Source organism: Manduca sexta, chromosome 21, assembly GCF_014839805.1.
Source record: "Manduca sexta isolate Smith_Timp_Sample1 chromosome 21, JHU_Msex_v1.0, whole genome shotgun sequence".
Lineage (NCBI taxonomy): Eukaryota > Metazoa > Arthropoda > Insecta > Lepidoptera > Sphingidae > Manduca > Manduca sexta.
Genome location: NC_051135.1, coordinates 13342943 through 13413507, shown reverse-complemented (window position 1 = coordinate 13413507; position 70565 = coordinate 13342943). Strand labels below are relative to the sequence as shown.

Here is a 70565-nt window from a genome sequence, read left to right as displayed (position 1 = left end):
TCGGCATTCTTACAAGGAAAATACAAATAGCAACGCATTGTTTACAACCAACAGGCTATGACGTGGTCCACGTGATGCTTTGCTGCCCCGACATGGGTGGAAGCATCATAATCATTGCTGACTCCGAACTGTGACGTAAAAAACACACCGATAGGAAGTACATACCCTAATGGGCAATGGCTATAAGAGACTGCATACTTGTTGCTGGTATTTTTAAAAATATCAGTTTTTACAACTCGCAGATAATAAAATACAATATTTAACAAATTCTCATGTAATTCCTTTAATAAAATAATACAATCTAACCCTTCTAAACACTTCCCTTAAATAAAGCTAAAAGCTCACGAAATTCTTGATCTTTATGATCATTTTGCTATTACCATTAACAGATCCACTTTTTTATATTTTGCCGCTGCTTTATTTTTAAAAACCTTTTTTCATTAATTCTGGCAAAAGAGCTGTATTAATTTATCCCGTTAAAATCTAATTGTTATTGTTTAAAATATCTAAACGGTTTATTGGTTGCGCGCTAATTTCTAGAAATGATACAAGCGCATTGTCTTTACCGATAAGTGGCAATTATGTCGTGCCTCAGCTTTCATAATATATAGCCACAGTGTGGACATTAATAATGATTAACAAGCATCGTACGATGTGAGGCAGGCATCAGATAACTTATCTGTATTACGAAAAACGTGTCGGCTGGTAGCCAAGCCTTATTTCTTTGATCGATCAGGGCTTAAAGACAATGTTCCATTATTATTTTTTTTGTTTTATTTTCCCTTTAAAACAAGTAGGCAAGGGCTCTCAGCCATGCAGCCTAGTATGCCGTTTCTTTTCTACGTCTCCTTTATTTTTAATAATCGTTTAAAATAAATTGGTTTTTGTATTTGTGGGTATTATTTTTTTTATCCAAATGCCATTGGTAAATTTATGGTAAAATTTAATGCCAAAAAACAGCTATTTACCAGCAATATTCTTTTTTAGAACCGGTAAATATCTAAATTTGCTCTGGATTGGTCTTGTCTTCTTTTTTTTACGTGAAGAATCCACTTGGAGATCTGACGTCAGCCCGAGGAACCAAGACGGGTATGTCTGGATTGCGAGCAAGCTAAACACACCGGCGCGGCGTACTGACTAAAACACCACGATAGCCTCGGCTCCGTTAGAGTCGGCTCCAGATACCATAATATTAATAACATACTGCAATATAGTTTATCGGCCAGCCACCATCTTGTCTGCAAACCTCTCTAAGTTTCAGTTTCAAATTGTGTTAGAAAACTCTACATAAATTTAGTCTTTAAGCGATGAACTCATGTATTTTATTGCGTAACATCAATAAATAACTTATTTATTTGAGTAATTATTAAGAATCTCTAATTATAAACATTAAAGGAATTTATATATAAACGCAGTCTGTAATAAGGCAGTTGTAGATCAATAATCTAAAAAAAAACCACAGCTAGAGAAATAATAAAATTAGTTTTTTTCCCGCATAATTGCCAGTTGTTTGGGTTTCTTTGTGCATGATCAAGTTAAAAGTATTCGGAAATCCCATCAGGCCATTTATATGTTAAAGATTTCTACGAAATCAAGAGAACATTATAATGTATTGCCCTATTTCTCATTCACGTATCTCATCAGTTTTATATTTTATAACTTACGAATAATTTCTTATAAAATCAATTTTAGGTTTCATTGAAAATTTTAAACAATAACAATATTCCCTATTTAATTGTCTAATGTTGTTTGCAAACTAACATTATGTGTAAGAGACAATTATAGTAGCATTTCATTATAAAATTAATGAAACAATATTCATATTACACAAAATTTTAAACAGCCAAGGTAAAGATAACATTTTGTTGTAATATGTTTATTTTCTAGATGTATTATAAATATAATCGAATAGATCATCATTATCATCATCGTTACCCGTTGCAGTCCACTGCTAGACATACGCCTCGCCCAAGGCACCCCACAGAGCCCGGTCTGCTGCTTTATGCATCCAGTCGCTACCGGCCCTCTTGTAAGTCGTTCCGCCATCTGGCCAGAGTCTCCATTCCAGACCACACTTAGCAGTTATTTGTTCTGCGTCATATGTGGCCAGCCCATCGCCACTTCAACCTACTAACTTTCAGAGCTATGTCGGTCACCTTGGTTCTCTGACGGATAATTTCATTCCGATATATTTATATATAATACATATTTTTTAAACTAAATTATATATTATATATTTTTAGTCTAAGTCCCCACTCAGTATAAAAAAAATAATTTTCAGTCAGACATAATGTAGTTTCTTTATAGAAAGACCTTTTACATTCGAAGCAATAATTACAGATATACATTTTAACAGTTAGAAGCGATAAAAAAATCAATATTTTTAGCAGTAGACCATTATATTGCGTTTTTTAAGATAAGAAATAATATTAAAATCTCATTTATTTTAACAGTGAAATGTATTTTTTTATATCTTCTGACCCGAGATATGCAGCGGTAATGAAAACAGAATGATTACATTAATAAATGAATTAATAGAAAAATAATTTTATCTAATCTACGAGCATCCACCCACGAACATGTCACCTTTATTTATCAATATTTTAATGTTTTTCAGTTTTTTTAATACCTCAAGGAGATTTAAATTAATGGATCTAATGAGTTTTTAATTGCGTTTCTGATCTTGAAAAAAGGAAAACTAACTATGGAAAGTATTTGAACCGTTAAACATCTGACTGCGTGAAATGTTACAAACCTATTGCAATTTTCTGTGACCGAAACACGTCTCTACTCTTCCTAATCCTAAGTTACGGGCAAAATACATAAGCACATAAAGCCGTTGGTCCTGCGCCTGATCTCTCTCCGGTCATGTCTGATTGCCGTCCTACCGGACTATTAGAGCGAAGGAATAGAGATATTATATTGTACAAGTGTGCGCACACTTGTGCACTATAACATTTCGTATTTACCTGGCTGAACTCTGTCAAGATTGGCCGCCGTGGCCGAAATTCGGCTAGGAGGGATTCAAGACCACGATGTTCTTGGAACAATATATTGCGCGAAATTTCCAGATACTACTAAGAGCAATATTTCAATAGCGCATTGACTTACTGACCGCAAATCCTGCAAGCTTCATATACAGAAGTCAGCCTACCATGGTTTACACTATAAAAATGTTTTTTTGAAAGTTAACTAACAAGTTTTCTTACTAGTCTAAACCTCGTCTAAGGCATTTATGTCACCACAGAGTCCTTATAAAAGACTTGGTGGAAGGACACTACCCCACATAAACCACGCGTTAACTTTGAAACCTGCGCATTCATTCTAATACTATGGATGTCAATTAGTAACGGAGATCAGTTACACCTAATCCCCTTGTTCGATCTATGCTATAAAGTCTTCAATGATCAACCAGATAGAGTCGAATTTTGTCTGGACAAAACTCTATGCGCTGTATTAACTAAGTACTTACTCTACGAAAATTCTTCATTTTTGTCTTATAAATGTTCCCAGTACTTTTTGATAATAATCCAAATATAGATCATGATAGCTTTTTTAAAAAATAGACAGCGCTGGCGTCGTTCAGTGTTTTAGGGTCTTTTGAGGCGGGTAAGACTTTTTAAGCGCGCGAAACTGCGAGTAACACCCAGTTTCACACAAATCCCAACCTAATATCTCGACGTTTCCCTGAGTAAAAACGTCTTGATATACAGACGGACAAAGCGATCCAATAAGGGGTACCTTCTGAGATATGGAACCCAAAAAAATATTGCCAAATTGGGATAACCGATAAGTTATCAATAACAATAACACAGATCGACCTTCGGCAAGTTCATCGGTTTCGGGTGCGTATACTGTGCGTAATAACTATGTTATTGTTATATCGTAGTGGAAAGTTTCGATCGACACTACTAGAATGAAAATGCGGGTCTGCGTGTTACGAAACTTCTACAAGTCTAATCAATTGCCTTGTAATGTAAATAAATATCGAACAAAAACTTATCGAAATTGTGTCTGTTTTTCTTTGGTGTAATTTTATTACTTGTTATGTTATGAGAACTGTAATGATATCTAGAATTAGTTTAGTAAGAGTAAGAGGTGTCTTTTGAAAGTTAGTAATGAGGTTATAAAATTGTGATGTAGATATTTTTTATAAATCTGATCCAAAGCTGATGAATTCAATTGAAAGAATATGGCGACGTCTAGATTTATTCTTCTCGGTAACTTCATTTCTTCAAAATTGGAATAAGAGCAGTTTATGGTTGATATTTATACAGCAAACTCTGTCTTAAATCTCTTTTAATTAAATATATAGGTGCAATATTTTTCGAAATAAACTGACGTGTTTGTCCTCTACTCCAAGGTAGCTGAGAACAACATTGGCACGAACTCATTACATACACACACACATACTCTCGCATTTAACCCCGAAGGGGTAAGGCAGCGACACAACTAGTGCAGCCAATTTTCGCCGTGTGTATACCGTCCTATGATGAGATAGGGGGCAATTCTATCACCATATCGGACACAAATTCCAGACTCCCGCTCCCCGCTTATACTGAGCTGAAAAACCCAATACTACTTGGCGCGACCCGGGGATCGAACCCGGGACCTCAACACTAGTCGTACCGTAATACAACTACGCCACTCATTTTACTTGACAATTTCGATAAAATTTTACCATAGGCAGGTATACGAAATAATGCAGCATAATATTACTAATTTCCCTCCATATATTTGACTTAGGTATGCAAGACAATTTAAAATGTCAAGTGAAATAAAATTAAATATAGGCAGTAATTTTAATCTACAAATACAATATTACATAATTAACTCGACGCATCTATCTTATTTAACTAAGAAAACAATGGTTAATTAAAACACGGGTCAAACCTACGTCAAGCCATGTATCTGCGCGGCACAAGCCGGTCTATCACACGTCAAGTTGGCTGTAATGGAGTAAACACTGAGTGCGCATACTGACGGGCGCGGCTAGCTGACCCGTGCCGCATTTTTACATTATAAAGTAAACAATTGACGTACAATTAGATGGATTAAGCGCTAAGCACATAGATAAGGTTATGCACGCAAGTATAGTTTTAAATATAGGAAATAATGTTGCATTTACAAGGTATGATGTGACGCGTTTGCGATTGCACTGACAAACATCGAAGTTTGTGCATGAATTGATGTGCGTTGGTTTTTTGAACGTAACAGTGTTCGAAATAACAAATCAATATTTATCCAGACAAATGGATATCATAATTTCAAATTTATTTTTTCTTATTCTAACATTCGGAGGAATCAACTTTATTTCTAGCATCCGATATACTGTTGATGTTTCTATGTCATTTGACTTATAAAGAATCAAACAGCAACACGCATGTAGACTTATTTTGACTTCGTTAAAGTCCACATAGTTGATAGTGTTTCATTGCTGTTACTTTTATGTGTCATGCTAAAGAAATGCGTGATTTTTAGTTACAAAATAACACATTCTTATTGGTGTATGAATACACCAATAATAACTAACAAATAATAACCACAATAATTTAAAAAATAAGAGCTGTTTAATTTTGACCTTAATCGGTAGACATATACTACCTAATAGTACAAAATTTTAAAACAAAAGAATCCCACCTTATAATTTTTTTGTATGATTTTTTTACAATTGAAAAATCAAGTGTTTCCGAAGCTAGATAAACTGGGTACCTACGTCAACAGGCAAATTCTTCCTCTAGGTACCTACAGTTTAAAAAGTGTATCTCTTATACTCTAAAATTAGCCTTGTTTAACAATTGTTTTATCAATACAAATTGTTTATAAACAATAAAAACACTGTGTCTACTCACTACATTTTTTCCTTGTCTCGTATGACATCAAGTAATTTCCGAGATTATTGCGTTCAATTAATTCATACGTCCATTATGGTAGGTAAGTATAAGATGTCTCCCGAATTCTTCTATTTGTTACACAGCTCAGGCGGGTATACTTATTTTAATATTGGCAATTTGCGATTTTGCTATTACCTATAAGTTATTGAATTTAAGGCATTATCGGACCTAGATTGTGTCAATGTAAGAAATTCACGCTTTTCAGCCATTTATTGTTTTTTGAAAAGGGGTTTAATCGCCGATGCTGACACTGCGTGGTTGACCTCTTAATTTCCGAAACAGGACACGAAAAGGTTGTATTAACAAGTCCAAGCAGCTGGGCGCAATTTATCAAGTAAAAGAATGGAGATCTCTCGTATAAAATGTAAACGAAACGTTGCAAAAATTTCTATGCTTGTTGTAAACATTAAAAAAAATAGTTGCCTTGAAATCGTAGTTTTGACCGTATCTTTACGTGGGTAGATAAGTACCAGTACGGTATTATCCTTGCAAACGAAATTTAACATGTTTCCACAACTGGACGCTATTGTATGATTTAAAAAATACACATAAGTTTACAAATAAAAAATACAAGTTATAACAAAAAAAAATACAAATCGAATAAAAATGGATTACCTTAACTTACACGTGTTTAATTTCGGGGCTACGTAAATATTACTCAGACTTTTTGTGTAAATCACTCTTAAAACTTACATAAGCAGATGTACTTCATTCATTCAATATAAATGATAAACGTTATTCATAAAACGTAAAAATGTAAAGGTTATCGGAATAGCCGCATTTGGAACTTACTTTAAAATCGTTTGTTCTCGTCAAAGTTCACTCACCCGATATAATGATATGATTTTCTTTGTACAGATAATTTTTATTATATTAGATTTGTTCATTTGGTATTGTAAGGTCGCGGCCTAACTGATAGCGAGATGCGACAGCTAAAACGAGGCAAAGATTATAGTAGAAGCTTCTATAACATTATTTTTATAAGTAAATCGTTCATCAATTAGGAAGTTCTGACTTTTGTGTACAAATAGAGTTTTTATCAGGCGGGCTGAAGGTTACCTAATGTGTTCGCACATTAAGGGGATTTGTTGCAGTTACTTATATGTTTCTACGCTAACCAATCGTTGATGGATCCATCCTCTTCCAGTGACCGTCCTGAGCCGAGGTTCATAACCCGTTAGTGGGTTTCCCTCAGCGTCGTCACTCAATTAGCAAAGGATTGCGAGCGCCTAAACCGCTCGCCCAAAAGTCCGGTGTGTTAGTATAAACCGCCCTCTGTCAGGCTAACAAACGTAAGACATGTCGAAAAAAAACATCATGTTTGACGATACATGCTACGAGTAGCACTCACTCACTCAAGAGTGAGCGCGGTCTATAATGTTGATACGTTTTATAAGCCCGTGATAGTCTTTCAGAAGTGCTCTCTATCGCCATAACACCTGAGTACGTAGTAGCAATAAGAAAATTCTGGGACCAAAGGCGACAAATACAGTTAGAATCTTTCAACGCGGTCATCTCAAACATTCCTAGTAAAATCGAAAAACAATAGTAAGAACTACATAGAAATAAACGTACAATAAAATGATTAATTTAAAATTCAGTCTTTTCAACAATTCACCTAATAAATACTAATGTTCTGCTACATTTTTTTCTGCTACACACTTCAGATTGCGTGTTCGAAGCATCCAACGACCACGCGATGACCTGGATTGATTGTGGAAGTGACGCAAACTACTGACGTGGTGTCCAAAGAGCATGGTACACCAGAAAAAAATACTTATTAATGAGATAAATTATACCAAGCCCGAAGAAACATTCCCATAGACTTAAGTATACTGTATGATAAATTCAATTTAAAAAAAAATAGAATTGTTAGATGTAAATAAACATTTAGTTGCTCTGGACTGAAGGATATACTCCCAGCTAGTAGCAAAGGGTCTATATAACCCGATTCTTCACAGCTTCCCTTTCATAATTTATGTAAAATGATAATTAGTATCATTAGAACGATTTGATGACCGCATATTAGTACTTATATGCTGTGTACCCTTTCGGAAAATTTCACTATTCGTCACTGTTACCGGTTCACTCTTTACCATGAAAGAGCTTAAATCCGGTAAAGTAAAGACAATAAAATCCCCTCAACTAAATATCATGGGACAATAATAAGCGCGGCGAAAATATAGGGATGCGGTAGTTGTGACTGCATGCAGAGTGGCCATCTCCACCCAAAAGTTTTGTAGTGCCGCCATGACATTGAGGCTATCTAACTACTAATTGTTACAATTACCAAAATGAACAAACCTGCCTTTATAGACTTAAAAGTTGTTTTTTTTGGAGTGTCTAGGACAGCACCTCTGATAACTCATAGGCCATAGCGCCGCAGTCCTATTCTTCAGGGAATAAAACATTTCACGCAGTTCCCCGCTTGCACTCTCGACACATCGCACTGACGTAAACCATGCTATTGTTGCATGAACAGCTAAAAATAAATAAACGCCACATGGAAAATAACTCGATAGTGTTTGTAGCGGCAATGATCTGATATATCTGGAGCGACCTCAGATAAGGGCTTGTGGATCAATGAATTGTAGGGTGCAGGTCAATTAGTTTTACCCATTGCATTTGCATTCTCAGAAAACTGCTAGAAGGGTTCTATTAAGGAAATAGAATAATTAAACGTGTTCACTAAAACAGAAAGAATGGAAATGGTTGTTAGTAATTTTTGATCGTGGCTTTGGGCGCGTGGACCTCTTGTTCAGTCCGGAATGTAAATCTTACTATACCTTTTTCTGGGATAAAAAATAACCTATAGTTAATCCAAAATTTGGTAAATATATGTGCAATAAATGTATCTTTCTGTTTTTAAGTTAATAAATTTAACTTAAAAACAGAAAGATACACTTTAACTATAAAATAAACTGGTACATGGTACTGAATTCAATATTTAATGGGCCTGAAATGGATTTCGTTGGCCTCATAGCTATGTTCGAAAAGGTAAATAACGACAGGAGAACTTAACGTATACCGTAACTTAACTAAACAGTAGTAGAACTTAACGTATGATAGAGATACTATATATAAACCTTTCTTAAACGAATAGGACCCTTGTGTCAGATATAACTTACGGTTTCGGTCAGTAAAGTTACAACCTTGTCAAACATTCATAGGATCAGTTAAACTACTACATATCAGCGCTGTATTATTTACTGTCCCACTAGCTGGGCACGAGCGTCCTGTACTACTGCGAATTGGTAAACTTCACATACCCTCAAAATTCTTATAGAGAACTTCTTAGATACGCGATGTTTTCCTGCACCGTTAAAGCAAGCGATAATTCACAAAAATACACACATAAATTTAGAATAGTCCGAGATGCGTGCCCTTTAGTTTTGAACTTGCGGACATTTGTCTCGGCAGTCCGTACCACTCCGAATTAGGCTAACATAGAGTAAATAACATACTACGTTAGGCTAACACCCATTACTTAAACTAAGATTCAAATGACTATCATCGACTTGTTATTGCTAGCGATTGTGGCAATAACATTTATGGCCGGTGATCTAGTAGCCTATGGTGGTTAAATACCGTTTTCAATTAATTATCTTAATCTTCGATCCAATCCCGAGAATAAATCAATAAAAATAGGTAATTTGTAAGCTTGTCAAAAAAACTTTATTCCGATTGGTCCACTCTGGCGATGGACTAAAAAGAGTGCTTGGTATCCTTTATTGAAAACGGGGCCTTTTCATATAAACGACAGATCTTACCTTCTCGTAAATATTTGGTGTATCCGAACGCCACTTGTTATGTCTATGGACAAAAACTTCTAAACTCGAGTATTGTCTACGACAAGGGGACTTCTACACGGAACACATAGTGGAGTGCGTGTCTCTATGTAAACAAGTGTTTAATTAAAGGCTACTACAAGAAGACCGAGTTTTATTACCATCAGCCTCAATACAGTGCTCGCAGAAAAACCCACATCCAGCGATCCCAAAAATATATACATACATAATAAAAAACATAAGATATATTTAAAAAAAAGATTACCTGACAGAGAATCAAAGTTACCGACACGGGACGTAGAATTAAGCTGAAGTGGCAGTTGGCTGGTCATATTTCTCGAAGAACCAACTACATGGGGAAAACGAGTTCTTGGAGACCACAAGATGGCAAGCGTAGTGTAGGACATCCCCTAGCTAGGTGGAGTGATGATTTGCGAAAGGTCGCTGGTAGGAAGTAGATGCGACAGGCTATGGGCGTCACCAAGATTAGTTTTAGGAAGGTGCATCGGCAGATGCTCACGAAAAAAACCTCTGTGGTCTATAGTTCCCATTGTTGAAGATTTATTCAGTGACTTATATTTTTAGTTAATCATTTCTAGGCAAGGGGGTGCACGTGCACCTACTTGCACCCCCCTCCAACGCCCATGCAACAGGCTATTAAAGCCAGATGAAATGGCGCGTATTGGTGGAGGTCTAGGGCAAACAGTGGACTATAATATAGGCTCGTGATGATATAAAAATATCCCAAATAAAATAGCAAAGTGAAATACTTATTATAATTTATTGCAGACAGAAACCCATCAGTCCGTAACCCCGCCGAACTGTTCGTGTACCGATGTGTCTTTACAATAAAACACATACCTATATTATTTACACAAAACTACAACTTATTGTGTTAAAAATAAATAACCAATTTCAACTATTAACCGAGTATGGAGATATTATAGCTAGGCATGCGTGTAAAGCTGTCGCATACACATTAAATCAAATCGATTAAGTTCAACAAAATATCGATTGTATTAAATCGATTTTTCGATATTATAATTATGCTTCATAAAATATATGGACTTGCTTTACACGCAGTTTAAATATTAAAACAAAAAATTACTCATTGTTATTAAAATACGAGATCATTGTTTCTATTTGTAAAATATACATAAATTTCTCCATGAACACAGCTGGTGTGTTAGTTTTTGTTTGTCAACAAATAATACATATAATGTATAAAGACGGAAAATACAAAATAACCAACATTATGGCAGATGGCAACAACTAAACGTTTGGCGGATTTTTAACAGTATTTTTTATGTCTACCCACTTTTTATTAGGTTTTGTTGCAATTTTATCATAAAAGTTAGTGGATAAACATGCATAAAAATAATCTTCATTCTTGTTTCAATATGCCTATTATATTCAATCGGTACATTAAAAAGTGTCCATTTTACTCACTTAAGAAGCACTCTCTTCCTTATAAATATTTTTATCAGTATTTTATCTTTTTCTTATTATTTTCAACTTTCTTACACGATTTGAAACTGAAAGAGACAAAACACTGATTTAAATACCGAATCAAAATCTAGTAATTATGGAAACGATTCGATACAAGTGTTCCAAGTGGTCTAATAACCGAAATAGTATGGTATTAAACTCTACTTAGTTTTTTTAAGGAAAACACATAGGCATATATCCACATTTATATCCAAGTATATAATAAAAAATAATATGCAAAACGGTTTGATGTCACTATAAATACATGCAGAGTCCGAACGGTAATTCGATACCGAATAATTATAGATACTATGGCTCTCGATATTCGACATGGACACTACAAATATAATCAATATTTTTGAACACAGCCGAATGATTTAACGACATTTTTCAAAAACAAAAAGCATCAAAACATGACTGTTAAAGCGTGACGATAAATATTTACGTAGAATTTTTATGTCGATAGCTAAATTATCAACATATTTGCAAATGTGTTTGATAAGTTTTAATTTTTTTACAATATTAGTTACTTTTTTTCGACATGGAATGAACGTTTTCAATACTATTACCCCTTCGTAATTTAATAAAATAATACAAACAAAAAATTAAATCATATTGTACGTGACATCAAACCATAAAAGATAAAGAGAGAAAAACAACAAATTTCTAATAAATTTAACCAAAAAACACGTGTCATTGCACTTAATCACGTTTCATTTTAAAATTAAACTGATATGTCAAAACTCGCAAAATTTTTAATAAAAAATGTGCCTCAAATTGCTTGCCAAAACACATTCGCAACATTAATCTCAGTTTTAGATATTGCTGTTTTTTTTCCTTTTTTTGCTACCCGTTCTCGCAATTAAAGGCAAATTATCAAATATTGAAGTATCCTTTACCGCATTAAAATAAAAAATAACGGTACGTTCATATACCATTTAAAAACTAAAGACTTGCTAGTCGCGTGCAAAAAATTAAGGTACAAACAATAAATAGAAAATTAAAACTAACTAAAGAATAAATATTTACAAATAAAATATAGAAATTATAAAATAATGTTACAATGAGTACGAATACCCGGAACATCACAAAGTTTGGGACAGTTTGAAATATTGATTAGTTATTGAAGGTAGATTTACTGCCGATTTCAATAAACGATCTCGATCCCTTTTCTCGATCAATCGCGAAAACGGATCAGATTTTTTTTTCTTTGTTTACCAATGGTTTACTTTGATTGGTTCATTCTTGGGGTCGGTAGGAATATTAAGATTGGTATTGGTATTGTTGATTGAAATCGGCCGTTAGATAGTACCTACCTCTGACTAAATTCTTACAATTACTTATCAAATGGCCGTTTTTATAATTGATTATAGCACACTAAGACACAGTTCAAAGGTGCAGACATTTACAGCCATCTTCAAAAGCCGATCACAATCGGTTTTTTCGAGCTACCTCAAAAATATACCACTCAGAAGAGATTTTTTGACATGCTTACACATGACCTGTTTTGATTGGTTCATTCTAAGAACCGGATTGAAGATTGAAAACGGCTGATAGTGGAATGGAAAACAAATTCGTACAGTAGCTATACATAAGACACCATTATAATAATTCCTATACAGAGGTATGATATGCGGTCTCCAGACTCTATTGTTACAATAAGATTACCTCAAGGTTGAATTCTTGGACATTTTTGGTGTGTTTTAAAAAAAAAAATGTAAGCATGAAATACTCGATAAATGTCTGCCTAACTTCAATATATGTCGTAACAACAAAATCTCTACAACTAACATGTACAATAAATTATAAAAACGGACTTTAGTTTGACCACACAACATATATTTTGCTGTCCGTACATGCGAGTATACGACCACTTCTTGAGAAACGAGTATAAACCGTGTGATGCCAGCGGGGTACCTACACAGAAATGCCCTTTAATTATTTCACTAAACTATATCCGAAATAATGTCACACGACGTGTTTTATTTGGTGAAATAAACCTTATTGCTATAAGATGTTTTTGGCTGTATAAAACACAATATTGCAGTGAGAACTTCACAATTTCCTTAAAATTATATGACAAAATGTACAACCAAATGAAAGGGTACTTACTGTACACGCACAATGTTAGTCATATGCAGCATTACGGACGCATGGGGAAGAGTGAGGTATACAGCTTTTGCTACTAGCAAATTCGGTAGAACTCATGGGCGTACCTAGGGTGGGGGGCATGGAACCCCAGACTAGGTTGATTCTCACCCACACAATGCTGAAGCAGTTTACTACTTCAATAACATTTTAAAACGACCAAAATTTGGTGGTAGTATATATTTCATATCTGTCCGGAACCCGCCATAGTGGCCCACGTATGTGTCGCGTTCCGGGACCAACCTGTGTATATCTGATCCAGGACACAACACCTTCCCACCCTTCTTCCCCTCCCGTAAAACGAGACTAACAACGGTAGCCATGGTAGCCCTACCTTCTCCTACTTCCCCATCTGTCGCTCGCAAACAGGATATGAAAAGCAGTCGATAGTAAACCTCTATTATACTTTTATATGTGACAAATAAAATCAGTCGTGCGACACTTCGACCCTTATGACGCCGCGCCATAGAGCTTAGCTCTCCGACCATCGACACTTATGTCACCATAGACAAAGCACAACCATAGTCAAAGGATGTCTACACAACACTCTTCGTTCAGCCTTAACATTTACAAGTTCTAATTCTGAAACGCTGGCAGTCTAGTATTTACAGTTTTAAACAGACTCTGGAACTATGAAGTTATAATAAAAAAAATCTAACACGGGACTTTATTAATGGCCCTCAGTGACCTGTTTTAAATTCGGCCGAAATAATTTTATATAATCCCAAAGAGAACACATGGATTCAAATATAGATATTAAAAAAGTTGTGTTTTTTTAATGGTATTATAAAAAACATTACGTAGCAGATATTTGTTTTTTTGGGAGTAGACGCCACAGTAAAAAAATAAACTCCGATGATCTTAAAAACTCAATCTTAAAATCTCAATCTTACAAATGTCAAGAATAAATTTATATTATAATTTTTTCATAAATCTCCCAAGTTTAAACCAATTAGGTTAGGCATATAACGCACGAAGCTCCAGCGAAACTCCATTCGAAGACAGTCTACAACAGCAAAATTGCTCAGAGATTTTGAGTATCATTCAATAAAGCCGATGCAATGAGGCAGACTTTATATATTACGTCCACGTTGACACAAGACTGTCGATGTCAGACGACTTCCAAGTCTAAGCCGGGTCACGAGTCATTTTTAAATGTAAAACCATTTTTTTTCCTAAAACCCAATCCAATTTACAATCTTGGTCCTGGATATTTACATATTTTTTTTTTATAAAATACAAATTATCTAGTAATGTACAATTGACGCAGCGTCGACACCGTTGCGCTTTTTAAAAATACTATATTATTATAGAAACACCGAAATATGCCGCGGCGGGACACGCTCACGTGTTCTCATTTACTCTAACGCCTACATTAGTCTAACAGTAAAAAAAAACTTAAATCCAATTCATAAAGCAACATTTCCAGTATTTCATTTTAAATATTAAAAAAATACAATTAATTCCATTTTTGATTCTCGAACTTAGCTTAAGCTAGCTTTACAGATCTCAACCTAAATAAACAAAGTAACATATCTTTTGAATGAAAGTTTATCAAATTTGCGAAGGTTTGTTAAGTAAAGTGTCGTAAATAGAATTATTCATAGGTTTATAAGTTGTATATTTATACACTTTGTATTACAGAACATTGGCTAAGAACTAAGCTAGAAAATATTTGAAAATGATGTTAATGAAATTCAATTGTAAACTACACCAATGAGCACCAATCAAACGCCTTCTAACGCGCTTTTTCAAACAGGACAGCGTGCCCCACCGCGTGCGGTAACGTAAACGAACGCAAAAGAGAAGAATGCAACGGGACGTGCCGACGCGCGACACGAGACGAGCTACACGTGACGCGCAACACGTGACGCGCAACACTTGACGCGCCTCACGCCTCGGTGGCGACCGGCTCGCGCGCGTGGTGTATCTTCACGTGCTTGTTGTGGTTGGACTTGTTGCTCGACGTCTTGCCGCAGATGTTGCACGCGAAGGGCCGCGCGCCGCTGTGCACCTTCATGTGCTCCGACAGGTAGTAACTCCTGTGGAACGACTTACCACACTCGGGCACCTTGCACACGTACTTCTTGGCCATCTCGTGCTCCCTCACGTGCCTTTGGCAGTTGTACTTCCTGATGAACTGACAGCCGCAGTAGTTGCACGTGTACGGCCTGACGGACTTGTGCGCGTTCATGTGCGATATGTACTCCGTCTGACGAATGAACGCGCCCTTGCACAGGTGGCACTTGAACGGCTTAGAGGAGCGGCTCATGTGCGTCCAGCGGTGCAGCTTTAGGTTCCACTTGGTAGTGAAGCCCTTGTTGCACACGATGCACATGTACGGCCGCTTGCCGCTGTGCGTTTGAAGATGGGAGCGCAGGTTCGTTCGCAGATATATCTGGAATGTAAAGTCTTTGTGTCAACTCCCACACAGTGATATTTAATTTGTTCCTTATAGATCTTACTATAAGGTTGCTATGAAGCCTGTCATGTTATATTCTTTTTTCGCTTAGTACAATACATGAGTGCGTAGTGTACCTGCTTGCAGACGGGACAGGGCACGTTGTCGGGCGCGGGCGGGCGCGTGCGCGGCGCGAGGTAGTACTCGTTGTGGGCGCGGCGCACGTGGCGCGTGAGCGAGGCGGCGTGCACGAACTTGTCGCTGCAGTACAGGCAGGCCTTGGGCCGCTCCTCGTGCGTCTCCTGGTGCCACAGCAGCTTGGCGCGCGAGTGGAACACGGCGCCGCACTGGCACACGAAGTCGCGCACGCGCGCGCGCTTGCCGAAGTGATGCCGGTCCCTGGAAGTACATTCTCATATGTGACTAACTGTAAAATTAGTACTTAAACACCAAGACTTCTTCTAGGCCGTATTATAAATAATTGTGTCAAGTCAAGCAAGAGGTATGTAGTACCTGTGCTGCACCATGTTGGAGTATCTGCGGAAGGTGTCGTCGCAGACGGTGCACTTGACGGGCGCGCGGCCGGTGTGCACGTTGTGATGCTCCGAGAGCTTCTGCCGCGTTATAAACCGCTTCTCGCACACGTCGCACCTGCCGCAACACACACGTCACTACGCGCTCTACTACCGCCTACACACTAACTACAACACCAAATGCAATCAATAATAACCACGGTAAAGATAAGTTTAGACCGCCAACTTGTCGCTGGAATATATTGCGCAAGAGTTTCCTGATACGTCTAGGCGAGCGGCAATACCAAAAACTTTGGTATCAACTAACCGTGATAGTTCAATATCGTTTGACCACTTCTACAAGAATTCTTGTTAATCTAAGCCCGGCTTAAACGCATCTGGAAGTTCTTGAGCAATATATTGCTGAACTTGCTAGTCCAAATTTAGCATGACAACACAAAAATATAAATACAACCACAACAGGATAATTAAGCCGCGAGAACTGGAGAAGCCCATTTACCATTTTCCCGTACTTAATTCTGTAAATTACTAATTGGGTATATTTATGATGTTAAACATATTGACAGTTGACATTCCACAGTCATATTTCACGCATGTGAAAATTCTTAAATTCTCGCGGCCTACAGGTATAAAAAAAAGCATAAAAAAATAAACATCTATAGAACTTACTTGTAATTTTTAATACCTAAATGTGTTTTTATATGGAGCGCCAGGTTCGCCCGCCTATAGAAACATTTGCCGCACGTGAGGCACTCCAGCGGGTGTATCTTGAGATGGGCGTGGAAGGCCGCGTCCGTCAGCTGGTCCACCTTGCACGTGGGACACACGAAGTCCTTCCGCCTCCGCTTGGTCTCCTGCTTGATGATGCCCTCGATCTTGGTCTTCGTCTCCTCCATCTCGTACACTTGCAGTATTGATGTGGTTATTGATTCTTTCGAATCTATCATTGTGCCTGAAATGTTTCACCAGAATGTATCGTTAAGATTTTTGTATCATTTCTTAAGGCATCTACATCGAAAACTAATGAATTTGTAATCTAAGTGGAAAATTTTGAAAACAAGATTTCTTCGAAAGCTGACAGGACTGTGTGGTTTAATATTAATTTGTCCCATCTTCACAATTTTTAATACTTTTCCCAAACGCGCAAGTGGACAATGTATATGCTCAAGTATTGGAACACACGCAACACAAGAAGATTAGTGGGTATATTGACGAACTTGCGGACTAAAAAGCAAGGACAAAGTGCTTAGTTTTCCAGGAAAATATTTATAAATAACATCTTACATCCCATCATGTTGTCATCAGTTTTCTCCTCTTTCTTGATAGCACGTGCGGTGATCATGCGACTGTATGAAGTCTTGGCGGCGGCGGCAGCATGCGCCTGCGCACGGTGAGCGCGCAACTCCTTAGGAGTGGGGAATTTCACGTTGCACTGCGCGCACGAGTACGTGCGGGGCTTAGGGTATTGGATCTCTTCCTCCCTGAAAATATACGACACAGCTTGTCATGACAAACAAATCAAACACACATTACGCCTTTATACCTGAAGGGATAGGCAATGATGTTACCAGGGCAACTATTTTTTGCTAAGTGTATTCCGCCCCATGATATGATAAGGAGAAAATATGTCGCTACATCAGGCACAAATTTCAGACTGCAGGCTTTTTTGTTTTATTAGCCTGCAGTCTGAAATTTGTTGGTCCCAACCCAGGTCAGGCAGTGGTGTTACACTGCCTGACCTGTTTCGAACCTAAGACCTCAAATCGGTGTCGTACAGCGCAACACAATAACGCCACCAAGGCAGTGTGTTAGGACCCTTACTTTAAAAAATATTATAAACACGGTGGTGTATTGGTTAGTGTCAATTTATCACACGCAACAACGCAATAAATAATGAAAATTATATTTGAATACATCGATAACTCAAAACTGATTTAGTTTAATATTTACCCTTTTATTTCAGCAAGAGACTTTGCACAAGCAAATCTATTAACCAAAACTGATATATAAAGATCTGATGCGCGGTGGGGAAAAAATATAATTATATTGTTAATATTATGTTCAATGGAGAAGTGTGCGACAGCTTTACTTGTAGCGGTTTGAAGGGCATAGTATCCATAAAACAATGTATGAGATACAAAATAAAAATCTTTGCATAACGAGCACCAAAATGTCTCAGCAAAATTCAAAATTCAAAATACTAAGTGTTGACTACTTAATCCTCTAGTTTTATTAAAAAATCATCATGCCCGCACTTTTTTTAATTTCAAACCAATTTTATGAAAGGTCGCAAATTACTACGAATATTTTTTTCCTTTTCGCTCAACAAAAACATAACCAATTGAAGACGTAAAAAAATAACAGCCGACCCGAAACTGTCACTTTAAAAAAAGATTCAATGTTAACACTTTTCATACAATTATCGCAACGTTTGTTACGACGCGGAAATCGAACCCTGACACCTTCCGCGTCACAAGTTAAGCCATCGAGGTTATCTTTAACGGAAAATTATCTTTAAACATTCTCGATCTATTTTACGATCTTTATTTTGTATTGTTTATATCGACTTATAAAATGTCATAGAATGTATGAAATGTATGGTATATTTTTTTATTTATTGGTCCTAAAACACTGTTAATGCAGGGTGTGTGCGACATTTTGTCGATGATTAATAAATAAATTTATCGATAAATATTTATGTCGATGATTAATTAATAAATAAATTTATTAATCATCGGCAAAATGCACTACACTAGTCCATCAGATTCAATGTAATTACTTCACATACTTGTAATAGGTATATAGAAACTGCAATTTACAAACCCATGGGGATTGAGGAAATTTTTTTTCTTGGCAGTCACATTTATTGACCATACAGCCTAACAGAAGACGTATAACATGCGATCAGTTTCCACAAACATTTGTGATATTTAGAGCGGGCAAGATGTCTATTAGATTGTATGGAGGAGGGTCTCGGCCAGTGGCGGTCTTGAGTGGTGGGGATGGAGCGGTGTGTGGTACCGAACCGGCAAACCGCCCAGAGTCTCGCGGTTAGATGAGGGACCTCACTCGATGTCCAACTGAGGACCTTTTTTCACATCACTATCCTGTTTACTAGCAATGAAAGAAAAATGGCGTCGAAAATATCTCTCGCCCGGTGCCTTGTGTCGATTAAAACCGCCTTTAGTCTCAGCGAACTATGAAAGCAACGATTGTGTAGTCAGCCACATAAGTAGCCAAACAAATGCAAATAGTTTTTTGTTCTTTAGCAAAATTAACTTCAAAGGGTTGACTTTATTTGAGATAAAAACTCGAGACTGCCTCGGTGGCGTAGTTGTATTGCGTGTCCGGTACAATAGCGTTCTGAGGTCCTGGGTTCGAATCCCGGGTCGGGCAAAGTGATATTTGGGTTTTTCTGCTCAGTATCAGCCCGGAGTCTGGAATTTGTGCCCGATATGGCGATAGGCTCGCCTCCTATCACATCATGGGACGGAACATACTTGGCGAAAAGTGGGTGCCCTAGTTGCGCCTCTGCATACCCCTTCGGAGATAAATGCGTGATGTTATGTATGTATGTAAAAAAAATTATTTTAATTGAAGTTAATATGTAGAGCTTTTAAAATTGTTCAGCTGCTTTTGTGGACTGTACCTCTACCTGCCTGCTATACAGTAACTTGTGAATGTATCATAATATCCATTATTTGTACTTACAATGTCTCCCTTTTCTCTCCGACGTCGACGTCGGAGCCGTCCGAGACCCAGCTCTCGCGCGCCATCAGGTCGTAGGGTTCCGAAGGCGGCACATCAGGGTACATCTGAAGAATGGGAGCATACTCTAAAAAAAACATCACATACGTCCAAACAATTGTTGTTAGTGTATAGAGGTTTGGCTTGATTTGTATTAAAAAATAGCGAGGGTGCGTTTTCTATGGTTCCGATTCCCTATGCTATACTTTATTTTTAAACGACTTCAAAAAAGAGGAAGGTTCTCAATTCAACTGTATTTTTTTTATGTTTATGTCAGTCTATAACAAGCACGTAACGAACCTCGTCGCGTTTATGACAATAGAAATTACCATACAGAATACCATTTAACGCAAATTTTACGAAATAACGTAACACGGACTTAGTTTTCACTGTCATAGAGAATAGTCCTAGAGAGGGAGAGCTACTGCGAAAGCAACCACGCTAAGTCTGAACGGGCTTACAATGCATCCCGTCCAGCCGACCAAACACTCTAGCGCTCCCCTCCGCGGCAATTCTTGTGGGCTCGGGCTCCACACCGATTGTACGCCCATGCACGCGGTGCACACAGTTAAATGTGTATCCCTCATGGTTGCCAATTCACATTGAGGCCTATAAGGGCTCGCGAACATTTCCCTTCTCCCATCCTAAGAGATTTCTTTATCCTTCCCCCAAACTTCCTTCTCAGCTATCCCCTCCCAACTTTCCTCCAGGACCCTGCAGTCGCTAAGCCGGGGGATTCTAGTATCCAATTCCCTTTTTCTCCCGGTTTTGACTGCGGGGTCCGTATAAAAAAAAATAGATGGGTGCGCCCATCTAAATTGCACCTATAAATATTGTATTATAGCGAGTTTTATAGTTGTTTTGTTATATTTATAGTTGTACCCCGAGCCCTGTTTTTTACCGCCCTGAGATACCCAAAACACTTACCCCCTTATTCATAAACGTATTTTATCTAAGGACTAAGTAAAGCTGTGATAACAAGCCTGTTTCTCAGTGCCCAACGGCACTGAGAAATAGACATAGGGCCGTTGTGATTGGTTATTATTGTTGTATTTCAATATTAGCCAATCACAACGGCCCTACGTCTACGCACTGCGAAGACTGCCATGCCGTCAGCACTGAGAAACAGACTTGTTGTCACAGCCTTACTCGGTCGTTAGATAAAAAACGTCTATGAATAAGGGGGTTAATGTAATACAAAGTCAGGCTTTCTATATTTTTATATGGTAACATTTCTACAATAATGGTTGGGTTCATGCAAAACAAAAGAGTAAAAACAAACAAAATACTTATGAAACATCTCTTTGATATGACTGTAGTAAATCATACCGACTCTGTCTACTAACAGATATATTTCTCTATTTGTTTAAATAAATAAACAAACAATTTTAAGCTCTAAAAACATAAACGTGTTAATATTGTATTATATTGTACCTTGTTTCAGAAATGACCGAATTATGTAGAAAACGCATGTGATTAACATTTTTTTCCTTTTAATTAGCATGACGTCCACAATATCAAGTTAACGATCTTAATGTTAGTAAATTCCGTAACGAGGCCAAGAACCTATAGAACAAAGGATTGTTGTCATTCAATTTTTTGATTGAATTAGGTTTAATAGTCGTATGTTTCGAAACAATAAAAAAAATAGTATATCGTCCTGTCTGAATTCTATATTGGTTGCTATTATTTCACCACACAACTTATTTGAAAGACCATCTGACAAATAATTAGATACAAACGTATGACGCTATAAATTCTTACCCCATTCCAAGCCGATTCCATGTCGCCGTTGCTCTCTTGTCCGCTGAGCTCTCCGCGCGGCGGCATGCGCTCGTCCGCACAGATGTTCAGAGGTGTCTCGCCCTCGCTCCGTCCCTCGCTCAACACGTCCGCCTTGCTGTCCCTCTCGCATCCATCCCCGTCACCATCCGCGATCCCCTCCCTGCCCCCAATCTCTGAATACGCGCAGGCCCCACTATCAGGCATCTTGTACGTATCGTGTATGAAACTCGGCAGCACAAACTCATTGTCCTTCTGCGAGGATTCCCCCCACATACCATACAGAGGTTCCTTCGGCGCCGCCGGTTGTCGGTTCTCGTATGCTTCCCCCCGATCCTGCGCGAAGTAGTCCGCGTATAAATTCTCGCCGAAATAGTTTTCGTTCATCATACTCACGAACTGTTTGCTCTTAGACGCCGCTTCAATATTCATTAGTTCTCTATGGCTCGATTCTTCGTCGAAATTGTCGGCGGGAATATTGCCGTATGCAATCACGTTGACGGGCCGTAGCGTCTCCATCGGTGTGAGAACTCGATCTGGTGTTGCGGAATTGCAAAATGCGCTTTCGTTGCTTGTGCTAATTTCCTCCTTCACATGAACCATGTCAACCGTAGTGGAGAACTCCGGCGTGGTAGTGACGGCCGGCAGTGGCGGCGGCGGCTCCATGTCCAGCGAGTGTTCCGTGTCCGCATCGAACCCGTTAGTATCATAATTCTCGTCATTCTCTTTTATCTCCTCAACAGACACTGTCTGCAGTGTCGAAGGCTCCCTAAACTCACTACTATCGACATGTTTCTTTATTGAATAATCTTCTGGTGACCTGCTCGAGGAAGGCATTGGTTCTATCTCCATATTGCTTGAACTGCCTGTTGCAAATTGTTTAGCATTTTTTATCTGTAAAACTTTCTTGTTCTTTTTAACATAAAGATTGTTCAGTCTTAATGCATTTAACCTATAGGGCTTAACAGATACTTGATTTTTATTTTCCACTGTCTCTGCTTTCAGTTTTGTTTGCCTATCTCTTCCTAGTTTTGGAGATAGTGAGGTACGGTCCGTGGAATTCTCTCCATTCTCTGATAATTCACTGCAAGGTGATATTGAAGGTTTCTCATTGCATATAAGATCAGGTACAGGGCAGCTGTCACTGTACTCAGTGTCTAATTTGCTATCTAAAGTTTTGCCAGATGGACCCTTGTAATTAAGTGGGTTTCCAATATTTTTTATCACAGAAAATGAATGAGAACTTGCACTATCATTACTAGAACAGGAAGGCCGTGGTGTGCAGTTCTCTGAACTTTGTTTACCATTAATGTCTGGCAAGGCTTTTTCAGATGAAATTGAACAATCCATCTCTCCCCCTGGATACTCCTGATCATTAGACTCCGTGAGGTCCATGATGGTGTTCACCATGTTTTTGTTGTGTTGCACAGGCACTTCTACTTTAATATTGCTTAATATCTTTAGACCTTTAGTTGAACTGGATGTATCAACCTTGGAGTCCGACCTCTCGATGACATCTTTATCAGTCTTTATCATTGTTTCTGAGGTGGATACTGAGGTGCTAGGAGCTACACATGGAGAAGCACTTTGTGATGGTAATATAGGACCAACTTCAATTACTAATGTCTTAGGATCACTAGGCGTTGGTGACTTGGCAACATGACTGGTGGGTATTAGAGTTGCACTGTCAGAATATATTGATGTGGTACAAGACTTATTAAGGAGATTCTGTGGAGTGGTATACATGCATGAACCAAACTGATCTACCACCATAACATTTTGGTACATGGGACCAGCTTGTGCCAGAGTTGCACCACTGCCAGTGGTAATAACTGCAGGCACACTGGAAATAAATGGTTTACCATCTATATTGTGCACCATCTCTCTGTATATTATCTGTGAGTTTTGTGTCATCACTGTAGACATTCCTGGAGGAAAGTTTCCTGTTGACAGATGGTTGAAAGGGTTAGGGTTCAGTTGTGGAGGTATTGCTTTGTCCATATTAAGTGATGTGTGGTTATTGCTTGGCATTATCATGTTGTTTTGCATATTCTTCTGTACAAAGGCAGGTGTCGGAGGCATCATCACATGCATTGGCTTCACTCCAGATGCTATGTACTGTACACCACCCACATTTGTCTTTACCACAATATTGCTTGGCTTTGGTAATATTTTAACAAAATCAGGGGTTTTCTTTGATACAGTTGGTAACAAACTGGTATTTGCTTGGAACCTTACGCCTGCAGCCATTGTAGGCATATTGTATGTGAACATATTACTATTGTCCATTGCAGTGTATTCTGCACTGCGGGAGTACTTGATCTCTCTGTCTTCCGGTTGGTCCTGGTAGAAACTGTATGATGGGTCGAAATCTGACATTGGAGTACTTTGATATGTTTGTTGTGTTTTATCACTTTTCATAGTGTATGAAGGCAGGGAATTCTGCCCTGAGATTAAAGAACTACCTTCAAACTGCATATCTGCCATTCTGATCTCTGGAGTACCACTACCTGACACACTAGTAACTGGAGTAGATTTCGGAGTTCTGCTAGGTGGTCTACGCCAATACTTATCATGTTCACCACTTTGATGTACACCATTCCATCTGTCATCACCCGCAGGTGTGCGGGACCGACTTCTATAAGAGCGGTCCGAATTCAATGGAGTAGGTGTTCTGCTTCCAAAGCTGTTTCCCTTTGTAGTGAGACAGCACAAAGCCTTGATCACCTGGTCCTTGGGGTGGGTGTCCAGATGGGACTCCAGCGTCATTCCATTGCGGAGGTACAGCGTGCACACAGGGCACTGCACCTGCATGTGATCCATGGCTGCAGCACCACCTCGCGGAACTGGGACAGCACAATTAGCTCAACTACGGGCACCTAACTCGCTCCGTTAAAGCAATGGCAGGCGACGAGACGCGCGCAATCACTCCGCGAAGACTGTCCGCACAATGTCCGTGACGCACATATCCTCCGTTAACACGTTAAGCTCTCGGACGACCCGAGACAACACATATCTTCCGCACAAACGTTCTTCCTATCGATCTGCAGAACAAAACACAATGTATAAGCATATTATAATCATATCCACATACTACATGCCACAAACTCGTTCGACATGCAAACAGAGGACAAAAGAAAACAAAACTCACGAGATAAAGGCCATTGAGACATAAAAAGTCGAACATTACATACATTGAAGAAAGAAGTGTGTGTTCTGCTTGTTGCCGTAACTATTTAAAGAAACTTACCTTATATATCTTACATTACGTGTGGTCCATCTCACATATAGCTTTAAACAGTTGTGTTAATTATTTACGATTATGCTAAATCTAATAATATTTCCAAATTGTCAGACATATTGCAGACGTCTTGTTCACGTTCACACAACTCAGTGGTTCCATTATACGCACCGAAACGTCGATACTGTATTCAGCACTGTACTATTATCGACTTTCTATACACTTTGGCCTGTCATGAAAAAAATAAGAGAACTATTTATGCGTAGAATGAAACATACATAAGAACAATCACAGATACAAATATTGTGTATATGCTTAAAGTGGTATCAAATCTCGAAGTATTTTATGTATAAAAAAAAATATATATTATTTTTGTATAGTGCATGTGATTATAGTTATTAAAAAATAAATATACGCACAAAATACTTCATTATGTACTTTACGAAATTTTAGATTTACATCACCTGTTCAATAAATTCATATAGTCGAAAACGGAAAAATAAGTATTTTTTTCTCGCCTGCATAGGCTGTATGGCTTTGTCTTCCATAAATCCGATAAAAATATAAGGCTCATAAGTCAGAAGTCACATTGTCAGTTTTTGTGATTTTTTGTCACTGACAAGCTGCAGCTGACAAGGTTGACAAGTTCTGAGCTGACAAGCTAGTTTATTTGTCTCTGCTGACAAGTTCTAAGAAGTTCATCACCTTACCTCTACTTGTATTTTATACCTAGGTATAGTATTCAGATTTAAATATTGATTTAATGTCGTTGGCTAAAGAACTGATGAAAACTTGGGCAGCCATTGAGTTTTAAAAGAGGTTATCGTAGCATACGATTGAAATCAACATAAACATGATGACATATAAATTGGTATCAATTACTCGCGAATATGTAAGCCGCAGTAGCATATGTAACCAATTAAACATTTTGGGGTATAAAAATGAGTAATAAATTCACAAAATTCTAAAAATATATGTAACAAAACAATTATCTATTTAAAAAAATATCAATTAATTAGTTATAAAAGAATTCCAAGTTAATTTTTAGACTACAACAAAATCATTTTCGAACCAAATTTTATGAAAAATTACAGTTTAGTTTCTTCCCAATTAACCCCTTAAAGGAGTTACGAGCTGATTTAAAAAATAATCAAACCACATGTCTACCTACTTACAGTAATCAAAACAGACTTATTTTCTCATATAAAATTCAATAAAACTGATTCAGCCACCAATCAATGTAAACAACAGTTAATCTCACATTCTAAAACATAGGGATTATATGAATATGCAGTAAATTATGTACCTAATATACTATGTTATAATACAGAATTAAACAATAAAACTTAGCAAAATAATTAATAATCATGGATATTTCTGCCTTTAAAATTTCGTCATATTAAATTTTGAGGTATCGTACTCAGCCTTTTTTTATTATAGGTTTTTCATTATGTAAATGAAAATTGACAAGTAACAAAATTTAACTAATCTTGTGATTAGTCAAATTAAGTATTAAATTAATTTTTGATATATTAAGTTTTAATAGTTAAATCATTCTAAATACATCAATTATTTTCTATATGAATTAATATTCTTGCTGTGCAATTACTTCACTAGATTTCTTTTTTTCAAGGGCAGAATAGTGACCAAACTCAAGTACAAATATATAACAAGTCATCCAGTATTAGGAGCATAACAATAATAATAGAATGGCACAACTGACACCCACAGACCTCTGGCTTTGGGGACCCCAAAATGTTAGATTATAAACTGTTTTATGTATTGGGATTTAAAAAAACAAAAGTTTCCCATTCAGTTAATTACCCGAACCTCACTGTTTAGTTTTGACAAATAATAAATGATTCTAAACCCATAATTAATATAATACTCACCTAAATATACTTGCTATTTCATCTCTTTTCCAGAAAAAAAAGAATTAAGTGCAGAATTGTGAGTGATATCAAGCACAAATATAAAACAAGTCATTCAAATAATTACAGTATTTTTCAGGTGCAATGGAGCAGCTTCGGCAATGGAGGGAGAGCAATGAGAGGAAAAGTGAAGAAATCATTGAAATCTGGGAGAAATCCTTGTGCAATAATATTGACAAACTTGCAAATGATAGTAAGTACAGAAACAAACGCACTGATTAATAAAATATAAAAGTTTTTATTAGTTCATTCTTTTTTCGAATTATAATTCGAGAGTGGAAATTCCACTGATTAGGGCTTTGCACTGAGCATAATTTTTGCTTCTGGAGATTTCAGTATGGTTATAAATAATTCCCAAAGATTAGGCAGGGATGCTTCAGTAATGTACTAATGTAGTAAAAAAGGGCCCTTAACATATTTAACTCCATAAATAAGTATGCATGTGCCTGTAACATGCAATTCATGGAGTACTGATTATTCTGATGCCCCTTTTCTCGCTGACCTTTTAACTATCAACTATATTTTTGTAAGTAAAACCATTATGACTTTTAAAAAAAAGTACCTACAATTAAAATTTATCAATAAGATTTTTTCTATTAAATTTACTGGCGTGTCCGAATTATTAAGTAGCCACTGCTGGCAGGCGTGCTATAGACGGACGACTGTTTATTGTTATTTGTTTCAGAACACTTGATACTGGAGCAGGTGATATATGCAGCTCTAGACTGCCACATGTACAGAGTGGCTACTGTATGTCTCTTGATGTTGTCAAATGACTTCCCGGGCAGCCTCCGCGTCATGAAGCTGAAGGCGACACTCCTCGAAGCGAAAGAGAAGTGAGTGAAACTATCAGCTAAAGGTTTTAATAATTTTTACTCGTTTTTCGATAGCACAAAACCATCAGTGATGTTGGTTTCTTCTGCTTAGTATCATGTCAGAGTCTGGCTGTTGTGACGATATGCTCGCCCTGTATCATCATGATATGGAATCATGGCGAAAATTTGGTGCTTTAATTGAATTATGTGTGTGGGTGTGTTTAGGTAGTATGAAATTAGCATGAAATTATATCTTTTTTTAGGTGCAAACACTTGGTTTGTTGTATCTTGAAATATTCAAAACGCAAACGGAAACGAAAAAGCAATAGGCCTCAAAGCCGTTTTATTTTATTATTCTGACCAGGCCATAATTTATTGCCTTGATACTAAGTTATAATAATACCAGCCCTGTATTATATACTTGCCCACTGCTGAGCACGGGCGTCCTCTACTACTTAGAGGGATTAGGCCTTAGTCCACCACGCTGGCCTAGTGCGGATTGGTAGACTTCACACACCTTCGAAATTCCTATAGAGAACTTCTCCGATGTGCAGGTTTCCTCACGATGTTTTCCTTCACCGTTAAAGCGAACGATAAATTCACAAAGAATACACACATGATTTTTTTAGAAAAGTCAGAGGTGTGTGCCCTTGGGATTTGAACCTGCGGACATTCGTCTCGGCAGTCCGTTCCACACCCAACTAGGCTATCGCCGCTCCATACTAAGTTAACATGTAAATTATTTTTTTTACAGATACGATGAAGCCCTGGCCGTTCTTGACACTATAATCAAAACAGACGAAACAAACACTGGGGCTAGGAAGCGGCGGGTGGCCATATTAAAAGCTCAAGGTCTTATCCCTGAAGCTATTAAGGAATTAGTTGATTATCTCAAGAAGTAAGTAATGTAGGTTAAGAGTAGCATTATCCTATAATAATAATTAGGAAATAGCATGATTGTTGATGAGTGTGCATCCTACACTAAGTGCTACAATCACTTAAGCAATCGTTTTTGTTAATTCTTATGGCTTTGGCTGTTACTTTTACTTCAACAGTTCATAAAAAATGTGACTGTAACCTCATGCTAACTTAGTACTAATGCTGGCAGTACCACTTGCTGTGTTTGTCAAAATATTCGCTCCTTTTGTTAAAAAAATGTTATTTATCTAAGGACGGAGCATTGCTGTGATAACAAATCTGTTTCTCAGCTTTGTTTACCTGCCAGCTTGCTGTTTGTTCAGTTTTGTTTATATGACAGCTTGTTGTTTGTTCAGCTTTGTTTATCTGACAGCCAACTAGATTCAAGTTTTATCTCAATATTAGCCAATCACAACAGCCCTATATTTACGCACTGCGAAGGCTGTCATGCTGTCAGCACTGAGAAACAGACTTGTGCAAAGATAGAGCTTAGATAAATAACGTCTATGAATAAGGGGTTAATGTATATCTGTAACTTGATTTTGGATTGGTCAATAAAGGCAAATATTCGCTCCAATACGCCAAGTGTTGTACCTCAATAAATATAATGACAATGTTTGGTACAGATTCATGTCCGACGTGGAAGGGTGGCAGGAGCTGTGCAGCTTGTACCTGCAAGTACAGGACTACTCGCGCGCGGTGTACTGTGCTGAGGAGCTGCTCATTCATCAGCCCCACAACCACCTGCACCACCAGCGACTCGCTGAGATACGATACACTATGGTAAAATGGTTTTATCATAACTATAGATTCATATAGGGATGACATTTTTATGGCAGTTTTTTTGTAAGATTTTCTCTTCCTTTTTGGTAATTATTTACTAAAATTTTACTGAACTTTGTATAACTGTCTTTTTATGAATAAAAAAACGAAATAAAGTACTTTATAAGAAAGTCGAAAAATGTTTAAAAAAAATCTTTCAGGGTGGCCTGGAAAATATGGAGTTGGCCAAAACATATTACTGCCACGCGTTGAAACTGAATCCGGAAAATACTAGAGCTTTACTTGGCCTGTTCTTGGTAAGTGTTTTGTCTATTTATATTTGCCGCACATTTATATAAGTGTTAAACAATATATATCAACTTAATTTATTCAAAATTGTGGAAACCGCCATTGTGTGTGCCCCATAACATATCACGTCACGGGATCAGCCTGTATATCCGGTGTCGAATAGACCAACCTAATTATTTACGAAGAATAATCATCTCTCATCAATGGATACTTTATTTGGAGACTGGATGCTACTGCAACACAACATACCATAACAAGCAAATCACAATCTATGATAGGCATAGCAATACATTGTCTCTTTGTTGTAGGTTACAAACAACCTGCTCAGCCAATACAAGTCGTCTGGCAACAGTGCCAAGCGCAAGGAGACCTTCCGTCTGTGCCAGTGGGCGCAGGCGCGCACCGCCCAACGCACTGCCAAAGAATCCGCAGCCCCACCGCTGGACCAGATGATGCTCAACCTCGCCATCACGGATTAAATGGGTCAACGCACAGTACCGTGAGAACCACAAACATTTGACAACACAGGATGATGGCACTACACTGGCGTATTGGTCGAAATATTTACGCCTTTTGAACAAAGCAATATCGACTTTTTGTTTGTTATGTACAAAGTTATTTAGTTAGCCGAATATTCGTTCAAATACGCCAAATGTAGGTCCACCAATGCACAACATGTTTGCCAATATGCTGTTATAGACATTAGTTATTGGCCATCATTTCAAATGCAACTTGTAATGTTTGTCATTTATACAAAGGTTAATAAATAGATATATATTGGCACATATATTACCTAATTGGCAAATAGCAAGTTAGTACATTTATTCCATTATACCGGCCTCACACTACGTTATGTCCAGTCGTAATTGTCTCTTCTTGCACTTCTGGAAAATACATGAAATTTATTTACTGAATAATAAGTCTGTATTTCTTCAGTGTTGCCACCATGTTTGGGAAATTATGGGTTTGTGTTACGGATTATTTGTTATTTTTAAGGATATTTATTAAGTTAAATTAAATTAATGTATTCTATAGATTAATTTATGAGTTGTTTTATTATTTTTGGGTAAAAGTTTGTTACCACTGAGTTAAGGTTATATGTTCCATTTTATCCAATTTATTTTATTAAAAAAAAAAAAGAAATGTATAAATTTACGATGTGGCAAAAATATTTTGTGTTTACATTAGGAAAATATTTCAATAAAACTTATAAACATTGTATAATATCTATTTACTATTTTTGACCTTTTTTAATACATCTGATACTGCTGAATATATTTAAATTTAAACAACGAAGAACATTCTGTATTCATATGAAAATAGCTTTTTATACTGAAGACCTACTTCATCCTTGAAATGATTTTCATCCAAAGATACAAACCAACAATATTATATACTGTCCCATTGCTAGGAACGGGCCCTCTACTACTGAATGAATGTAGGCCTTAGTCCTCCACACTGATCTAGTGCAGGTTATCTGCCCGAGGATACCATCGAAATTAATATGGAGAGCTTCTCAGGTAAGCAGTTTTCCTTCACCGTTAAAGCAAGTGATAATTCACAAAAAAATATTCACATTACTTTAGAAGTCAGAGGTGCATGTCCCTTAGTTTTGAACTTACGGACATTCGTCTCGACAGTCTCTACCACACCCAAGTAGGCTATCGCCACCTACTTGGGATTGAATTATATAGGCATTTAATAAAAATAACAAATCAAATAATCTATATATTTATGTACAATTTCATAGCGATGTTTCAGCGTAAGTAATCCTGTACACTGCATTAGCTGCCAACTCCTCCGCTTTCCTCTCTTTTCTCTCTCTCCGCGTTACCTCGCCAACTGAGAAATATTTTTCCCTAGAACAAAAAGGTATTTGAGTACCAATGTCCAGATTTAAAATAACCCCCTAGACTTTAATAGCAATTCACATCTCCTTTTAAAATTTAGAATTCTACCACCATAAAAAACGGGCGATTTTATATAATTTTTATATGGATAAAAATACATGTAAGATTCGTTTTTTCTTCATGTATGTATGTAACAAAATTTAAAAAAAATTGATGACAGAATTATGGAGATTATTATGGGCCTGGTGGAAGCGGACAGTACTCCAAGATAATTCTCAATAGGAGTGATACCCCAATTTAATTGTAATCATTAATAATAAAAAAATATTTAAGTTATGTGAATAGATACATTAATTTCTATTCTGCTCTTTTCTATAAGAACAAATAACTATAGATATTCACCTGAAATTATGCGTGCCAGCACTAGTGTCGATAGGCAAGCTGGAGTCATTGTCATGCACCTTTTGATACGTGAGGAGTCTCCTGGAGGTTAGCTTCGACAGCACCTGCTCCGAATTGGCCACGAGCGTGAGGCACGGGTGGCTAGGCAGCTGATCCTCGTGGTACTCTTCCCTGAGGAAAAGGGTTTTTTTTTAACGGACTCTGGAGTCTACATCGGAGGCAACCTGCGAATGGGATACCGGAATCCCCCGGCTTAGCAACTGCACGGACCTGTAGGAAAGTTGGGAGAGGATATCTGGGGAAGGAAGTGTGGGGGAAGGAGAAGGAAGTGTCTTTGGATGGGAGAAAGGGAGGACAGGAAATGTTCGCGAGCTCTCACAGGCCTCAATGTGAATAGGCAACCATGAGGTATACACACTTGACTGTGTGCCTAGAGCTACACATTCGGGGTGGTGACCGAGCGCACAATAACTGCCTCAGGGGAGGATGAAGACGGTTGTCGGTATATGACTTACTGGCATGACACTAAATTTTTTAACTGAATAATCGAATAATTCAAATACATTTTTGAGTAGAGGTCCAATCATCTTTAATAGGCTCGCATGCAAATGGAGATTGTGACACAACTTTACGAGGTAGTTGTTCTTCATACTGTGCGCTGAGTTTCCGAAAAAACAAAGATCAAGAAACTGCCTGCCGAGTTTTCTCCTTACACAGACTCTTAAATTCTAAGCAAGCAGTACAGTCTAATCTTCCCAATTATTTTCTATATTATGCGAAGTTTATTTACCTGACTAGTGGATACCAGCACACCAGTATGCCGTCCACCTCCAGATACTTCGCAGCGAAGTTCAGCAAATCACTGTATATGTGTTGTATGTGGTATTCCACCTTCGAGGGTATGTGGTTAGAGAGATGTTCCTCAGAGAGTGTGTAGTTGTCTCTCTGTATGCCTATCTTCTCCGTGGGCTCTCTCACACCGTACGGCGCTGTTGATACAAGTAACAATGCATTGCGGCGTATAATACACCGATTGTGTTTTTAAGTGCGCAACGCCAGTGAACCAACGTTCGTCAAAGGTGTTATTAAATATATGAGGGAAGCGAACACTGCGTGTAACAAAGGGAGTTATAGCTAAAAGTATTGACGCATTACAAATGATGAGGGTTATTATATAGCTGACGAAAATCTTTGCGGACACCAGTTGTTTAGTCTGAATGGTTATAGCTCTCATTTTTACATACATGGCAAAGGCACTTATAAATACGCATGCGAAAAACACGCTCAGCTGGTTTCGGACGGCAAGACTGAGTATTTAGGATTTTTAGTAATAAGAAATACCGCTCAAAAACAACTGACTTAAACTTCATGACTCGCAATGAAAATAATCACACATTTCACCTACTGCTTAATACTTTTAATGAAGTAATTTTGAAATGCGTACAAATAACTCACGGTCCGTTATAATGGCGTCAAACTTCATCCCATCCCTCCAGAGGGGTAGCGAAAAGTCGCTCACCATCACGTCCAGGTATTTCGATTCGCTCCCGTACTGCCTCATGTTACTCCGTATGCTCTCCTCGTCAGTCCGAACCTGAGGGAATATTTTTTATAGGGCTATGATTCCTCTGCTCCTGATTGTTATTGGAGTAGAGTCCACGGGCAGTAGCCAACACGCTTTTTTTACTCATTAACGCTAATAGCAAGTAGAATAAATGTATGATAATGACATATCCTATCCATAAGTCCATCGCTAGATATAGCCCCAGATAGAGTATCGATTGACGAGATATTTCCTATCACTAAGCAACAAAATTATGCTGGCCTGTTCGAAGCCAGATAGCTATAAGTAGACCTGAAGTAAGTTTATTTAGGTGACCTTACAACATCCAAAATATTATATCGCTTTTACCCTCCCTCGAGAAATACAAGCGTGACATGAATGAACCATTGTGAAATGCGAGGGAAACTAATGCTGGTGCCACATCAACGTCAAGTGTCATTAATCGAGCCGAAGCGTACGTGTGACCCCGATTTATTTATTAGAGTTATTATAATATAACGTTAGTGTGGTCGCAGCACTAGTTCGAATGTAACCACAACCTTTGTAATACATACATTGTTACCTTTTGTCCGACGCGCGTTGGACGTGTCCTCGCGTGTAGCATCATGAAGTCTATGTCTGATCCCCACACGTAGGCTGTAATCCACACTTATATATTAATCCCCTTATTCATAGACTTTATTTATCTAAGGACCGGGCAATGGTGTGATAACAAGTCTGTTTCTGAGTGCCCACCAGCACTGAGAAACAGACATAGGATCGTTGTAGTTGGCTAATATTGAGATACAACAATATTAGCCAATCACAACAGCTTGTCTGTTTCGTTTTCATACTTTAACTGCTGAATTGCTAATTATAAAATTTCGTATGAAGATAGTTTCAGACCTTGAGAAGGACATAGGCATATTAAGACATTGATCCTGGAAAATTATATGTTGAGATTTTTATACCGGAAAACAAGTACATGCGGAGAGCTCAGAGCAACGCAAGACATATTTCCTGCCTAGTTTGTGAAGACGTTTGAATATAGCTATTAAATAATATTGAAGATTATAATTTATAATTAATTAAAATTCGACATTGATATTAGTAAAGCACATGAATTTAAAACAAGTGTTCAAAATACCTCCAAAATGCGCAGCGGCAACAAACAGAGAGCCCGAGCCAACAAATGGGTCCAACACAATGTCGCCACTCTTCACACGAGCCTGGTTCGCCATTATCAGCGCCAGTTGCGCGTCCATACTAGTGTTTCCGATGAAACGTCGCTTCTTCAGAGAGTGTTGTTGGATTAGATCACGCTGCCCTTCTGCGACCTGTATAAAAACTTTTGATTATAATTTTTTTGTGGTAAATACATGAAAACTTAGGCTCGTCCAGGGTAAGCTGCTAGACTAGCAGCAGTAATTGGTGTGAAGTATCAAATGTAGGAAACTGCTCTTTTCTTGCTTGTCTTAAAGAAACAATATCCCCAGTGTGATAAGGTTCTAATTAAAATATCCACCAAAAACTGAAAAGATGGGAAAATGTGGCTTTTCACACATGATACATTGTATAGATTCTGTGCTGTGTATGGTGTCAAAGATATTATCAAACATGCATTCTCACCAATTTTCCAAAGAACACATCATATGGCTGTTCAGGCACATTGTTGGGGTCGTCCCCGTAAAATTCTGCATATAACAATATTACATCTGGATTCTTCAATATCACTGGACCTTCCAATGGTAAATAGCTGAAACCCTGAAATAATGGGTGCCATAGTCTTATTGGGAAATTATTATTGCAACTGGCTGGTAAACTGACAGAATAGAATAAAAAAATTAAATTAGTGACAATTATATGTAAAAACCTTTAAATATAAATTATTTCATAAATAGCTCAGATTTGCCAGGGACTTTTGTTAATGACAAAACAAAATTATGTGCTTTCTTAGGGTTTATAACTACTCCATATGGAATATTTATAAAATTTGTTGAAATGTAGCCACGGACGTGTAACATGTCTGTCCATCCTTACTGCCTCCACTTTTATAATATCAATATAGATCTCACCTCAATCTTCTTAACTTTTTCTGCCATAGTAAAGTGCTTACAAAATGTCTCCACAACAACTTTGAATGATTTGTTTTTTGGACAACTATTTTCTATCAATTCTTTTGGGCATATATGTCTATCAGAGAGTTCAATTTCACCATGTGGTATTCCCCAAGCCCCTGTGTCATTTTTTAATGATTGCTTCAAGTTTTCATGTAACTGTGTCGTGTTTTTTGCTCTAGACCATAATTCTATGAAGTTCTTGACGAGTACGGATCGAGAAGCTATCTTCTTGGCACAGTCCTCTGATGGTAGTTCCACTATCCAGTAAGGTTTTTTTATAGATCTTGGCTCAATATATTTTATAGGAATGCCCAGCAAAGATAATATGCTGTCCATTTCCTAGAAAAATAATTTAAAATTATCAATTAGTGAAAAAAAGATTATTTTATAAATTAATTGCTCGTCATATTTCTTTAATGCTAGAGATTGTTAGACAGTTAAGAGTTTATACCAAACGTTTCTACTTTGAGTGTTATCGACACAATTTCTGCGATCAAGAATAATAAAATTCAATTCGTTCCAATATGACTTACGGCATGTCTGAAATCCAAATGTTCGTGGGCAAACCACACTAAGTATCTCCGCCACATCGTTTTAAAGACAAAATATTTATTTATCTATTCAACTTTAATTTTATTTGATGTTCAATGCGATACACTGATATCAACATAACCTCAAATACATCAATGACATGTAATGTTGAGTAGGTCATATAAGAGGCGGTACATTTGTCCCGTACATGACGTCAAAAAGTAAGAGCCGCTCAACATTATACATGTACTACGTCAAATTTTATGTCGCGAGAGTCTTTTTTTTTATTTAGGATAACAAACGGTTACACATTATAAAAGCTAAAAAAAAAACGAATCTGTAAATACGCAACCAGCACCGGCAGTCTTGTTACTCATTCTCCGTCACCTTTAAGCTATAGGATTTTTTTATTTTTAGATATCTTCATCAAATCGTGTATGCTATGCTTGCTGGCTGCGAAAAAGGCAAGCTGTTCGAATGCCTCATCAAGACGAAATCAGACCACTAAATGATGTCACAAAGTGCAAGAAAATCTGTCTCAGCCTTCAGGTGCTGTAATCCAACTTGAGAAGAGACACAAAATAATTTAGGCCTCATTATTGGCGTCATTGACGTATATTCTATAGATACGAACGTCCATATAAACTATTTATTCAAAATCTGAACTAAAACGTAACTTATTTATTCACTTGAACAAATTGTTATTTATTAAACTAATATTTTTTATTAAAATCCATTACACTTAAGAGATCATACTCTCTATAGCGCCGTGAACTTTTAGAAATATACTGACGAGGCATCTGTAAAGAAAAATACTATACGTAAAATGTTTTCCTTAGGTGTTTTGTTAGTATGTAAGACTCAAGCCTAAGGAAGAACAATTTTACAGTAAACGAAGATTTGCTGGCGATTTCGCTCGCGTGACAATGTTTTCCCAGATTAACGTGTGCAAGTCAATTCCAAACAAAAACAAAAGGAAATAAATTACCTACAATTCATCTCACTTGCATTAGGGACAGCCCTACAAAGCTGTCCCTGTTCAACTCCTTGCGACCCTTTTCCCGCTTTCTTCGTCCCTATTCAAATCTTAGACATCCCCAATCACCCCAAAAACAACAGATTTTTTCCGTTTATATAATTTATCAAAAAACACCAAAATAATAAAACATTTAAGTCTTAACTTGAATGTTTGCTATACTAAGTCCAAACACTAAATAATGGATGTTTGTAATTTACATTTTCATATAGGTATAAACAAACCTTATACAACAAAGTTTCTAAACGTACAATTATCTTGCTTCACGACAGGTTATTTTCAAATAAAGTTTTTGGTAACTTGCAGCTAATTTTATGCTCATTCAATCTTGCCAAAAAAACTTAAAATGATCTAATCCATATTTCTAAAAAAAAATTAGGTAATTGTAATGTGTTATTAATATTTAAAACTTTTCCTGGTTTTATCCCTATTCACCTCTCGATCCCTAATCACCTAATTTTACGGTATATCAATAAAAAATTGTATGGCAGTTCGCCATTGTTCTTTATTAAAATATTGTTCCAATTATTTAGAAAACGAATAACAAAATCGTACGAATAGCGTATACAAATATTAGTTACACTACAACTACCTACCATTTACAAGAAATCTTTACTAAATAAATTATTTTACACCAAGGCCACATCCTTATTATATCGAGAGTCGTAACGTATTATAAATAAAATATTTTCGTCGAACAAACATTTATTAACATTAACACTATTATAACTATGAATTTCTTTTATCATTTGCTTCTTTATGTTCTATCAGGTCTTTATATCGATCATGCAGGAAGTCTTGGTACGCGTCTTTGATCGCCCCTGAACACGCAACATAGTGTCCTCCCGAGTGTTCCGCCACTACTGGCTTTATGAACAAGTTTATTAGGGACTCGCTCATCTCTGAAAAAAAATATATTTTTGTGCCAATTTTAACAGATTCTATTATTAAGTAGGTCTTTCATATGTGAGACTCTGCTTGGGTAGGTACCACCGCAATGTCTATTTCTGCCACCACGCAGCAGTGTGTAGTCACTGTTGTGTTACGGTTTGAAGGACATTGTAGCCAATGTAACTGCTGGATATAACTAGACTTAACATCTACTGTCTCCGGGTGGAGACCGCAGTGGAATACCAAAGTATTGTTTGGTATTCCACTGCGAAATTCAAAATGTTGGATACTGTTTATGGGCGGTTGTATCACTTACCATGGCGAGCACAGTGGAATACCAAACAATATTTTGTAATTCAAGGTGTTGGATGGTGTTTCTACTATTCAAGGGCGGTCATATCACTTACCATCAGGCGAAAGGCAAGCTCGTCCGGTCATTTAAAGCAATAAAAAATAAAATATGGTCTGTCTATTAATAATAATATAATAATATCAGCCCTGTATTACATACTTGCCCACTGCTGAGCACGGGCCTCCTCTACTACTGAGAGGGATTAGGCCTTAGTCCACCACGCTGGCCTAGTGCGGATTGGTAGACTTCACACACCCTCGAAATTCCTATAGAGAACTTCTCAGGTATGCAGGTTTCCTCACAATGTTTTCCTTCACCGTTAAAGCAAGCGATAATTCACAAAGAATACACACATAATTTTTTAGAAAAATCAGAGGTGTGTGCCCCTTGGGATTTGAACCTGCGGACATTCGTCTCGGCAGACTGTTCCACAACCAACTAGGCTATCGCCGCTTTTTTTTTGGTCTGTCTATTACCAATTTTTTTTTACTGTTTAAGGATATATAGTTGAATTCAATAAATAGTCCCAAACTATAAACCAATATAAACAAACTGTAAGCATGTCAAAATAACCATACTGATTTATCCCTGCCACATTCATCATATCTTTATCCCAGATGGGTAGGCAGAGGTCCAACAAATAATAATTACTATTGCATAATAACTGGTTAACAACAACACCCTGTGGCGTGGGATTTTTATATGTAAATGTAGCTACATAAATGATAAGAACTACCTTTAGGTATAATGGAGTCCCCTTCTCCATACACATGTAAGGAGGGTAATGAAATCTCTTCATCATAGAATCCTTTGTGAACTAAACTACCAGAACGGAAACCTGATGCAAATATTGCAAACTTGAATGTGTATGGTAAATCTGAAAACAAAATTATTAATGAAATGTATTACTATTCTAAACTCAATACATAGGTAGAAAAGCTTGATACATATTGGAAACAATGCATTATTATCTATAAGTTCATGCTGTATGGCAAATTAATTTAATAATGGTATTAAGTGAATAAATATGTAAACCTAATATTTTGTACAAATCAGGTTGAATTAAGAACACCCAATTTTCTTTTCTTTATTTTTGTATAACCAACTATGACCATAAATAACTACTAACTTTTAAATCTGCAGTAGCAAATTAATAAACCCTCTAAACTATTTATAAAATAATTACCAATTATTATTTTCATTAACAGTAATGCCGCGTCAATTTATTTGATGACATCATTTAAAAATGTAATAAAGCAAAATACAAACATCCTTTCTGTTGCATAGCTGCTAATAGACCCACAAGACAAGCTCCCTGTGAGAATCCCATGAAGCCATCAAAAGGCCCATGCTCGGAGACAACTTTCTCCACAAGCCTGAGTGTGTCTTCAAACCCAATAGCTGGTCCTCCAAGACATTTACCACTGAATGTGTTGTCTTCAGCATTAAACCACCATGACCTGGCATCTGAAATCACATATTTTTTCTTCATAATCAGTGAACGATACAGGATTAGAAGCAAAATTGTGTGTCAAGAGCTCATAATTAAATTAATCATAATCTAATAAGGAATTTGACATAGTTTCTGTGATATTAGGGCATGTTTTTATATAAAATTATCTTGTAAATTCTCATCTCATCAAATTTAAAGTATAAAAAGAAAGTTTATCAGTATCATGGCTAGCAACTTGCTTGGCGTCTTCGATTTTAACTTCATTTGATATTTACCATCATCTCCACCCCCATCTTCATTCAAAACTATGTGTGGTGCTGAAAGGAAAGTCAACTGGGCGTATTTAGCAACGGCTTTACGGAAAGAACCGATTTTGCCTCGGAACACACCACCATTCTGCCTATAGCCATGGAATGCCAGGATCTTTAGTTTCGGTCTCTCCTTACTGCTGTCCGGCATAGATTGGTTAGAATTCGAATGGTGTTCTGACAAGTTGGTCTCACTCATAGCTGATACTGTTACACTATATTTAAGGTTTAAGCCATATAAATGACTACTTAGTTTGTTTATCAATTTTAAAAACTGAATTATGAGACTGCGAATTCGTGCCTTCGGTAAACTTAAACTAATGTTCCAGTTCTTATTGTCAAATTTTGCTTTTAGTACCTTATCTAATTCTATTTACGAAAGAGAAGGAAAGTGATTCCTATATTAGTGCAAGAGAGTAGAACCATCGATGTGAGCTATGCCAAAAATTTGAAAGAAACCATATTGGAACTGGAATGTCCTGTAATGACAGCTATTATTTGAAACTATTGCATAAATAAATTTGTAGCAAATAAGCCGTGGTTAGATAAAACAAAAATAAATATTATAACAATGGTACATCCTGGGTTATGATAATAATTTCCTAATTTAATTATACGAAAAAATATACTGTTTAAAATACATTAACATTAGGTATTTGAACGCAACTTTTAACCAGTGTTGCTAACTTAGTAGATTTACCCTTATATTGGTAGTATAGACCCCACTTTTAGCGAAGAATTATATAGAATGCGTGGCTGGTAGATGGATCAGATTATGATAGTAACGGTTAATATGTCGCTTCACTATGAGACTAATTTTGTCATAATATAATTATTGAAGACAAAATAGTAATGTGTGGTTGCTGAGATCCCCGGAAAATCTGGAATTTGGTTTTTTCTGTTTCATGTCTTACAATAGTTGTACACATATATTTGTGTAAACATAAGAAATCGGTCTCATGCCGTTTATTGCGGGCTTGGTAAAAACAACAAACTAGCAACACTAATTTTGGCGCCAAATTTCGTCAACTGTCAAAGTTAAAACCAAACAGTTGAACATTTAAAGCGGTCGTTGTTTGTTACAATTTATTTTATAAGTTTCGTTATATTTACGCAAAGAAATGGAGGACGGTGACTTTGATCAACGTTTAAGAGATTTGCAAAGGGAATACCTTGAATTTTTAGATGATGGGGTAATGTATAATATAATAACCTGTAACTAATTAAAGTGTGCATTTATCAACAATTTTTCTTTTGAATATATATAACATATTTACTGTATTTATAATCAGTTGTGATCTGGAATGTGTTCAGCAACAAATATCTATCACTACATAAAAACTATCGAGATATTAAATAGAAATATTTACTGACCATTTCACAATTTCCAGGAAGATCAAGGTATATACATGGAGAAAGTAAAGCAAATGATAGACGACAAATCAAAGCGACTAGTTGTAAATGTAAATGACCTGAGAAGGAAAAGTCCAGAAAGGGCCAAGAACTTGCTAGAGAATGCTTTTGAAGAGCAGATAGCTTTTCAGAAAGCCCTGAAGGAGTATGTGTCATCTATAGACCCGACTTATGCTAAAGTTCAGGAAGAATTTTTTGTGGCTTTTTCCGGTAGCTTTGGTAACAAACATGTTACTCCAAGAAGTTTGACGTCAAGGTAAGTTTTATATCAGGTATTTTTAAAGACAATCCCAATTTTAATCTTTGATCTGATTCAGAGAATAAACAACTTAAAACAAGTCATTTGTTAGCATTCAAATTTTTTTTTTTTGGTTATTTTTGGTGATGGATTAAAAAAGTTATTGAGATGATTAAACACAGTTGCTAAAAAGTTATTTGAATGTGAGATTAAACTTATTTTGAAATAGGTTCACTTAATCAATCAATCACCACAAATAAGCCAAATATAAGTTATTAATATTTATGTCAACAGTTGAAAGGCTAATGGCTTGAGCAAATTTTTTTTTGCAACACAAAGTGTCATACATGTTTAAAATCAGCATGTTTTTCTATTTTTTTTAAGATTGATAAAATTTTCCCAAAAAAAAAATATTGCTTAAGTCAATTAGCCTTTCAACCGTCTACATGATACTATACTATTCAGAAAAACATGCCAATATCATGTATTCAACACTCAAAAGTGTGTTTGAATGAAACCACACTGTTTTTAATTCATAGAATAATCCAACTGTATAAAATAATTCACAAATGTTTAAAAAACCATTTTGGCATAATTCAGTGCATTTTGTCTGTAAATAGGTACCTAGGTAACCTAATATGTGTAGAGGGTATTGTGACAAGGGTATCGTTGGTACGGCCCAAAGTGGTGCGTAGTGTCCACTATTGTCCTACTACTAAGAAAGTCATGGAAAGGAAGTACACAGACTTGACTTCGTTTGAAGCATTCCCTACCACAGCTGTATATCCTACTAAGGTGAGGGAAATCATATGAATATTTAACATTTTAAATGAAGCTGTAATTATTGGGAATAGTAACTTAATAAGTCATAAAACAGCATTATCCTGAGCTGGTCACCTAATAGTCATTGGCCAGGCATGCAATGCAGCCCTTTTTGAAATAGTTTTTTCTTTTATATTATATCCCAAATTTGATATTCGGTTGCTTTCACCTGATATTGACAGTAGATAATTTTATCTTTAATTTTATTTTTAAACAATCTTGGATTAGGATTTTATAGTTTGTCAAACAATTTAAATTGAAATTTGTTTAAACTACACCTTTTCATAGTGTGTATTCATAACTATTAATATCTCCAGGATGACGATGGCAATCCATTAGAGACTGAATATGGTCTCTCCCGATACAAAGATCATCAAACCCTCACAGTCCAAGAGATGCCGGAGCGTGCCCCTGCAGGCCAGCTACCGCGCAGCGTCGACATTATCTGCGATGACGATCTAGTGGATATGTGCAAGCCTGGTGACAGGGTGCAGGTAGTGGGAAACTATAGGTGTCTACCGAACAAGCAGGGTAGCTTTACTGCTGGTACTTTCAGGTGAGTTTACTCATTTAAATGTATTTTTTTTTTGTTCATTACTTCTTTATATTTGAAGTTAGGTAATTTCTATTTACCTATACTGACCTTTTTAACCACTCATCTCTTTATATGTATTTGCTATCATGTAAGTTCAAATATACTTGTAAATAATCAAAAAAAAATTCTTACAGAACCATTTTAATAGCAAATAATATCAGCCCGATTAATAAAGATTTGAATATGTCGATAACTCTGGAAGATGTGAAGCAATGCAAGAGGCTGGCCAGGAGGACCACTGTGGACATATTTGAGTTGCTGAGCAAGTCACTAGCGCCATCTATACATGGCCATGATTATATTAAGAAGGCCATACTTTGTTTACTTCTTGGTGGGATGGAAAAAGTACTGCCTAATGGCACTAGATTAAGAGGGTAAGTTCACAACTCCATCTGCATATAAAATAAGTCGTAATTTTATATTAGTGGGATTCAAATGTAAGATAATTAGACAAAAAAAATTAAGTAGTGTTTAAAATACATTAGTAAATATTAGGCAATTTGTTTGGGAAAGCACTAATTTAATCTTCTTTATTAATTCATATTCTGTATTCATAAGCAAAATAGTTTGCAGTGATGTCATATTTTTTCTGCAATGCTACCATGAAACGCCCATTCGAAATTTCAAACCTAAAAAAAACACATACCAAATACAAAATAAAGATTTACTATGAAGTTACTTTAGACGTATTTCATGAATTGTTTCCTATTGTAATTGTAGATGTTTGTGGGAAAAATATTCCTATAATTATCAAGTGTTCTTTCTTTTCAGTGACATCAACGTGCTTTTGATCGGAGACCCATCAGTGGCGAAGTCGCAGCTGCTCCGTTATGTGACGCAGACAGCGCCGCGTGCCATCACCACTACAGGACGAGGGTCTTCGGGAGTCGGTCTTACTGCTGCTGTTACTACTGACCCTGAGACTGGGGATCGCAGGTAATACCAATAACAGATGTTAGCAATTTTTTTAGTATACAGTAAATAACAGGGTGGGCATTGCAGTGCCCCTCGCCGCAATTCTTGTGTGCTTGGTCTTCACATCAAGTGCACGGCAGGGATATTTGTCGCGCCCCGAGTAAGTAAAGTCTGTATACCTCATGGATGCCAATTTACATTGAGGCCTCTAAGGGCTTGCAAACGTTTCCTGGCCTTCTCCCCTCCTCCCATCCTATGTGAAGTTTCCTTATCCTTCCCCCTTATTTATTTCCCAACTTTCCCCTGGGATTCGAGAATCCCATTCGCCAGTTTCCCCCGGTGTTAAATGCGGGGTAGATATGCAAAAAAAATAATTACAAAACTTCATAAATAAGGATATGAACAACTATTTTGGTGTTGTTTTAGATTGGAGGCAGGCGCCATGGTGCTCGCGGACCGCGGCGTCGTGTGCATCGACGAGTTCGACAAGATGTCGGACATCGACCGCACGGCCATCCACGAGGTGATGGAGCAGGGCCGCGTGACCATCGCGAAGGCGGGCGTGCACGCCACGCTCAACGCGCGCTGCGCCGTGCTCGCCGCCGCCAACCCCGTCTACGGCAGGGTCAGTAACACGCATACATTTTAGGGAACTATTAAAACAAAATATCGATAACTACTTTGCATGTTATCTAACACAATGAGGCTTTTTTCGTTACTTACACTGTACTTACCAGTGTTCGTTAGGCGGTATTGCACTATCTAACAATGTGTAGGAATGTTTTATGCAATAAAAGCAAGTAAAACTCGTCAAAACTAACTGATGGATTAGTCATTCGGTCGAAATTTTGTGCACAACATTGAACCCGACAACTATGAAGTCTTTTTTCTTGACATACATTTTACAGATTCCGCTGGTGATTGTATCATATAATAAAATTGGATAAAATTTAATTTTATGTGTAATGCAAAATTATCTTAAATTATTTGCTACATTTATTTAGATATATTAAAAAATCAAAAAGAAAAAATAAAAGGTTTGCCGAAACCCGGGATCGAACCAGGGACCTTTAGATCTTCAGTCTAACGCTCTCCCAACTGAGCTATTTCGGCGATACGGAAATTGACGAATTTAGTCACGTGCAACTGAGACAGCGAATATTCCAGCACGAAATTCACAGTATACAGTATTCACTGATAACTGCCAGACAGGGCCGTAGCTAGGCTAGAATTTAAGGTAGGGCAGTTGTGGTTACAGTTAGAGCGGAAGTAAAAATATTACTAGATCTGATCTGGTTAATCGATTTTTGGCTTTCTTGACGTGTGAACGTAAAGAGTCAGCTTAATACTTACGTAATTGTTAGGTAATTGTTAATTGTTAGTCAGGTTATACAAATTGTAATAAAATTCCCTTAAATCTCGAAAGGGGGTAATTCCACCCATCAATACGAATAACTCTTATTATGGGTCTAACTTCCAAATCGTGAAATAAAAAACCCGCTGCTCCATATATTTTGATTGAGTAGTTATGTATAATTTAGTTGATTATTAAGGTAGAGGCATTAGTATTTTAAGGTAGGGCATTGCCCCACAATGCCGCCCCTTAGCTACGGCCCTGCTGCAAGGGTATCACTATTGTGAACTATGCCACTACACTCAGAGATATTACATATATACCCAGCCAAGAAAATGAAAACCGTCACAAGGTTTAACTTGGAACTAATTTCTTGTAATGACAGTGTTAACTTTATAACAACCAAATAAAACTACAAAAAAAATATTATTGTACAATGTAGATAGATATTATAACTTTAACTTTTCGGACGATCAACACCTCAGTCCGCCCCGTGGCCATTAAGGCTGCAGTCTACGAGAAGTCATAAGCAAAATTAAAATATAAAAACTGTGATAATCAGAAAACTAGTTTTATTTAGATGTCTAACATTCGCGTAAACAACAATATCATTTAAAACGACAAAACAAACGTGACGCCTCCAAACCAGGTTTTTATTTTCCTTGTCGCTGGCTATAAGCAGAACAGCGGAAATAAAAAGTATTTTTTTTTATTTTTGTATATTTTCCTTGTCAGGCGATGTTCCTTAGCAGTTGGAATAACATAATCATATTTTTATATTTTTGTAGTATGATCAATACAAAACGCCGATGGAGAACATAGGGCTGCAGGACTCGCTGCTCTCCCGTTTCGACTTGCTGTTTGTGATGCTGGACATCGCAGACGCGGACCACGACAACATGATATCGGAACATGTTCTCAGGATGCATAGATACAGGTCAGGAAACTATGATTCTCAAGACATTATGCTTTGAATTGTTTTCAGAGTTCAATTAATTTGGTTTTGCAATGGTGATGTAAGCATATTTTGGCTGTAGACTAAAATTGAAATTAAATTTAACACCAAGCACTAGGTGGCGCTATTGCAAAAAAAATTGCTGGCGTCTAACTCAACTCATAAAATAAAAGAAATCCAATAAACCGAGATACTTGCAATGATTTCAAATGGTTACAATTGCAGGAACCCGAAAGAGCAGGATGGCGAAGTGTTGCCGATGGGCTCAACGGTGGAGATGCTCTCTACAGAAAATCCAGACGTGGATGAAACAGAGGTGGGTTCAATGAATTTTACATTGATTATTTATGTAGGGTAGTAGTATTTTTTTTTTATGTCTTGGAACAGTGGAGGTTTGTCAGTAAATATTTTTTGGGAGATGACAATCTTGGGCTAATTGTGTAAAATCAACTCTTAGAAAATGACGAAGATGCCAAGAAAAATGGGAAAGTTCTGTCTTATAGGTAACCTATTTTATCTAGCATCTTTCACAGAGTAATGTCACTTTAATCTCTTGAATTAATAATAAAGTATGTTTGGAAATATTGCAATTAACTTAACGATCATTAGTCCACAGTAAACCTTACTGTATTTACGAAATAGTTTCATTGTTGCATTTTATTAGGAATCCAGCGAATCAATATACGAGAAGTACGATCCGTTACTGCACGGCAACACGCGCAGCAAGAAGGAGCAGATCCTGAGCACCAAGTTCATGCGCAAGTACATCCACATCGCGCGGCTGATGAAGCCCAAGCTCACTCAGGAAGCATCCGACCTCATTGCCGACGAGTACGCCCGGCTACGCAACCAGGATATGATGGACAATGATGTGGCGAGGGTAAGGTTTGACACGTTGTTTGACGCACGCGAATGATTACGTATCGAAGTGTGTGGGGAATGAGCCGCAAGTATGGTTAGTTTTGGTCTTATAGTCGTTATAAAATTGTAAGCATTATTATGACTTTCATTCAGATATTTAGTTAAAAAAAATATTTACGAGATAGACTAATAGAGATATGAAGGCCGGGTAAAGTTGTAGAAATAGATACATACGCCATATCCTACAGTTGTAGGTGTTCATAAATAATGGTAGTTAGTAAATTTACGGTCAAATCTCCGTTTATATTTGTGTGTGCTAACGCCAGAGCCTATGACCCGTGCAGACGCAGCCGGTGACAGCGCGTACCCTGGAGACGCTGATCCGGCTGAGCACGGCGCACGCCAAGTGCCGCCTCAGCGCCAACATCACGCACGACGACGCGCTCGCCGCCATACAGCTTGTGCAGTTCGCTTACTTCAAGAAGGTATCCACTTCTTACTAACATAATAAATAGCATTGAACATAGCTTTTACTTTCCGTTTAGTTTTTTCAACCCCTTCAACAGATAGTGAATAATATGGCTATTTAATAAAATAATTATTTATATCCTTTTATTTTAAATAATGACTTTCAATTAAAAATCGAGATGAGAGTATTTTGTAACAACCTGTATCTTGTCAAAATTTTGCAACATTTTCACACATCCTGTATAACCAATGTGTCCGCAGGTGCTAATAAAAGAGAAACGTCGCAAGCGTCGAGCGTCATCCGATGGGGAAGGAGTCTCCGATGGAGAACCCGCACAGCCGCGGCCTAAGCGCTCCAGGACCACTGTAAGTTCTACATATTATTATATTTGCATCCATACATTTCCTTTCATAATAATGTTTTTTTTCATAATCTATAAAAAAATTGCAAAATCACCTTTAAAACTATAATTAATACAAATAAGAGGAAATACTGAAAAAAAAACAATAATCCATATTCCCTCAGCAGGGTGGTGAAGGCCAGGATCCTTACGAGTTCTCCTCTGATGAGGAGGCGGAACCTGTGCTACGCGCCGCCCACGAGCGCGAGCCCGAGCCCACTCAGAGAACCACGCGCTCTTCACAGAAAACTATTGAACCTAACAGGTAACTATTGACTTGGAATATACAAATAGTTATTCGAATCAACTGGAAATTAATTGAGCTTTACATTAAATTACTTTAACTTTAGAGTTGGGTATTTGTTGAATAATAATATGATAAGGAAGTCAATACGTGATTTTTAAGGCAATAACAAACTATCAAAGCAAATTGTTAGAGCACTATTAAACAAAATGCAGAATTTTAAGACTTTATTACAACCTTTGTGCTCCATATAACCAACCTCCATTACTGTGATGCATAATTTTACAATTATCATGTTTATTTATGAAAGAGAGTACAACCTAACTCTATATAAAAGTAGCACTATTTAACATTTACACGGACTTAATGCCAAAGGAGTTTTTCCACGATTTATGTGATATTTATTTGATTGAAAATACAACCCTTATACAATATTCAAAAAGTATAGATTAGGCATTAGCACACACAAAAATTGTCCCAATTGTAAAGTTTCTTTTCACTACGCGTAAATAAGATTTACATGCAGTCATTTTTGCTTGTATTGTTTAAAGTGAAAAAGAAAAATCACATGGCTTTCATATCTCAAGAATCTTTGTGTGCGTATGGAACATTTTTTCCTTCGATTAGTTAGGGAATAGCAAATTTAGACTTTTGATATATGGTAGATTTTACCAACATAGCCAAATACCGATACCATAGAAAATAACGTACTTTGCAGGTTAACACAATTCAAGTCAGCATTGCACGAGTTATTCAAGTCGGAGCGCGCCAACTCCCTGCCGCTGGACCGCGTCACGAACTTCCTCAATGAGAAATACTCGCACGAGCCCTTCGAAGCGGGAGAGATACAAGCCGCGCTCGACACCATGACCAAAGACAACCAGGTCATGATGGCTGATGACATTGTCTTCTTGATATAGACTGACTTGAGGTCATGTGCGACTGTAGTTGTCGGATTTTGTTAATGCGAAAAAGTTAATTTCTATATGCGTACTGTATATAATACCCCACTTTTTCCGAAGCAAAAACTGTAAACTGAAGGCTGATTTATCAATAAGGCTATTCGCATTGTGCATTAGTGTCAAGTCCTTTGTTTTGTATGACAATGTTTACATAATTTCATCATAATGTTATTATGAATTAGGTAACTGAAAAGACAAAAAAACTAAAATGTATTCTTAGGATGAACGGATTGAGTCCAACAATTACATAATCTTGACAAAAAAAAAATGTGATTGTGAACAAATTTATCTTTACAGTTATAAACTATCATGATTCTAATTCTAGATAATGTTAAGCGCAGGCGCATTCTATATAAGGGAAAAATTACAAAAGATACAAAGACATGAATCACAATAAAAACTTCAGTAATTTAGTTTTACTGAATCTAGAATGTAAGTCATTTCGTTATTTCCAGTGATTTGAATCAGCAAGTTCTGTATTGGATTTTTTGTGTCGAATTACTTCAGCTAATTATTATAAACATACACTTTTGTAATAATCTCGTAATAATAAGTATAAAGTAAGGACCAACTGTGTTTACGACTCTTGTTGATAAGAAAATAAATAATCATAATACATTTTATACTTGTTTTATTAAAAGAAAAAACGATGTTATTACTAATACAACTTATATCTTTTTCCAATTTACTCATTTTTTTCAATTTACACAGCCATAATATTATCTAAATTGATATTATTTCTTACTTTTTCCTTTACTTTTACCCTTTCCTACACGCCCTTTAGCGCCTTTGAATTTATTTATCTTGCCGCCAAATACCTTCTTCTGTTTGTTGAAAGGTTTCTGTCCTTTGTCGTTCTGCTGTCTTCTGCCGCCGGCTGATTTATTGAATTTTCCTCTACCTTCTTTATTCTGGAAATTTCTTTTTCCATCTGCTTGATTCTGGAACCGTCTTTTTCCTTCTGTTTGATTCTGGTATTTCCTTTTTCCTTCTGCTTGGTTCTGGAACTTTCTTTTACCGTCTGTTTGGTTCTGAAACTTTCTTTCACCACCTTTATGGTTGTGGTGAGGGGTATCTTGGTTTTTGTGAAATTTCTTCTTCAATTTTTTGTCCAGCCTCATCTTTTTGAAGCCTCGCACGCTGTCGTCGTCAGCTTTCCTCTTATTAGACTTGTGGGTAAAAAGATCTGCAAAATATGATTATAATTATGCTAACAGGAACTACAGTGTATTAGCAAATTTCCAATTGAGATTAATCATTACTCATGAGTAATAAGATACATACTCATACTATTGCTACATTCTCTATAACATCTATAAATATGTGAACAACTTTTTGTGCAATACCTTCTTCTGGCTCGGCCCCCACTTCCTGCCTGTAATAATCTGCGTCATCTTCATCCATTTCCTGCACGCCTTGCGACTCTGCAGCTGCCAACTCCATCAGCCTGCAGCAATTAACAATATATACATACATCCAGTACTTTATTACACAACAGTCTAACACTTTTATCAATGTTTTTTATTGCTATTGAATGACCAGACAAACATACTGCTGGTCTCATGGTAAGCGATACGACCGCCCATAATACAGTAATAACACCATACAGATCTTTGAATTACAAAGTACTGCACGGCAAAATTCTACTGCGTGTACAAGTCATCCAGCAACAGACTAAGTCCCATAAAAATCATTATAAAACCTTTGGGTCCGAAAATTGTTTTTTTGGCGAGGAAATACAATTATTCAATATCACCTACCTTTAATTACAACCGTTTTTTTAGCTGGGTTGGTGGCTAAATTATGAAAATAAGTGAACCCTATCCCTAAAAAAGCTGTCAGTGACATAGGAATCTTAGGAAAGATTGAAAAGTCAATTGGTAAGATTATTGCCCTCCTTAAAAATAATATTACTTAAATATTAGTCTTTATTTGATGGCAAAACAAACCTCTGACTTTCCGTAATTTCTTTCTTCTTCTTGATACCCTCCAGTGCCTTCTGTTTGAGTTCTTCTTTCTCCTTCTGTTTGCGTTTGACATTCTCATCTTGTTGTGCTTTACGTTTCTCTTTCTGCTTCCTGCATAAAAGTGAAACGATCAAATGATGAATCCACACTATCATTAAAAATGCGAAAGGATATCGGTTAAGGACTCAAGGCTTAAAACCAATTAAAATAAACTTTGGTACAGAATTAGTATAAATCCTATAAAAAAAATTCAAAAGAACCATTGTTTTTTACGAAACGAATTCCGCAGGGACTGCAGTGAGGAAAACCGCTTTAGTTATTAAATGTATAAAATTCTAAATCCATAGTTACCTCTTCTGTTCTCTTTTCTTCTTAATCAGTGCCTTTTCTTCTTCCGTCTTTTCTAGTAAATCGTGGTATAAAACTTCGCCGTCCATTAAGCCATCTTCCACCTGCAATTAAAAATTATATAAACAACGGAAACTATTGCAATAGCTTGCATTTACTTATATGATGTGTCCTAATATTTCAATAAAGCATGGCATGAAACTATGATTACTGACACAAAGGCGCTTTTTTCGATAATTATTTTATGAAAAATGTATATCTTGTAAAATATTAGAACTTAATTTATATCTCTGCACTTTCAATATAAGTAAAAAATATATTACTATACCTTCAACAGTTGAAACGTAATCCTGGGTCCAAGTTCGAATAACCTTATAGCTGATTTGGACTCGGCTGCAGCTCCTCGCGAAGCCAGGTTCTGAGGCAGCACCACTTGTGCATTGGGATCATCTTCAAACTCGCTTTCTGACAACATTCCTGCCCTGGGCAATAACAAAAGTAATTTTTAATTTCTAGTCGTGATTTGAACATTGTTGCGACGATTTGAGCATGTGACGTGAAACATCTGGCAATTTAAAAAATAATGATAAAGTTTTTTTTTTCAAATTTTGTCTTGTGTCCATTATTTATTTATGAAACAATTAAATTGTCCCTGAGAGCAATATTAGTCAAATCACAAGATTAAATTTTTTTTATACTTACTTATCAAAGAATTCTGACATATCCTTGCAGCGATTTAAGTTAGGTATTTTGCCTTGAACCATCTGGAAAAAAAATTAGATAAACTATTATCAAATGCTCTTAACAGAAAACATTTTTTTTGTGTATAATATATTTTTTATAATCACTAAATATAAATAAACATCCAATTAGATAGAAAAGTAATATAAAACATGTTTTGCAATAAAACTATAAGAGATATTTCTTGCTCATATGGTACATACCTTTTTAGTTCCTTTATTGAGTCCGACGGGAGTGGCTCGGATCACATAATGCCTCATGTCTATCAGTTTCGTCGACGGGTTATAATTCATCAGAACACATCTGCGTATATTTTTCAGTTTCACCTAAAAAAAATATGTTTTCTATATTCAGTGGCTTAAAAATAAATAAGTCCCATCTATGACCATGAAGGCTGCAAATTCTTCTTCGAAATGTCGGGGGAAAATTATAATATAGAGAAACCGCAATACAATCCGTTTTATTTTTAATTCAATGTCTAACATTGTGTAAACATAATAAATCATTAATATAATGAATCATTAATAAAGAAGAATGTAAGTTGCAGCCTAAAGTATGTGGAGTGATTCAAAAAATTTACAAACAAAAAAAAATGTGGATCATACTATCATGTAGGTGTAAATCTCAAAGTTTCTTGACCTAGTCATCATAGATTAAACACAGCAAACTTAATAAATAATCTTAAAAAATGCCTAAAATTTGCTATGGTATTTTTTTTTCTTAAACAATGTTTAATATTTTAAGCAATGTTCGTAACTCCTCTACTTGCGTGAAAAAGGATAGAATGCTGAATTGCTGTCATAATACTATAGCTCACTCACAGTAGTAATGTTAATAGTTGGGAACATGTTCTGGAACATAGTAGCCATCAGCTTCATGTGCATGCCCTCGCCGGAGAAGCTGTTCAGTACGATGAGCGGGGCGTGTTGGAACGCGCGCATCATCACGTACTGCTTGCGCAGGGACGAGATCACGTCGCGCGCGAGGCTGTACTGGAAATATATTATCATTTAATACCACATATATAAATGAAAAATCTCTTTTGAACTAATGGACTGTTTCTATTAAACATGTAAATGTATAATTTCAGTATCAATGGAAAAATTATAAATTACTTACAAACAAATAAAAAATATTTGTACACAATAATATGTATTTCAATGGCAATTTCATTTCAAATGTTCAAATATGTCATAGCATGTTGCCTATAAAATATATTATCATTGGCCAAGTAACGCTGCTTAGTAATAAATTAAATTTAGATTTTACTCGTAAATAACTTACATTGTGGATGCGGAAAGTGAGTGTGGGTCCTCGTGGTAGCCTTGCCAGCCTCATGTAGGAGCCAAGCTCTGTTTCCGTGAAGACCATCATGTGTGATACATGCAGATAACCGGACACCGATACAAAATCTTTTATTGTGTTCTTCTTTCTTTCCTGCAAATAAATTTGTGTGATTAATGGCTAATTTATGGCTAAACAGTAGAGGATGAAGTATCCTTGCATTTCTTTACAAGAAAATGTTATATTTCTAAACACAAAAGAAAAAATATAATTTATATTATGCAATATATTCTTGTTTTTGTAATCCCAATCAGTTATTAAAAATCACAAGAAGCAAAATTTGTTTTTCTATTTACAAATATTTTAATTTTCTATTTATACAAAAGCAGAGCTTAAAAGCTCCACTTTTGTGTTAAAAGATAAACAGTTATTTGCTTTTTAGAAATATGGCTTCTCTTTTGTATAATAAGAAAATTAACAAGCAGGATTTACGTACGAAATTTACCTCTTGAATAATTTTTTCTCACTTATTAAAGTTAGCAGTTAATGACAAACATACAAACTTAATCTATTTTGTCTTAATAAAATGGTGAAATCTGTCGCCTCTAAACGCTAAAACAGCTGTCGTTCAATAAAGTTTGAATTACATTAAAATTCCAGGTATTACAGTTGTGCTAATAGGACGTATTTTAACTGAAAATCTGAATCTATTATACTATTACAAAACCTTTAGTTGTGTTGCTGTAAACGGCTCCATAATCTTCCTAAAGTCTTTGGCCAAGTCTTGTAGATCCTTGCTGCAATGTCCACGATGGATCACAAACGAATGCGGAGCCTTTACCAAGTTTTCTGGCTCTAAAGACTCCTTACTTGCTGGGTTTTTCTTTACGCACTTTCCCTTACGTCTCCCCATTTTGAAATGTGAAGTTTATTATTTTTATGATATAGTTAAACGTATCTTCAATAATTATTTTTACAATAGCTTAACAACCATGAGTTTCTCATGCTTTTGTTATTATTTTGAGGTTATGTTTGAACTCACGCTGTTTACTGCTGTCAAATTTCTATTTTTTGACGTTGTCAAATTTATATCGTTCAGAAATTGTTTGACTTTTAGGCGAAGATGAAATAGGAATGTTCAACCTATAAACTTTTGAACGTTTTATTCATAAATAACCTGAAGCTAAGTATACAGTTTTTTGAGTCAAGTAAAATTATGACAAATCGTAATCGCTTTCTAACAATATTTAATTTGTAGTTCTAGGTTTACCCAAATAATAAAGACTGGGAAGAAGTAAATAAAACACGACAAAACAAATCAAAACAGCTTTTATTTTTTGCTGGTTCATTTGTATATTTGCCATCCTTGCACATGTAACACTACACTAGGTTTTCTTTGTCTAAGTTTTATACATTATTACAGAAAACCTTCCCGACACTGAAACATTAGATTAAAATCGCTTAATGTAAAAAACGAATAAATACATGTTTAATATAATATGTTATTGCCGCATACTTCCACATTAGGACTTGTACCAGCAAACTTTAAATAGTATAGTGTGGTGAGAAGTAACTTCTAACACGGTTGTTTCGATCGACTAGCTCGGAAACCCGGCCGCCACCACAACTGGTTCAGCAAAGATAGTACACATCTTCAGAATCACATTTATTTCGCAAGTGAATATTGCCACGACCAGTGTAGCGGCAAAAACGGTCATGAAAACTCACGAAATGCTTCAATTTTCTATCCTATTTTAGTGCAGTAAAGTGCAATATCGATTAATATCCAACTATCCTAACATTTTTGGATTTAAATATGTGAAAATTAAACAAAATACATATATTTGGTAGAAATTCAACCCCGAAATATAATGAAACTATTTGTTGTCTATGCACCGCGTTATAATAATCTAATCGAAATATGAATCTGTCCCTATGATAAATTGCATTTTCATAAAAAGGCAAACAAAATATACAGAATATCTTATTATATAATTTTTGAAGGTGAACCAAATCGGCTGAGAGGTACCGGCCGCTAAAATTTAACACTGGCAGCAGACAAACATTCGATCCGTACGGATTGGTACATTATAAAAAAAGCCCCTAAAATACCCCCTATTAAATTATCTACTATCTATCAATACTATACTATTATTAGTTAAATACAGTAATGTTAATAAAAAAAAAACACATTTGACGGGTACACGTGTTCTGGAAGAATGGTCAAAACGGTTGCAATAATAATTGAGATCCGATATGTTACAGCGGTGGTGTGGCATTAAAAAGCGGTGTATCTTATCTTTAAACAGCCTCAAGGGAAACAAGGATCCATGTGTGTTCATTTAAGCGTGCTAAAATCCATAATACAACATGGTAAGTATTAAAAAAAAATATGTTAGACGCTATAAAATTGATTTTACGACATGGTGCCTAATGTTTCTGCTAATGTTACTTTTACACACCACTGCTTTTCGGTAACATTATTTATTACAATCTGTGGTACATTTGTCAACGGTGATAGATAAAACTGCCTGTTTAGAGTGCCAATTGCATATTAAAAAAGTATAAAAATACAAACATAACAAAACATGTATTCTGTTTTTAACTTGAATTTATTTTATTAAATGAGATTATATTTTAAACAGTCTGGTACGTTAATCAATTTAGAAAGTCATTTGATGATGTTAATGTCACAAATAGACACAACAAACAGACAGACAGACGGCGTGACTTACAATTTAGAAAAAAAAACAAAGCGTCAAGCTATTAAAAAGCTGCATCGCATTAGTTAGTAACAAAATGTTTTTACACGTTTTTTTCATAACGACAAGTTTGACTCGAGTTTGTTAAGTCGAGTTAAGACCACGTCGACTTTAAAAAAAAACTATTTTATAGCGCTCCATCTTCACAAAGAGATGACGTAAAATGGTAACGTTTTACAAAGTTTTTTTTTTATATAAAAAACACGCCACGTGCGCATCGAAGCGTTTTATGGATTACGTTGTTTTCAATGCGGTTTTTCCTTAATTTACAATGAATTCTTTTTAATGATTAGCTTACGGTAAAGTTGCTTGATTGAGGCGAATTCAGGAATTCTTGTTATAGATATAGGATCGATGTATCTTCGACATCCCTCCCCTGCCTTCATTCATTATGTACATTAAAGTGAAATTCAGTTAAATGCTTTACTGTTCAAACGTAACAAAAGTATTCATCATGATGAAAGCCAAACTTAAATTGATGCAAATTTGAAAAAACGAATTCCTGAATCCGCCTGTGATTCCGGGAAAAATATAATGCAATCGAAAAGTGAAATGCGTAATGTACAAGTCGTAGGTCGCTTTAATATATAAAATTGAACATCATAGAACGTTAATAGGGACGATGGGATTTCTTCAAACGACTATACATAGCCTCAGATATCTATCGAAATTATTGTTTGAGAATTTAATATCGAATTTAAGCCAGAAAACGTTACATGAGTATGACATATGATAACTATACATGTATAGTATGATCTATGGTACGAAAGAAAAGATGTCCTAGGAGAGGAGGGACATATTCTTGAAGTCTTGAGCCGTATACGCCCCGCACAAACCTCAACATACAGCCTTCGGCAGATGGTGCGTGACATAACGAGATGTCAGGCGTGAATAAACGATAAAATCATTTCGTACATTGAAATACAAAAGCGACATGTTCCATCATACAAAGCATCACAAAATGACTACAAAGAAAACGTGGAGACAACAGAACGTTTAAGTTGAACACAATATATCGATAAATTATTAACAAAATATGTTTATATGCAAAAAATATATAATCCATGTGTCGCCCGCGTGCTGTAGAGCTGCGCTCACACTATCGATTGAGGACGCGCGAACGTGCGCTTTTTCGAATCTACTATAGCTTTTAAAAATCGACTAATGTCGATAAAAAATGTGTGGTATAGACTATTGTCGAAGGATATTTACACAAAGAAGGCATATTTAATCAAACTATAGTATAGCCCGGTACACATTATTTAGACGTTACAAAAATACCAAAATGATACAAGCCCAGCGCAGTTCATCGACTAAACTATAGATTCATTCGAAATTGATACGCTTAATATTGGAAAATGTCGCTAACATACCTAAGATTATATTGTTACACGACGAATTTGCTATTAATGGAAAAACATTTAAATATTTTTATATTATAAGAAATAAGTATGAATGACTTACATTTCAATTGCACTAATAAAAAAATAAAAATTTCGCGCGTGAACGAAAACAGTAGAAAATCGCCCCTGATTTGTGGAAACACAATAATCCATTCGCGACGCTAAGTTAAAAGTATCAACTACGTTATGATATTCTTTAATTCATCAGCTACCCAGCTATAATCACTGTAATTAAAACTATGAAATAAATGAGTAGAATTAAATTAATCCGTCGAGTGTTTCGACAAATCACAGACGAGTGAGAGAGATGTTTATCGAATGCCCTCGCGGTGTGACCCGTGGGGCTGTGCCGCGTTCCCTTCGCGCGTTTGTCGCGAGTGTGCGCGCTGCCTTACTGCGCGATGAGCGGGTTAGTTCAAACTCGCTGAACTAAATATTACAAAACGTATGTGATACACGGATGGCGTTGGTATCTGTTCCGTGCGCGATCACAATTTAGTCGATTAGTGCTGGTCCATCTGAAAACAAACAATTCATATTTATAACTCAAGAACCAGTTTTATAGATAAAATTATATTTTATCATATTTTTAGGCAGAATAAATTTAAAAAACTAAGTATTGTTCCTTTGCCCAAGTGCTCAAAAGTTTTTTTTTATGTTGTACAGAAATATTATTTTTTATACTAATGAAAAATAATAAAAGTAATAAAACATAATAATTTTTGTGAAAAGAAGAGTTAAAACTTGACTATAATATATATTGTGTTTAAAGTTTGCCTACAGTTACTTGCATGTTCTGTACTGAATATTAGCAATTTTGCAAATAGCATTGTCGTCTCGACAAAATATGTCTGCTATGCAATATACAACTTTAACTAAAACGTCGACTAAGCATCGATAAAGAACTTCCGTACACAGCTATGTACTCAAATTCAAATGCCAATAATTTATTTCTGTATGCCAAAGGCCTTGTCGTGATTGTTTTTAATCGATTGTCGATTTTAATGTAACCTCTAAAACCCTAGCTTTATTATAATGGTGGAATATCAAAGATTTTGTGTTTTTCTTTGTATTAAAAGAAAAATAGAAATACACGTCGAATTTAAAACCTCCTCCTTTTGTTGAACTTGGGTAAAAAAGACATAAAAAAATAGGTTAAGGCCTATCTAGATAATAGATGTCAACGCGTTATGTGTCCGCGTTGGCGTGAGAGTACTATAACGCGTTCTATTCAATACAATGGAGTAGAACTCACATTAATGTCTATCAAGCAAAGGTAAGAGCGACATTTCCTTTCCTTTATTTTTAAATCAGAAGCCATGTTAAAACGCTGCATTGTCGATCATGACCAGGTGGAAGGCTCTGTCCAAGGGTCAGGCATAACACAGCAGTTTTATGTATGTCCATCTATATAGAGTACATACCTGTTCCTGTCCGTTGGTTTCCTGTGACTTCATGACGTCTGGCAGATCCGGGGGCGAAGAGTAAGGAGTCAGATCCAATGCCTCGAATTCACCATTCTCCTTCCTGTATACATAGATAGTGTCAAGCGTTTTTACCATTTTCACTGGCACGCAGAGGTGTTATAACACCCACATGTCACCAACTATGTTAGATCCAATATAATGAGAGCTTATTCCCATTAATTAGCTCTGGGCTGTTATTGAGCAGAAAAGTGTATCACTTTGCCCATCCCGGGGATCAAACTCGAGAAATAGTGTTGATCTCGACTCTACAATTGTGTCGCAATACAACTAAGCCACCGAACCAATCATTTGAGATAAGGCAACATTTAGGAATGAATGATTATTACCTAAAATTTTTTAGTTTATATTGCCGTGCTAGGCGCAAAAACGGTATGTCGGGGAAACCTTATGTCGAGATAATCGAAGTTTTGTAAGTAAATATAGCTTTATAGTTTTGTACTTAAAACTAAGATAGAGAAACTCTTTTAAGGTTTTGTTTAACAAGTTCTAAACAAGATGCCGTTTTTTGGGTAAGTTTATTGGATGAGTATCTCTTTAAGCTATCTGATGACATAAAAATCAAGATTTTGATTTTTTTGAGATACTGCTTTTGAGCTTGGCATGGCAGTATAGATATACTAGCAAGACATCAACATTTCTAATTTATATGTATAATACAAGTCATAATTTCAGCAGTAGCATTATTTATTATTTTCCACAAAGAATTTTTTCATTTATGATTATAATATAATCTTGCTTGTTAACAGGTGATAATATTTGGGGTGACATTATCGACGATACCTGGATTACAAGATCTGATTACAAGCAATAAAATTTTATTAATAATGTTACAACACTATTCACGTCACTAATAAATGCTTAGGAAAGTAGAACTTTTAAACTAATTATTATAGTTTAGTCAAGAAGTTACATTACATTTAAAAATAGAATAGTTTATAGCTTTTCAAAGTAGATAGTAATAGATGTTAAGGTTATAGCTTAAGGTCCATTTTCATACATTTTGTTTCACCTTTAATCTGGGTAACTAAACAAGTATTGACAAGTAAAGAATTTAAATTCACGTCTAGTTAGTGATTAGTTCTCGCAGTTGAAAGAAAAACGTAAAAATAATTAATATGCATGGATATTTCGGCCTTTAAAATTTAATACGACGAAATTTTAAAGGCCGTGACTAGACGTGAATTTAAATTCTTTACTTGTCAATACTTGTTTAGTTACCCAGATTAAAGGTGAAACAAAATGTATGAAAAATGGACCTTAAGCTATAACCTTAAACAAAAATAATGCAATTAGGCATAGAGTGACGTTGCCACAATAATGGTGCGTGCGTGCGACCGACATAGCGAGATTTTCCTACTACGCTCTATAGAAACTTAAATATTAAATAGTAGTCTATTTTCCATTTTTAACCAAAAATAATGCCAATTTTGAAACCTTTTATGTTAATTCCCTCTTATTTTCTAATAGTCTTTTACCTTTTTATTTCTGTTTTTTTTTAAAGCTACCGCATCAACATGTGAATAAAATATATTAATTCAACCTGTTAAATAACAAGGTCACCAAAGGGGAAGGACCATTCATTCTGTTTCATAAAGACCTAAAGTCGCTAGACATAGACCTGTTGACAGTGTTGGAATGATATCCACGTCATGTGTGGTCGCGTACTTTATGCGCGTTGCTTACTATGACAAAGTATGAAAGACGCCCTACAGCAACTGCATTAGGTAACTTGGTGTGGTGGTTCAAATGGAACCTTCGAAGCGATCAACGCGCGATATGAATATCATACCCAGCCATGCTGTCTGGAAAGGTTTTATGAGCTGATGTGTTTCGGATTGCAGCAGAGAGTTGTATATAGATATACTAGTTTTGGACTCAGCTTGTGTCTGTCACAATTCTTGAACTCCATGAAATGCAGAATTATAGTTGATTCTTCCCATTACTTTCCGAGTCGGTCTGACTTACACATTCTATGTATTAAGCCTTGAATAATTTACACTTTACAAACAGGAACCTCTTGAATCAAGATGGTCAATTCACTTTATTTCAAAACATTCGAAATCATTATAAATTTGAATTAATTTCAACAAAACAGAACAAAACATAATAAAGAGTGGGTCACCTGAGAGCAAGTCCAATGGGCGCGGGGCACTGTGCCTTAGCAACGTTAGATGTCAGTCCATACTCAGCCAGGGTCTTCTCATCCTCCATTAGCTGGCTGTCTTTGTTGAACAGCATCTGGCTGGCAGGAGGCACCTTCAGGATGCCTAGGGAAAATGAAATACTTAACATATAGTTTATGATCCAATCATATACAATAAAGCTTTAGCATTTATTTCTTATCATAGGCTACTTTAAATCATGTGAACTGCAATTTAAAAGAATGGTAGAACGCAATGCACTTAATTATTGCAATTAATATTGTTATTTTGTAAAAAAAAAAAACAATTAGATATTTTTTTTGTAACATACCATTATAACAAAGAAAATATTGGATATTATATTACAAGCATGACAATGTTTTTCTACAGGCACATTTTGAAATTGGTATTTTAACTAGAAATGCTTATAATTTGCATAATTAATAATTAATTTATTTCACCATAATGTTTATTTAGCTGGAAAATAATCGACTAAACTGTTAGCACATACTTTATTAGTATTTTATGCACTGTTGAAGCAATAGTATAAAGCAGCATCATTAAAAATATGTTTCGCAAAAACCCACAACAAATTTATACCATATCCTTACCAATATTATTTAATACAATGAGATTAGAGCTTACTCCTTGCCTTGCAATTTGCTATAAACTAAAAGCTATTATGGTATACATATACTTAAACATAAGTATACCTATAATCTCTTACACCCAAAACTATTGCATTAGTCTAATAACAATAAAGTTTAGACATGCCATTATTTTGTAGAAAACAGGTGTTAATAAGTTTTGGAAGACAAATATATTGTTTGGTACCCCACCTTTGCTTACAATTGTCTCAAGGTTTGTACCTAATATATTAGAGAATTGCAATTATAACACCAAACTAAACATACATACTATTGTATTAGTCTTAAATAAAAAATTAGGTTTGTTAAAAAGACAATAAACATCAAAATTAGAGTGCATGTTGTGTTTTGCAAATCAAAACAATGACTCAGAATAATAGAACAAAGGAATGCTTAGATCAAAAATGTTACACCTGATTTCCTACCAGGTAATCATTAAAATCACAGAGTTCTATACTAGAAGCAATAGTAAGCTATATTCAGATATATGGAGATATTTCTGTAACTGATAATTTAAAAAGTATATTCTGGATACTACTTGTGCTAATAAATATCAAAACGCGATCAACTTAATATTATTATGTAGAATTAAATAATAGATTCGGTTCGCATAACAACAAACCATAAGCGCCCGACATTGTATCCTCGACTAAAAATAGATATTTCTCATATCGCCCCTATCGCACTCACCTTCGATCATTTTCTTCAATTCTAGTACAGTCGTAGCATCCTTTGCGTCTGTGAAGATGGTTAACTTTTTTCGCCTAATCATTAAAAAGACATCCTGAAAACAAATTCCATTTTTGAGGTTACCACAGATACGTATATTTTTACCTAAACAGAACTTCGATTGCACAAATACCACTACATATTTTTGTTTGTATACAATATATTTGACGCTTACCATTTTAAGTTTTTATTTTAACTATTTATTTTTAAGAAAAATCGCTTGAGCGAGGCGTACGAAATGAAATTATCGAAATGACAACTCTAGAGCAAACGAATTTGCGAGTTGCAACAGATTATAATAATCGCGTTCAAGAATAGATATTAGATAATATATTTGTGTATACTTTAATAAGTATTAAAATATTTTATTATGCAAGCATTATGTACACAAGTCTTTTACAAACAGTTATAAAAGAATTGGAAAGTAAAAGCACTCGAGTTATGCTATTTTTAGTTAATATGTCAAATGTTAATGCCGTACAATTGTTTCCTTTGCCTTTCTGAAAAGAAAATTATACACCACCAAATGTCAAAAAGCGTCGCAGCGAAGACCGTTCAAATTTCTAATTCGTTATTATGTTTTTAAAAAAATAATATATTTTAAATATTGTTGTTTATTTAAATTAATATATAAAATGATAGATTTTGCTGCACAAAAATTCATATACCTTATTTCCCGTTAAAAAAAAAACTTTAAAACATCCATTTCGTGTTTATATGTTGTCTCCTTTATCTACGCTATTACGCAGATAGAAAAAGAATTACTGTTTACATACTTCAAAACGCATTTGCAATTCTCAGATGCTTCGCGAAAATGGGGACTCTAAACTTTTGCATTTTTATAATGAATAGCGCTTTAATTTATGCTTTATAAATGTTTTATTATGCAAAAATAAAATATTATTGAAGACGCAATGTTACGTTGTGGTGAATAGAAGTTAACCTAAAATTTTGTTTTGTCAACATGGAATCACAAGTATGTGTAAATTGTCGTAACGAGAAGACAGTGAATTCGACGACAAACAGGCTGGTCACTGAAAATTGTGGCCATGTGAAATGCATGGATTGTTTGGTACAAGAAAAAAATGGTTGCTTGGCTTGTCTTAGTGCAAAAATTCAGGAGTCAAATGGGAATGGCTTGCAATTGGACGACAAGCATTCTGATGAGAATCAGCCGATCCAGGCACAAGATAAACATGTTAATGACGACAGTAGACCGAACAGCGAACCCTCCGAATATGAGGATTTGAGTAAAAGAAAAAAACCTGAGACGTCACACATTAAGGTAGAAACAGGTAAAAATTATCTTCATTATAAAAACATTTCAACTAAAAGTATCGTTGTTATTGCCTCATAATAGAATATAAGTACTCTTAGCATTAACAGGTTCATCATTTTTAAAGTTAGTGGTATTATAAACTTAATACTATTCTTTATAAATATAACACCTCAGTCTTACATTTCAGTATAGCAACAGCAAATTCATTAAATTTTAGCATATTTTTTACTCAACATTGTTGTGACTTAACAAGAAATCAAAATTCCAAATAATTATTTAACATTTCAGATGCTAATGGCAGATGTTATGTATGCACATTGTGCGACAAGAAGTTCCATGCTCGGAGTCAAGTAGCGTATCATGCGTATTGTAATGGACAGAGAAAGCCTTACCAGTGCCTGGAATGCTATAAGGTATTAGAATATGTATGAGTATAAATGAGAATTTTAGATATATAAACTTTTCCATCCTAATAGTAAGTTAGTTAGAACATTTTGATCTTTGTTGTAAGATTTGTTATACACAAAATGTTGAATGGGTCTGCATGTGATTTGCAGCTCTACAAAGTCCTGGATAAATAATCTACTAATCATTGTGAAAGAGTTCAAAGATTTTTATTTCAGGAAATGAATTTCAAGCACATATTTCATGTTGCAGAGTTTCGCTACACACTCCCATTATAAATATCACATGAGAGTGCACCGCAATGAAAGGACATACTCTTGTGATGTGTGCGGAGACAGCTTCTTCCAGATGTCCAAGCTGCAACGGCACAAACTCAAACACACAAGTAAGTACATAATTGTCTTAGTAACTTTATGTTAAGTAAAATATTTTTTTTTTATGTATATTATATTCAAGTGTAATAAAAAAGACTAAAGATATATTTAAAAATATACTATGCAGATGAATAATGTATAGTATGGTTAGTAAAAATTCTCAGTGGCAATGTTTAAGTTAATAGCTACTGTTTCAACCGAATCACATTTTTGTGTCCTCATTCAGCATATTAATTTATATGTTATTACAAAGGTCTTTAAAAGTTCCACTCAACTGCATTAAAAAATTATATAAAATAAACACTCCATGTATATATCAGAGGAGAAGAACTATATCTGCTCGGTGTGCAACAAGGCATTCAACAATGTGTCGTCACTCCGCAAGCACTCGCTCACGCACTCGGAGGAGCGTCCGTACCAGTGTGGTGTCTGCGACCGCGCTTTCCGCGACGGCTCCAACTACAGGAAACACCAGGCGAAACACGCTAATCATGGTATGGGACATACAACTGCCGTCTGTTACCTAAAATGCTGTTAACTAAAAACCTTATTTTAGGATACAAGCAAAATTTTTTTACGACATCTAAAAAGAATGCTCCTTGAAAACTACCAGCGGGATCAGGCCTATTTTGTCATATCTATAAAAACTTTTTAACAAAAAATTATACCACCTTAAAAAACCACTAAAAACAAAAAAAAAATAACATTACCTATATACAGTTTACCAATTTTGGAGTCTGTGCCTAATAATAGAAAACTCTTGTCATGAGTACTTTATAGTTCAGTATATTGTTAATCTCATAGGAGCGGAGAAGAAATGCACGTGCGGTTCTTGCGGTAGTGGCGGTGGACGGTGTACGGGCGGGGGCGGGACCGGGCGCGGCGGCGCGCGGCAGCTGCGGCGCCACCAGTGCCAACACTGCCCGCAGGCCTTCCATTCTAGCAAGGACATGCGCCGCCATGCAGCTGTGCATACAGGTAGGGATTCCACACTTTTTTAAATGACTATTTTCTTGTAGCCTTGAAAATTATTCTTATAACATTTTTGTTACACAAATATAAGATATAATAAAGTAATATAAGATATAATAATATACAAAGTCTATACAAGATCATTTCTAAATATTATGTTTCAGACACAAAACCTTTCCGCTGCAAAGTGTGCAAGCGTCGCTTCCGCAGAAAAGACAATCTGGAGCGTCACATCCGCAACACGCACCCAGACTTCGTGACCTCTAGCGCCGTAGAGTGCGACGAGACCGCGCTCAAGGAGATCATCACCAACGGCCAGCCTGAGAACGAGAAGACCAAGCTCGAGATCCTAAACCCCCTCCCCCCTCTCCCCGAAGAGGTCATGCAGAAGCACATGCACGGAAACGAGTCCGACGCAGAGATCGACAAGTCCTACATCCTGGTAGCGAACAACGCCCGCCAGAGCGTCATAGTCGGCAAGTGGACGGCAAAGGTAGAGAAGGAGCCGGTCAGCCCGCCCGAATGCGAGTATGTTCACAAGATACGAAAGGCGAATTCCATGGCCAGTCACAATAACATCCCCCTGCCGCCCATAGACGAGACGAAAATGCTGGAGTTGAATAAGAAAAGCAGCCTGGACGCGTTCGAAGTGGGCGCTCCGCCTAAGGACAAGAAGAAGGTTTATGAGATGATAATGTATGATGATGCAGACAAACGCGAGGCGGACGGAGACTCCGCCGTCGAGCCCTCCGACAGCCATTGGAAGAGAAGGAAAATGAAGCTTAATATGAACTGGTGAGTTTTAGAAGCAACGTTAACAGTGAAAATATGAACTTGGTATTTCAAAACCTTGTATTGTAGTAAACTCTTCAGAGAGACACGCAACAAAGATGCACTACAGACAATTGTATGTTACTTTACTTAGCCCTTTCATTTGTTTCAGATACATCACAGACTGAATATGTGACATACAAGGAGTAGGTATATATTATGCATATACTTATTTTTTAATTCATATGCTTTGATAAAATATATTAGTATTTTTATTGCTATTGATCGACATAAAACCCTCATAATACATAAGGTCTCTGGGAATATTGGAGAAATGTGTCGTTTTTAGGAAGCTCCAAGCAGCAAATATAGAGGCAAAACAAGCTAAATAGAGCCTACTGTAATTGAAATTTAAGATTATATTACAACTATCAATATTTTTACTCACGGTTCCTAGTTGTATTTTCGTGTGGGATACTTTATAATTTTTGTTTACGAGTGTGTTTATGTCAGTCAATAGCTCAGCTATTTTTTTAAATGCGTCCAAGACGATAGATATAAGTTAGAACTGACTATTTCATCTCTTCAAATATAATATACGTTTTTTTATTTTAAATTGTGGAATGGAATATAATTATCCGGCACGAAGGACCAAAACGTATTTAAAAAATACTTGATCTCAATTCAAAAATAATTTATATTGTCTATTGAGGAATTGATTCGCCATTATAACTGATATTAATGAAATTTATGTTGTTAAATAGTATACTTTATTTGGTATTTTATAAAAAAAATATATTTCATAATCATCACATTCTATTTTGATATGGTTGCTCAGAAAGGAAGAGTTGTTAATTGTATGTAGCGTTTTACTTTACTCTTATATTTTTACCGATCGATAAAATTTATTATTCGATAAATCATGTTAGATAAGGTCTATAAAGGAAGCTTGAATTGAACTTTCTTGAGACAATTACTGAATATTTATAGTCGTTTCTTGTAACAAAGAATAGCACCGATGTTGCTACTACAATATTTTGAGCTGCTATCAGACACACTTCATGCCCTTTCCTGCCACCCCGGTATTACAAAGTGACTTTGCACCTGATGGTAAACATTACATTGTAAAGTTGATGAAAGACGTTGCGCCTCTCGACGGTGATGAGAAATTTATTAGATCTGGCATACGATTCGTCGGAATATATTGTCACCAATTTTTCAGGCGAGATATACAGGGTCATTTTGACATTGTGTTACTAAACGAAACCACATACTTATGTACTTGAAAATAACAGTTTACAATAAGTTACTTTAGCCGTAGATGTAAAATAAAAAAGTATGAGTTTCGAACAAAATAAATATTAATAAAAAGTATTTTTTATTTTACGCGCCCTAATGCCACTACTGCTACTCTAGAGAATCCGTCGCAGCGGCAACAACATACTTTCAGTCAGAAATACGCTCACGCGCACGCCATATTCGCATTGAACGACAAAATGATAAAAAATCAGAAAACTAAAACCAGGATTTTTGGTGAAAATATTCGTTATTAATGGATGATTTTTGGTACAATGTCAGCAAAGGTGAAGACGAGTATGTGTTTTCATTTAGTAACGCAATGTTAAAATGACCCTGTATACCTAGCACTTAAATGCCAGTGTTTGCAGTTAGGCCAGCCATATACACGATTATCTGCAGTTATGTCACTTCGTTGCGTCTACACCGCGGCCAACTTCACTTGACAGCAAGCCACCATGCAGTGTGTCTGATAGCATCCTTAATTACACTATACGTTGTCTAGGTCGAGGCTTGCCGCGTAGCAATAGTTTCCAACGCCCGTGGGTGATCTAAATTTAATTGATAAACTTATAATTCGATGGCTCCGAAGTAAACTGTCGTATCTAAAAAAATGCGATATCCACTTTTTAACGGTTTGGTATCTTAACAAAAAAAGTTAATAAATAAAGATTTTTATGTTTATTAACTTTTGAATTAAATGGATTTGGTAGTCATCAGTATCGAGATACCGAAACGTTAAAAAAGTGAATATAGATTTTATTTCAAATACGATAGTTTACTTAGGAGCCATCGAATTTTGTGATTTAAATGGCAGCCCACACCTAGGACCGACAGGGCACCGTTGCATATAACCTAGTATTTATTTTGTCGACTGAATGGTGATGATCTCTAACACAAGTTGATCTCAAGTTATTGTAAGTTGATGTGTAACATTTTGTGAACCAGTCATTTTAACTTGAAACTGTGCGCTGGCGGCTGTTTTTATGTACGTAAACCATTTATAACATACTGACAAATAGATGAGAATTAGTACATGACTTAGGATCCATAAAAAATGTAGGGATTTGTTATAATTATTGTACCGTCGCTTTATTATGCTAAATGCAATACTTTACTAAGTTTTTGTAATGCAATGAAAAATTCGTGATGTTTTTGCAACTCATCACTGTAAATTCGATAAAATGACTTCAGATTATTCAACGTGTTCAAGTTCACTCAGTTCCTATTTTATAACGCTTTACCTTATGAAGTTGCTTGGTTCGTTTTATATTTTTGCCGTTTATTTACATATTGCTCAGTACCACACATTTATGAATGAACGAAGTAAAAACAGCTGTCTATGCTTACGGACGACTCAGCGAGTCTTTTATTACCATTTAAAACCTATAATGATTATGTAAACGAGATATGGCGTCACCAAGAGTGCTCCTGAACAGAGTATTCAACACGAAACATTTTAATTTTACTATTGTCAGACGAAATGTAAGAAGTAGTACCTTCCATATACGGTAGGGGCGCTGATTGCATTATCTTAGACAATTGTTTAGGCGTTATTGAAAAGTAGCTCTTCATGCCTTGACAAAAACGACGTTGTTACGATATTGTACAGGAGATGGCAAAAGAAGTCATAAAATACGTCACCTCATTGTAAAAGTTTACCTAGGAGAGGGTGATAAAGGTTTTTGAGGGAAGTCGCGAATTCCTGTTTTGCGCTCTTGGTGATGTTTGTGTCGCAATGGAGATCCGATGATGATGATTCAATGATTTGATTGATCATTAGTATGAAATACATTATTAATTGTTATTATGGTTTGTGTATTTACTAATATTTTATGATTGTTTGTCAGCCGCGCGATATTTAATACAAATAAAGTGGTATTTGAAATGTAGTTTTTTATTTCTCATATTGGCCATAATTCATAAGTAAGAGGAACCAGCTAGTACCTAGAGTAGACTAACGTGGTGGGGGCGTAGGGGAGGAGAAGGAGGTCACTTTTGGAAGGCGGCGAAATGCGTACAAGGATTTTTTTTTTACTTTTTTCTTATGTACCGGAGGCTGGGGGTGTCTTTTCCTTGACTTTTTTTTTGCTCTCGCCTTAATTTCTGCGCGGCAAGAACACGGTACACCTGAAGCATAAGCATTCGAATTAATATGTATGTATCTATATTTAAATAAGAATAAAGATCTCTACCTCATCGAATTATGAATAAACCATTTTGTTCCTATTGTTATTCTTATATTTTTGGTTGGTAGCCAATACCTTAGAACGCCGGTGTTAAAAAACAGGGCGGTATTCAGACTATGTTTATATTACTTTGTTTTATAGCATTTCATACAATTGAATTTCGAATTAATTAAAAAAACTTGTTTTCTATACCACGGGCTACCCTTCTTATTTTTAATGACGATGTTTCAACTTCAGCAACGGGTACTGTATGTTCTTTTAAGTACAATGCTAATCCTTCCTCTTCCTACAAGCTTCTA

The 70565-nt window shown here is 36.1% G+C and overlaps 8 protein-coding genes and 1 non-coding gene across 12 annotated transcripts; 3 read left to right on the top strand and 6 right to left on the bottom strand.

Annotated features, from left to right (window-relative positions):
- Positions 1 to 10444: 10444 nt before the first annotated feature.
- On the bottom strand, positions 10445 to 25210 carry LOC115451564. Its single transcript, XM_037440923.1, has 8 exons — positions 25032 to 25210; positions 21764 to 24825; positions 19964 to 20067; positions 17537 to 17733; positions 16922 to 17204; positions 16233 to 16370; positions 15857 to 16118; positions 10445 to 15716 (listed from the first exon to the last, which is right to left on the bottom strand). Exons 2-8 carry the CDS (start codon positions 24602 to 24604, stop codon positions 15210 to 15212), a joined length of 4332 nt encoding a protein of 1443 aa, XP_037296820.1. The 5' UTR covers positions 24605 to 24825; positions 25032 to 25210; the 3' UTR covers positions 10445 to 15209.
- Positions 25211 to 25602: 392 nt separating this feature from the next.
- On the top strand, positions 25603 to 30896 carry LOC115451566 (ER membrane protein complex subunit 2-A). 3 transcript variants are annotated; one of them, XM_030179916.2, is made up of 7 exons: positions 25603 to 25755; positions 27033 to 27146; positions 27639 to 27789; positions 28523 to 28666; positions 29313 to 29469; positions 29670 to 29765; positions 30066 to 30896. In XM_030179916.2, the coding sequence occupies exons 2-7, from the start codon at positions 27038 to 27040 to the stop codon at positions 30234 to 30236; spliced, it is 828 nt and encodes a 275-aa protein (XP_030035776.1). In that variant the 5' UTR covers positions 25603 to 25755; positions 27033 to 27037; the 3' UTR covers positions 30237 to 30896. The 3 variants fall into 3 exon arrangements, with proteins under 3 accessions (XP_030035776.1, XP_030035777.1, XP_037296819.1); XM_030179917.2 differs by having other exon boundaries at positions 25610 to 25755; positions 27023 to 27146; XM_037440922.1 differs by lacking the exon at positions 25603 to 25755 and adding an exon at positions 26717 to 26779 and having other exon boundaries at positions 27023 to 27146.
- Positions 30897 to 31472: 576 nt separating this feature from the next.
- On the bottom strand, positions 31473 to 36369 carry LOC115451567 (tRNA (guanine(10)-N2)-methyltransferase homolog). Its single transcript, XM_030179918.2, has 9 exons — positions 36206 to 36369; positions 35628 to 36011; positions 35182 to 35316; positions 34700 to 34889; positions 34136 to 34209; positions 33465 to 33603; positions 32800 to 32998; positions 32010 to 32180; positions 31473 to 31616 (listed from the first exon to the last, which is right to left on the bottom strand). The coding sequence occupies exons 1-9, from the start codon at positions 36260 to 36262 to the stop codon at positions 31502 to 31504; spliced, it is 1464 nt and encodes a 487-aa protein (XP_030035778.2). The 5' UTR covers positions 36263 to 36369; the 3' UTR covers positions 31473 to 31501.
- A 1557-nt stretch (positions 36370 to 37926) lies between these two features.
- On the bottom strand, positions 37927 to 40587 carry LOC115451572 (esterase GA18864). Its single transcript, XM_030179926.2, has 4 exons — positions 40211 to 40587; positions 39752 to 39949; positions 39219 to 39359; positions 37927 to 38141 (listed from the first exon to the last, which is right to left on the bottom strand). Exons 1-4 carry the CDS (start codon positions 40440 to 40442, stop codon positions 37969 to 37971), a joined length of 744 nt encoding a protein of 247 aa, XP_030035786.2. The 5' UTR covers positions 40443 to 40587; the 3' UTR covers positions 37927 to 37968.
- A 668-nt stretch (positions 40588 to 41255) lies between these two features.
- Positions 41256 to 49785, top strand: LOC115451568 (DNA replication licensing factor Mcm3). 2 transcript variants are annotated; one of them, XM_030179920.2, is made up of 14 exons: positions 41256 to 41436; positions 41635 to 41912; positions 42515 to 42689; positions 43034 to 43272; positions 43446 to 43685; positions 44083 to 44247; positions 44653 to 44851; positions 46369 to 46517; positions 46761 to 46851; positions 47200 to 47415; positions 47741 to 47881; positions 48126 to 48230; positions 48394 to 48530; positions 49228 to 49785. In XM_030179920.2, the coding sequence occupies exons 1-14, from the start codon at positions 41365 to 41367 to the stop codon at positions 49427 to 49429; spliced, it is 2409 nt and encodes an 802-aa protein (XP_030035780.2). In that variant the 5' UTR covers positions 41256 to 41364; the 3' UTR covers positions 49430 to 49785. The 2 variants fall into 2 exon arrangements, with proteins under 2 accessions (XP_030035780.2, XP_030035779.2); XM_030179919.2 differs by having other exon boundaries at positions 48391 to 48530.
- On the bottom strand, positions 45267 to 45339 carry Trnaf-gaa. Its single transcript has one exon. It is a non-coding gene; the product is annotated as a tRNA-Phe (tRNA).
- Positions 49786 to 50085: 300 nt separating the features above from the next.
- Positions 50086 to 54882, bottom strand: LOC115451569 (protein Peter pan). The gene is made up of 10 exons (XM_030179922.2): positions 54539 to 54882; positions 53812 to 53964; positions 53349 to 53519; positions 52731 to 52853; positions 52489 to 52550; positions 52115 to 52268; positions 51790 to 51890; positions 51421 to 51549; positions 50818 to 50918; positions 50086 to 50657 (listed from the first exon to the last, which is right to left on the bottom strand). Exons 1-10 carry the CDS (start codon positions 54722 to 54724, stop codon positions 50206 to 50208), a joined length of 1632 nt encoding a protein of 543 aa, XP_030035782.2. The 5' UTR covers positions 54725 to 54882; the 3' UTR covers positions 50086 to 50205.
- Positions 54883 to 55123: 241 nt separating this feature from the next.
- Positions 55124 to 63314, bottom strand: LOC115451565 (elongin-B). Its single transcript, XM_030179915.2, has 5 exons — positions 63156 to 63314; positions 62942 to 63035; positions 61586 to 61730; positions 59401 to 59503; positions 55124 to 58494 (listed from the first exon to the last, which is right to left on the bottom strand). Exons 1-5 carry the CDS (start codon positions 63156 to 63158, stop codon positions 58480 to 58482), a joined length of 360 nt encoding a protein of 119 aa, XP_030035775.1. The 5' UTR covers positions 63159 to 63314; the 3' UTR covers positions 55124 to 58479.
- A 419-nt stretch (positions 63315 to 63733) lies between these two features.
- On the top strand, positions 63734 to 67156 carry LOC115447723 (zinc finger protein 239). Its single transcript, XM_030174935.2, has 7 exons — positions 63734 to 64275; positions 64548 to 64672; positions 64917 to 65049; positions 65359 to 65532; positions 65843 to 66016; positions 66175 to 66805; positions 66954 to 67156. Coding segments are annotated over exons 1-7 (1569 nt in total). The 5' UTR covers positions 63734 to 63944; the 3' UTR covers positions 66955 to 67156.
- Positions 67157 to 70565: the final 3409 nt, after the last annotated feature.

Excerpts from the sequence above, each read along its gene's own strand:
- LOC115451566 (XM_037440922.1), top strand. The coding sequence starts at position 26,732 with ATGGCACAACTGACACCCACAGACCTCTGGCTTTGGGGACCCCAAAAT. Across the intron at positions 26,780-27,022 it reads GGCTTTGGGGACCCCAAAAT|TATTTTTCAGGTGCAATGGA; the intron begins GTTAGATTATAA and ends AAATAATTACAG. Across the intron at positions 29,470-29,669 it reads CTGAGATACGATACACTATG|GGTGGCCTGGAAAATATGGA; the intron begins GTAAAATGGTTT and ends AAAATCTTTCAG.
- LOC115447723 (XM_030174935.2), top strand. The coding sequence starts at position 63,945 with ATGGAATCACAAGTATGTGTAAATTGTCGTAACGAGAAGACAGTGAAT. Across the intron at positions 64,276-64,547 it reads ACACATTAAGGTAGAAACAG|ATGCTAATGGCAGATGTTAT; the intron begins GTAAAAATTATC and ends TTAACATTTCAG. Across the intron at positions 66,017-66,174 it reads CCATGCAGCTGTGCATACAG|ACACAAAACCTTTCCGCTGC; the intron begins GTAGGGATTCCA and ends ATTATGTTTCAG.
- LOC115451564 (XM_037440923.1), bottom strand. The coding sequence starts at position 24,604 with ATGGATCACATGCAGGTGCAGTGCCCTGTGTGCACGCTGTACCTCCGC. Across the intron at positions 20,068-21,763 it reads TGGAATCGGCTTGGAATGGG|ATGTACCCTGATGTGCCGCC; the intron begins GTAAGAATTTAT and ends CCCATTCTTCAG. Across the intron at positions 17,734-19,963 it reads GGAGAGAAAAGGGAGACATT|GGAGGAAGAGATCCAATACC; the intron begins GTAAGTACAAAT and ends GTATATTTTCAG.
- LOC115451565 (XM_030179915.2), bottom strand. Across the intron at positions 61,731-62,941 it reads ATTGAAGAAAATGATCGAAG|GCATCCTGAAGGTGCCTCCT; the intron begins GTGAGTGCGATA and ends CATTTTCCCTAG. Across the intron at positions 59,504-61,585 it reads CCCATTGGACTTGCTCTCAG|GAAGGAGAATGGTGAATTCG; the intron begins GTGACCCACTCT and ends CTATGTATACAG.
- LOC115451567 (XM_030179918.2), bottom strand. The coding sequence starts at position 36,262 with ATGTGGCGGAGATACTTAGTGTGGTTTGCCCACGAACATTTGGATTTC. Across the intron at positions 33,604-34,135 it reads CAACGCGCGTCGGACAAAAG|GTTCGGACTGACGAGGAGAG; the intron begins GTAACAATGTAT and ends ATATTCCCTCAG. Across the intron at positions 32,181-32,799 it reads TGCTGGTATCCACTAGTCAG|GGAAGAGTACCACGAGGATC; the intron begins GTAAATAAACTT and ends CCTTTTCCTCAG.
- LOC115451568 (XM_030179919.2), top strand. The coding sequence starts at position 41,365 with ATGGAGGACGGTGACTTTGATCAACGTTTAAGAGATTTGCAAAGGGAA. Across the intron at positions 42,690-43,033 it reads CAGCTGTATATCCTACTAAG|GATGACGATGGCAATCCATT; the intron begins GTGAGGGAAATC and ends TAATATCTCCAG. Across the intron at positions 48,531-49,227 it reads AAAACTATTGAACCTAACAG|GTTAACACAATTCAAGTCAG; the intron begins GTAACTATTGAC and ends CGTACTTTGCAG.
- LOC115451572 (XM_030179926.2), bottom strand. The coding sequence starts at position 40,442 with ATGAGTGAGACCAACTTGTCAGAACACCATTCGAATTCTAACCAATCT. Across the intron at positions 39,950-40,210 it reads AGATGGGGGTGGAGATGATG|ATGCCAGGTCATGGTGGTTT; the intron begins GTAAATATCAAA and ends ATGTGATTTCAG. Across the intron at positions 38,142-39,218 it reads GGACTCCATTATACCTAAAG|AGATGAGCGAGTCCCTAATA; the intron begins GTAGTTCTTATC and ends ATTTTTTTTCAG.
- LOC115451569 (XM_030179922.2), bottom strand. The coding sequence starts at position 54,724 with ATGGGGAGACGTAAGGGAAAGTGCGTAAAGAAAAACCCAGCAAGTAAG. Across the intron at positions 52,854-53,348 it reads CAACTATTAACATTACTACT|GTGAAACTGAAAAATATACG; the intron begins GTGAGTGAGCTA and ends TATTTTTTTTAG. Across the intron at positions 50,919-51,420 it reads GAAATTACGGAAAGTCAGAG|GCTGATGGAGTTGGCAGCTG; the intron begins GTTTGTTTTGCC and ends TAATTGCTGCAG.